Source organism: Siniperca chuatsi, linkage group LG12, assembly GCF_020085105.1.
Source record: "Siniperca chuatsi isolate FFG_IHB_CAS linkage group LG12, ASM2008510v1, whole genome shotgun sequence".
Lineage (NCBI taxonomy): Eukaryota > Metazoa > Chordata > Actinopteri > Centrarchiformes > Sinipercidae > Siniperca > Siniperca chuatsi.
The window spans coordinates 27,531,544-27,603,632 of NC_058053.1; the positions used below are offsets into that span (position 1 = coordinate 27,531,544).

Consider the following 72,089-nt stretch of genomic DNA (forward strand, 5'->3'; position numbering starts at 1 on the left):
TATTACCTGCCAAAGTCCCAGCAGGACAGAAGTCGACCGGGAATCACAGCCTCAGAGCCGCTGTGGCAGCAGTCACAGAAATACCTGCCAAATGAATTAGAATGAACTAATAAGTACAATAATTGGATTCATATGTATGTTCATATATATTCAATATGTAGCCCAGTGTTTTTGTTAAAGACCATAAGCACAGCACGCTATAAGAGAATGTTTTTGATTCATGCTAGCAGTGTGGCTGTGGGGAAACTGAATGGATTACAGTGAAACTCTGTACAGATATTCACGGCCCCAGAGGATGAATCCTACTGACTTTGGTGATCCTCTGACTTTTCCTCTAGCGCCACCATGAGGATGACATTTGTGACTTTAAGTGAAATATCTCAACAACTATTGGATGGATTGCCATGAAATTTTGTAGACATTCATGTTCCCCTTAGGATGAATTTCAATAACTTGATGATCGCGTCACTTTTCCTGCAGCGTCATCATCAGGTCAAATATACATTTTTGTCCAGTACTTTGGCTTATGACATTCCCATCAGCCTCAGCTGTACTTTGTGTTTAGAGCTAAATAACAAATGTTATTACAGAAAATGCAAAACTAAGATGGTGAACATGGTAAACATTTTACCTGCTAGCATAGCACTGTAAGCAGCCTCAAAGAGCTGCTAGCGTGGCAGTAAATTAATTAGTTAATATATTTATAACATTAACTACTATATTGATTACATTATTATAAATTATTCTACGTACCTGCCAAGGTATTCACAATACCGCAGTTTCTTGATGTACTCTGGTGGCAGAGAGAGAGGCAGAACTTAGACATGCTTGTTATTAGTCAATGTAAATGTCTGTTCATATGAAGCACTCTAACTATACGCAGTGCTGCCCTACAAATCACAAATCCCCTATAATTCAAGAACATTTGACGCTCAGTGTCATCTTTACAATCCAATACTCACTGGGCTCCACCTCTGTCCCACAGCCTGCACACAGGAAGTGTTGCAGTGCCACTACTTCACTGCGTCTGGAGGAGGAAATATAAACAGGCAACTGTGAATGTACACAACATCTATCTACCTATCCATCTGCATGTTGTTATTGTGCTGGTTTGCATTTGTATTCAGTGTTATTGAGTCTGGTCAGATGTAACTAAGACCTGTGGGTTGGCTGAACAGTGAAGATGATCTGGAAGCGGGGTGGTGCCCAGCTCAGGGATCCTCTCATCCTGGTCCTCAGTCTGATCTCCTCTGCCAGGCTGCCGCTGCTCACCGCCACACCTCCAGTACCTGGCAACTGGCAAAAACAGAGAGGAGAGGGGAAAGTTCATGGCAGTTTCCAGTTCAAGATTGTTTCTCATGGTTGGGTGGTGGAAACAAAAGGGTAGCCAGAATGCAAAGGTCTGAGTAGCGGAAAGTTTTGCTTGTTGAAATTTTTTGTTTATTTTTTCTATGTTTTGGCATATGAAGCTAAGTTGAAATGCAATACCTTGAAAACGAGAGAGGAATCAATGTTTTTCATTTTCCACACCCATATTTATCCCCCACAGTATTGTTAGCATGCATTATGAGCATATGCAGTTGGCCGCACAACACGAAAGCAAACCATGAAGCAGGATTTTCCTAAAAAAACAATGTATAGACTAGTACAAAAATAATCCCTCTCAGTCATCACTTATGACCCACTAGAAGTGTGTGGCGATGTCTGTATCTGCAGAGGCCCTCTGCCTGTATTTTCTTAGTTTCTTATTAGTTTGCTGTGTTCGGGACGTTTCTGGGCGTCAACCATAGACTGAATATAAAGCTGGACAATGCGTCTCCACTTCCTCCCACCGTACAAAACTGAAGCCAAAATATCCCAGATACGGGAGCTGCCATCTTGCGCTGGTGATGTCATTTGGAGTCTGCACAGTAGTGATCGAGGTTGGAGCCGCGGTATCGAGGTCCCGCCCACACACATGGCCGACTCAATCGCGAGCCGGCCTCAGCTGTTAATCATGACGTGAAACCCCCTTTTTATAGCATCAAATAACTAATTAAAACCAAACTTATCAGAAAAACTAACACTTGAACAAACATCAGCATGATAAGAACTACCTAAAATGACAGAAACCATCTTTGGGAGACATTTATTTGGTGTGTACTTTTTAGTTTTTAGTTTGGCTCATGTCCCATCCACGAACATGGAGGGGGCGGGGTTTATGAACTATACTGCAGCCAGCCACCAGGGGGTGATTGAGATGTTTTGGCTTCACTTTTGGGGAGCTGTCATGTCGTCCATCTTTATATACAGTCTATGGCGTCAACCTTTGGGCAGTGGTGTGTAGCACCCAGCCAATAACAGCGCGCAGGCTGTGAGGTCAGGACTCTATAAAAATGTAGCGACCAGGTTACATCGCTGTCTCTGTCTCTCTCTGCTCTCTGTCTGTCATGGATGTATCTCCAGCGCTGTCGCAGCGCTAAAGCGAAGTGTGGTCTGTTTGGCCGAGGGCGGGGCTGAGCTACACACACACAGGCAGAGCAGAGAGCGGCGGAAAGGATGAAGCGTTGCTTCAGCTGCATGTTCACACAAAATCCGGCAACGTGGCTCCTTCCTGCAGGATTGTGTGGAGATGTGGCCGTGTTAATTTGTGCTTTAGAACGTAACCGTTGTGAAACAATCTCTCTAATTCACTGCTTTGTTCTCCCTAACGCCGCTCCCTCTCTTCATCCACTTTCTAGCTCGGTCGACCACTGCTCGCTCTCTCTCTCTGTTGCTTGCTGAGCCAGGGAGGAGGGGCCAACTTTGAATCATGTACTTAGGAAAAGCATCCAGTTCTTATAATACATCCATGTTTGGAAACATTAACGTTATACCCAAAACCCATATAAAAACAAACAGCGAATGACAACCATGCACATTTACTTTTTTGCATCCTGGAAAAGCATGTTGCACCCTTCAAGTAACATCGCTAGTTTGTGCTTCTCATGTAATCATGACATTACATGAGAAGCACAAACTGTGGGATATAAACCACTGATACAAGGATAAATATTCTTCTTTTCCTTTTGGCTGCTCCCTTTCAGGGGTCACCACAGCGAATCATGTGCCTCCATCTAACCCTGTCCTCTGCATCCTCTTCACTCACACCAATTAACTTCATGTCCTCTCTCACTACATCCATAAATCTCCTCTAGACCTCCTGCCTGGCAGCTCCAACCTCAGCATCCTTCTACCAATATATTCACAGTCTCTCCTCTGAAGATGTCCAAACCACCTCAATCTGGCCTCTCTGACTTTATCTCCAAAATGTCTAACATGAGCTTTCCCTCTGATGTACTCATTCCTGATCCTGTCCATCCTCGTCACTCCCAAAGAGAACCTCAACATCTTAAGCTCTGCTACCTCCAGCACTGCCGCTTGTCTGTTCTTCAGTGCCACTGTCTCTAAGCTGTACAACATTGCTGGTCTCACCACCGTCTTGAACACCTTTCCTTTCATTCTTGCTGATACTCTTTTATCACACAACACACCTGACACTTTTCTCCACCCGTTCCAACCTGCTTGCACTCGCCTCTTCACCTCTTTTCCACAGTCTCCATTGCTCTGAACCGTTGACCCTAAGTACTTAAAGTCCTGCACCTTCTTCACCTCTGCTCCCTGTAACCTCACCGTTCCACCTGGATCCCTCTCATTGGCACACATGTATTCTATGTCTTACTGCGGCTAAGCTACATTCCTCTGTTTTCCAGAGCAGACCTCCATCTCTCTAGATTTTCCTCCACCTGCTCCCTGCTCTCACTACAAATCACAATGTCATCCGCAAACATCATAATCCATGGAGATTCCTGTCTAACCTCATCTGTCAGCCTGTCCATCACCAGAGCAAACAAGAAGGGGCTCAGAGCCGATCCTTGATGCAGACCCACCTCCACCTTGAACTCCTCTGTCACACCTACAGCACACCTCACCACGGTCTTACAGCTCTCATACATGTCCTGCACCACTCTAACATACTTCTCTGCCACTCCAGACTTACTCATACAATACCACAGCTCCTCTCTCGGCACCCTGTCATACGCTTTCTCTAAACCTACGAAGACACAATGTAACTCCCTATGACCTTCTCTGTACTTCTCCATCAGCATCCTCAAAGCAAATACTGCATCTGTTGTACTTTTCTAGGCATGAAACCATATTGCTACTCACAAATGCTCACCTCTGCCCTTAGCCTAGCTTCCACTACTCTTTCCCACAACTTCATTGTATGGCTCATCAGCTTTATTCCTCAGTAGTTGCCACAACTCTGCACATCTCCCCTGTTCTTAAAAATTGGCATCAGTACACTTCTCCTCCATTTCTCGGGCCTGAAAACCCCATCCGTGGAAACCAGGGACATGTTTGCATCTGATCACCTATGCATTGTTTGTAACTGTGAATTACAGGCTGCTAGTACTGTCTTATCCCGCTCTAAGTACACACGCGTCCTTAATGAGCATAGTGCCTCAAAATTCTGTACACTGTTCAATTCTCCTGGCAGTGTGTTTCCCGATTCCTCCAACACCAACGATTTGGTTGATTGTTTTAACTACATGTGTTCTTCAACCTTAGATCTCATAGCTCTTCTGAAAAATAGACCAAACTCAAAGACTAGAAAACAGCCATGGTTAAATGAAAGTATTCAAAGCTGTAAAAAGAAATGCAGAAGAGCAGAACGCAGGTTCCACTTTGTGGCCATGAAAGAGTTATTACGCCTTTATAATAAGATGGTGAAGGATGCAAGAACATGTCATTTCTCTGCACCTATTTCTGCCCATCAGCACAACCCCAGATTCCTGTTTAAGACTGTGGATCAATTAGTTAACCCAGCCTCTCCTTGTGCCCCTGCTGAGTGTGATGCTGATTGTGAAAAGTTTCTTTTGCACTTTGCTGGAAAGGTGGAGTTAATAAGATCTGATATCACCCCCAATCCTGCCTTTTTAGATGTGGATCACCCGCTCAGGGATTCTTTGAGCAATTTTTCTGCTGTTACTCTGCCTGAACTCGCAGACATCATGTCTCTTATGAGAGTATCATCCAGCCCTCTGGACAAAATCCCAACTAGGTTTCTATTGGAAGTTATGGACTGTATTGCACCCCTTTTACAAATTATTTTTAACAGCTCGCTGTCTACTGGCTGTGTCCCTGATTTCTTTAAAACAGCTTGTGTCCAGCCAGTCCTAAAAAAACCTGGGCTTGATCCCACCCTCCTGGATAACTACCGCCCAATATCCGAAGATTCTCGAAAAACTTGTATCTAAGCAGCTTCTTGCTGCTGTGGAAATAATAAATAATACCTTTGAAAAGTTCCATTCTGGCTTTCGTCAACACCACAGCACTGAGAAAGCCCTTCTCAAAGTCACTAATGACCTTTTAATGAATGCAGACGCAGGCATGTGTTCAATTCTTGTGCTGTTGGACATAAGTGCTGCCTTTGATAGAATTGATCATGGCATTCTTTTAGATAGACTGAGGCACTGGGTGGGCATATCTGGCACTGCACTAGACTGGTTCGCATCTTATCTGTCCAATAGGAAATTCTGTGTTAGCATTAATAACTTCATGTCATCCTTTTCCCATATCAAGTGTGGTGTGCCTCAAGGTTCAATTCTGGGACCAATATTGTTCTCCTTATACATGCTTCCCTTGGGTGATGTAATCCGCAGACATGGTATTTCTTTTCATTGTTATGCGGATGACACACAGTTGTACCTCCCTGTCAAGCCCACTGACCTTAGTTCTCTGCAGGACTGCCTGTCTGACATAAAACACTGGATGTCGATACATTTTCTTCAGCTCAACTCAAATAAAACTGAAATCCTTGTTAACCAGAACCAAGAAGTATGACCACATAACACCTGTTTTAGCCTCTTTACAGTGGCTCCCTGTTTGTTTTAGGATCGATTTTAAGATCTTGTTGATTACTTTTAAGGCTCTTCATGGCCTGGCCCCAGATTATATTTTAGACCTTGTAATCCCTTATGAGCCTTCACGTAGTTTGAGATCTTCGGGCAGGGGTCTCCTGTCTGTTCCTGAGTCCAGGATGAAAACTAAGGGGGACAGAGCTTTTGCTATCAGGGCCCCGAGGCTCTGGAACAACCTGCCCGAAGAAATTAGGTTGTCTGTCTCCCTGATCACATTAGCTGTAGTGGTCCAGTCATCTGGGAGCACTTCCTGACCACCCACCCTGTCTCAGCTCCTCCCTGAAAACTACATGACATTCTTCCTTTTTCAACTTCTACCACTTCGTCCTCTGCTCTGTCTTTGTCCTCTTCATCTTCCTCACCACCAGAGTCATTTTACACACTACCATCCTGTGTTGTCTGGCTACACTCTCCCCTACCACTACTTTACAGTCACTGGTCTCTTTCAGATTACAACGTCTACACAAGATGTAGTCCACCTGAGTGCTTCTACCTCCGCTCTTATATGTCACACTATGTTCCTGCCTCTTCTGGAAGAAAGTGTTCACTACAGCCATTTCCATCCTCTTTGCAAAGTCTACCACCATCTGTCCTTCTGCGTTCATGTCCTGAAGACCAAACCTGCCCATCACATTCTCATCAACTCTGTTCCCTTCACCTACATGCCCATTGAAATCTGCACCAATCACCACTCTCTCACCTCTGGGGATGCTCTGCATCACTTCATCTAACTCACTCCAGAATTTCTCCTTCTCTTCTAACTCACATCCTACCTGTGGGGCATAACCACTCACAACATTGAACATCACCCATTCAATTTCCAGCTTCAGACTCATCAACCTGTCTGATACTCTTTTCACCTCTAGAACATTCCTCACAAACTCCTCTTTCAGGATAACTCCTACTTCGCTTCTCTTCCAATCTGACCCACGGTAGAACAACTTGAACCCTGCTCCTAAGCTTCTAGCCTTGCTACCTTTCCACCTGGTCTCCTGGACACACAGTATGTCCACCTTCCTTCTCTGCATCATGTCAATCAACTCTCTAGCCTTCCCTGTCATAGTCCCAACATTCAAAGTCCCTACTGTCAGTCCTACATTCTTAGCTTTCCTCTTCTCTCTCTGCCTACAAATACACCTTCTTCCTCTTCTTCTTCGTCTTTGACCAACAGTACTCCAATTTCCACCAGTACCCTGCAGGTCAACAGCACCGGTGGCGGTCGTTGTTAACCCGGGCCCTGACCGATCCGGTATGGAAGACATTGTAACGATTCGCATTTTTAATTTGGCTTGTGATTTACGTCGGATGCCCTTCCTGACACAACCCTCTGCATTTATCCAGACTTGGGACTGGTACAAGAAGACACTGGCTTGTGCCCCCTTGCGGTTGCATTATAGTCTGAAGAGATTGTATTCCATATATTGTTCTGCTTAACAATAAAGTCTTGAGTTGGACTCAAGCGGGTTCAGTGTTCTTTGTCTTTATAATCATCACAACTGAAAAAATGCCATTCATGTGTGTAAAGTATCTAATATATTCTATATTCAGGATATTATATATGTTTTTTTAATTTAATGAATAACATCAAAATAAATTTACATTGCAACCCACCATACTCTGTGATTGTATCATGTGTCTTGTTATTTTTCAAAAACATAAAACTTTCTATGTTCTACATTGTGTTTATTTTTATGGGAATTTTAATACAATCCATTTCCCTTTGTTTTGTTTCATAATGCTTATTGAATTCAATTAATTTCAGTTTAATAACCACACAGTCAACCTTGTGGATTTTGATACCTATAAAGCATGTGAGAATCTGGATACAACAGCCACAATATAAATAACAGTAGAAGTGCTGTTGTGTTGCACTTCTTACTATTACAAAGTAAACGGTTTCCTGAGACAAAAGACTTAATTATGAATTAATATGTGCATCATGTTTGTTAATTCACAACTTAATGGATGAAACTGGATGATGCCAGTGCATGGTGCTTATGATAAAATGACAACAGCAACAGAATAAAGAATACACACAGCAGTAGAAAACTACACCCTTGTGTCTAATCACAAGCTGAATGTCTGAGACAGGACTTCCCATGAGAGCTACAGACAGTCCAGGAACTGAAAAGACACAGGTTTGATATCTGCGTCAGCCAGCAAGTGTCATAATACAGCCACGTTTTACTAGCAACACTAATAATTATGATCACCATTACTTAAAAAATGAAAACATTCTTCACAGGTTATGTGAAGCTGACATTCAGCAGAATTACACATAAAATGCATTTCATCCATCTCTTTATGTGCATCTTTTCATTATTTGGATTTATGAATTCACTCACTGAACCACATGTTTAAATTTAGCAAGCAGATCGTATTTCAGTCACTCCACAGCCTCCCTACAGTATGTTGGCCTCACTGGAACCAGACTGCAGAATCTTAAACGTAACAATTTGAGTAATAGCTTTTTTAAACCAGGGGTAGAACAAGACATAGATCACAGGGTTTAGACAGGAGTTAAAATAGGGCAAATAGATCACATAAGATATAAATGAAGCATTGATCGCACTGTCACCTGCAAAAGAGACACAGTAATATGGGCAGAAACATATTAGAAACACAAATACAAGAACACCAAGAGTCCTGGCTGCTTTCAGCTCAGATTTCTTTGCCTTCGGAGTCACTGAAAGCTGGAGTGTGACAGCTGTAATGTGAGAGCGCATGGCACGAGCCTGAGACACAGCCACAGCAAATACTCTCATATACAGAACTATGATGACAGTAATGGGAACAATAAAGTTTAAAACAAGGTCAACAGCTCCTGCAACATAGTCAATGTTAATCACACACTCTCCGTAGCAGGTATTATACCTGTCTGGTTGAGTCAAGTTGTCTTTTAAACAGAGACTGCTGTAGAAAACAGAACAGAGCCAACACAGAAAAACACAGAGTTTGACTCTTGTCACAGTGATTCTTGTGGGGTAATGCAGAGGGTCACAAATAGCCACATATCGGTCTGCTGATATGAGCACCATGTCTCCTATTGAGGCAGAGGTCATGATGAATGCTAAATACTTATACAGGGAACACACGAGGTCACCAAGAAACCAGCAGGATGTTTTTCGGAAGATTTCTCCCGGCATCAGCAGGAGGCCCACGAGAAAGTCTGAGACAGCCAGAGAGAGGAGGAGGATGTTGGTGGGTGTGTGGAGCTGCCTGTAGGGAAAGACAAAAATATCATTACGTATAGAATCATACAATTGTGGAAAATGGAAAAAGTAGCTAGCTTTTTGACATTTATAAAACTTAATAAGTGAAGGCTCTGCTGAGAAATTGATGTCTGCCTGAAGTGGGAGACTGAGATGATGACAAGCAGGTTGAGAGCCACAGTGAGCAGAGAGATGGAGGACAGAAGACTGTGCAGAAAGACAACTTCGGACCAAGGAAGTGTCGGCTTCCTGCAGGAGATGTTGAGGAGTTGTGGAAAGCAGAGCTCCGCTCCGTCACCAACCTCCATCAGACAGTGAGAGGAGGAAAGGTGAAGCTGCAGCTCTGGCAGATTCAGACCAAAACTCTTTATCAAATGATTTATCTCTTTCTGACATTCAGTTTGTCCCTCCTCTCCTCTCGCTCTCAGTCTCTGTTGGATACTGACGTTCCTCCTCTCTTGTTCTTCGTATCACACCATCATCATCTTCATCACTTTCTCTCCAATCCTCCCTCTGTATCACTCCTCCTCTGCTATTCTCCACTCTTGCTTCTTTTCCTTTGTTAGACAACCTGCAGAGGAAAGTCATTCTGGTATCCATATTCTCATTATTTCTGTCACAACCCAAAAGCCAACATGACCATATTAACTGTTAAATCGAGAGCTTTCATATTCATACCATCTTCATACTCCCTCTTCGTCATGACAGTCCAGTACAATGCCCATAACACAGCTGATGTTGCGCCAAACCACCTATTGATCTCACAATCCATCACTTGAGGCAAAAACTCATTCCCAACCCAAAGGTGGCAATCCACCATTTTCCGATAGAGTACCATGGCCTCAGACTTGGAGGTGCTGACTCTTATCTCAGATGCAAACCACCCCAGTGTTTGCAGAAGGTCAAAGGCCAATAAAGTCAGCAGAACCATCAGAATCAGAATCAAAAATACTTTATTGATCTCCGAGGGGAAACTCTTTCGTTACAGCTGCTCACTATCACATCAATGAACACAGGAATAGAAGTACACAGATGATGTTGCGCCAAACCACCTGTTGATCTCACAATCCATCTTACCCTCACTAGTGAACAAGACCGTGAGATACTTGAACTCCTTCACTTGAGGCAAAAACTCATTCCCAACCCAAAGGTGGCAATCCACCATTTTCCGATAGAGTACCATGGCCTCAGACTTGGAGGTGTTGACTCTTATCTCAAATGCAAACCACCCCAGTGTTTGCAGAAGGTCATGGGCCAATGAAGTAAGCAGAACCATCAGAATCAGAATCAGTATCAGAAATACTTTATTGATCCCCGAGGGGAAACTCTTTCGTTATAGCTGCTCACTATCACGTCAATGCACACAGGAATAGAAGTACTAAGCAAATCAAAATATAATACACTATAATACAGGTAAGATAAATTAAGTACATAGTGGATATAAGTATAAAAGCTAAAACAAGTGTAAATACCAAAGTGGATTTAGAGGTTGATAAGTATATACGGTATAATACAATGTAATGATATAAGTAGTAAGTAATAGTGCAATAATGAGTACGATGAGTAGTCAAGTTAAGTGTTGCAGATTAACCAGATTATTAGACGGTAGATATTGCACAGCAGTAATAGAAGTATGAATAAATATCAATAAATAGGGAATTTTAAACTGAAAATAGATTATAGAGGATATTGCACAATAATTTCTATTAAGTATTGCAGTGATGTTAATGATTCAATGTCCAGTTTAGTGATCGGCAGAGGAACAATCCTCACCAAACTAGACTCTCTCCACTCCTCTGATACAGCTTGAGATTCTTTCCAGGAAAATCACAAACAGAATTGGCAACAAGGGGGAGCCTTGGTGGAATCCAACACCCAATGTGAATGCAGCAAATTTTCAATCTCTTTGAGGCCCCTTTCTTGAGCTTGATGGCTTCCTTCACCATTAGTGTCCACCTGGCTTGCTACAACTCCAAGCAGCCGCCTTCAAAATGACACAATAGATTCCATGTCCCAAGCCTCCCACAGGACATGGGAAATGCTCCTGCAGATTTCCGAGTTGAAGACCTCACAAACAGTCCACCCTCACCATTCCACCATCTCATCAAACTCACTACCAGGTGGTGATCAGTTGCCAGCTCTGTTCCTTTCTAAACTCAAGAGTCTCATGCTGCCTTCTAATGATCACTTCTAATGATAAGAAATTTGTTCTTCGGTCACCGCGAGGTAGGGTACAGCAGCAGGCACAGAGCACTTGCTGAGGCAAAGTACATTGCAGGAAGCTATTCACCATGTTTCTAGAGACCATTTTGTGTACGATGCATTTGAGTTTATCTCAGAAGAAGGCCCTTTATTTGTGGAACTGAGTATCTACCTGTTCATGATGATGAATGAATGAATTCGGCCTAACTGATTTCTTTGACAGTTAAAATACATAACATTAGCTTACAACCACACAGAAGTCATTGTTTAGTTACAGAGTTATGGTTGAAATTCATTGTATAGATTATAGTATCATATTGATGCAAGTAATGGTAATTTGTAATTATTGGTGTCACTGTGATTATTGACTAAGGAGTTAATAGTTGGCCCAATATTTCTTTTACCACTGCATCAATGACAATATAGGCCTAATGTCAATATTTTGCATATCCACTAGGTATATATTCAAGAGCCCTTTTGTTGTATTCTTTTAGGTGAAGCCTAGCTCATTGCCTGAAAATAGGCAATTCTTGTTCAAAATAAAATGAGGTCCACTCCAGACTAAACATCTAAAATGAAGCGGATGATCCCAAGCTGTGGAATGTAATGATACAAAATATGAATTAATCAGACTTATTTATTGTCTTTAAAAAGCAGACCAGAGCATATCTTAATATTCTTTGCTTTTAATTAACTTGTAGGCTATGTTGACACATTTCACATATCTAGCTCCTTGCATAGCTTTTTCGTTCTATTCTAATGAACATTGTTTTATTGTTACATTTGTTTGAAATACCCTGCCCCCAGTCTAAACTCCTCTGACAGTGTGAAATCAGACTGACAGCAACCCTCCCCCATTCCCACACACACACCCCACCCCCCTACATGCACACACTCACTTTATACTTTTTATTATGTGCATCTTTTATTATTTGTTAATTGTGTGTATCTTTTTATTTGTTATTATGCATATCTTTAATTGTATTATTACTATTATTATTACTTGACTGAGAGATCCGCTCAAGAATTCCAATGCCCTTGTACACCTGTGCCTGACCAAAGGCAAATAAAGTCTTGAACTTGAGCTTGAACATTGTCCACAATGTCTTGTTTAGCCCTGTTAACGCAGGCTATGATCTGTCTTTGTGCTCCAAACAGGTACCTTGCCACTGGGGACTCCTACTCCACAGCAATTTGGGAGAGCTTGGTTGGGGAACACATGTCTATTCCCAAAAAAGAAGATTGGAGGGAGATTGACCTCCAGCAGAGATGGATCTTCCCCAACTGTGTTGGTGCAATAGATGGCAAACATGTTGTCATCCAGGCCCCTTAGGTCATCTGGGTCACAGTTCTACAGCTATAAAGGAACTTTCTCCTCACCCTGAGTAGTATATAAAATACACCCTTTTCCCCAGGTGCATGTGTGTGTGTGTGTGTGTGTGTGTGGGTATCACACCGAAACTGACCATGCGCGGTGGTAGAGTCTTGTTAATGTACGATACAAAGTACAATTCTTTCGGTTCTCCCAATGCATTTGTCAAAAGGCTCCTGCAGCGTTAGATTTTTTAGATTTTGAAGATGCCAAAAAGGTTCTTTTCCACACCTATTCAACATTCGGTTCTACTGGCTCCTCTGCCAGTCTCTGCGTCACCGGCCACCAGTCCTGCTGCCTGCTGCCGTGATGTCCAGCCACATCGCCGGCCTCCAGAAGGGTTCCACCTTCGCCGCCGGCCTCCAGAAGGGTTCGCCTCTTGACTTGATCTTCAGCCACACCACCGGCCCCTCGTGGCCTTCTGTCTTTTCTACTGGCACCCCATCTGACCCCCAGTGGCCTTCTGTGGCCCCTCCACCCACCCAGCTCGATGTGAACTTTTTTTTGGAATTGTTGAAGGGACACCTGGGAGGGGTAGGGGGTACTGCTGGATTACTGTAATTCTTTGTCCCTCTGGGGATCGGACAGGATGCCGACGGCGAAGACGGAACCTCTGGATGGAGGCCGAAGACAAAGGTAGAACCCCTCTGGAGGTCAAACAGGATACCGGTGACACAGACGGAAACTCTCTGGAGGCTGGCGGCGTTGCTGGAGATCAAGACCAGGGTCTAACGACTGGAGAGCTGAGCAGGAGGCCGGCGACAAGACAGCAGAACTGGAGACCAGCGACAGAACATCAGGACTGGGGGCCAGCAACAGGGTTGCAGAACTGAGAGGTGGTGGTGCCAGGGAAACAGGAGAGTCCTATTGAACTGTTCAATAACAATTCAATTCAATATTATTTATATAGCGCCAATTTATAACAGAAGTTATCTCATTGCACTTTTTCTTTATAATATTATTTACAGAGACCCAACAAATCCGGAGAGGGAGGCACAATGCAAATACCACCTAGAATTTTTTAAATAGTTGAAATGTAATTGCAGTGTTAATAATAATAAATTAATAATAACAGGAATGACAGCTATAGGAAGAATAATGTCAGCATCAGTAACAGAGCCAATAACAACAACTGTAGTAGCAGTTGTCGAGCAGGAACACGGGGGCAGCAAGTGGCCCACAACCACAGATCCAGTCTCTGCAGCTCCAGAGGCAGAAATACCTGCTGAAAGCGACAGAAGGAGAGAGGAGAGAAACGAGAAAGCACAGAACTATGGGAGAGAGAAGATATCGAGTTAGTAACATGCAGTAATGGGATAAAAATGCATACAGATGGAGAGGGAGAGAAGAAGAGAGGAAAGAGGTGCATCATGGGAAGTCTACCGGCAATCTAGGCCTATAGCAGCATAACTACAGGATGGTTCAGGACTCACCCAAGCCAGTGCTAACTTTAAGCTTTATCAAAGAGGAAAGTCTTAAGGCTACTCTTAAATATGGAGATGGTGTCTGCCTCCCGAACCCAAACTGGGATCTGATTCCACAGGAGAGGAGCTTGATAACTGAAGGCTCTGGCTCCCATTCTATTTTTGGAGACTCTAGGAACCACAAGTAACCCTGCATCCTGGGAGCGCAGTGTTCTAGTGGGGTAATAAGGTATTATGAGATCTTTAAGATATGATGGTGCCAGACCATTAAGAGCTTTGTAGGTGAGGAGAAGGATTTTAAATTCTATTCTGGATTTTACAGGGAGCCAGTGCAGAGAAGCTTATATTGGCGAAATATGATCTCTTTTCCTAGTTCTTGTCAGTACAAGTGCTGCAGCATTCTGGATCAACTGGAGAGTCTTAAGGGACTTATTCGGGCAGCCTGATAATAAGGAATTGCAATAGTCCAACCTAGAAGTAACAAATGCATGCACTAATTTTTTGGCATCATTTTGAGACAGGATGTGCCTGATTTTTGCAATGTTATGTAGGTGAAAGAAGGCAGTCCTTGAAGTTTGTTTCATGTGGGAGTTAAAGGATAAATCCTGATCAAAGATTACTCCGAGGTTCCTTACGGTGCTGCTGGAGGCCAGGGCAATGCCATCTAGAGTAACTATATCTTTAGATAATGTGTCTCGGAGGTGTTTGGGGCCAAGTACAATAACTTCAATTTTGTCTGAGTTTAACATCAGAAAATTGCAGGTCATCCAGGTCTTTATGTCCTTAAGGCATGCTTGAAGTTTAGTTAACTGGTTAGTTTCATCTGGCTTGATTGATAGATATAATTGGGTATCATCTGCATAACAATGAAAGTTTATGGAGTGTTTCCTAATAATACCGCCTAGAGGAAGCATATATAAGGTGAATAGAATTGGTCCAAGCACAGAACCTTGTGGAACTCTGTGATTAACTTTGGCGTGCACGGAGGACTCACCGTTAACATGTACAAACTGAGATCGATCTGATAGAGAGGATTTAAACCAGCTTAGTGCTGCTCCTTTAATGCCAATTACATGTTCCAGTCTCTGTGATAGGATGTGATGGTCAATGGTGTCGAACGCAGCACTAAGATCTAACAAGACAAGTACAGAGACAAGTCCATTGTCTGATGCAATTAAAAGGTCATTTGTAATTTTCACCAGTGCCGTCTCTGTGCCATGATGCACTCTAAATCCTGACTGAAACTCCTCAATAAACTATTGTTATTTAGAAAGTCACACAACTGATTGGCGACTGCTTTCTCAAGGATCTTCGAGAGAAAGGGCAGGTTAGATATAGGTCTATAGTTGGCTAAAACCCCTGGATCAAGAGTGGGAAGAAGAATTACAGCTACTTTAGAGGATTGTGGTACATAGCCTGTTAATAAAGACAGATTGATCATATCCAGTAAAGAGGTGCTAACTAAAGGTAAAACGTCTTTAAGCAGCCTAGTTGGAATAGGGTCTAAGAGACAGATTGATGGCTTAGATTAATTAATTGTTGAAGTTGGTTGAAGAAGGTCGATAGGAGCAAAGCAGTCAAAATATATATCAGGTTTTACAGTTGTTTCTAAGGTTCCTGTGTTGAAGGTAAGTCGGTACCAGTTTTACAGTTGTTTCTAAGGACTTGAGGAATTTTTTTCTCTAACAGTTAAAATTTTATTATTGAAGAAACTCATGAAGTCGTTACTACTGAGGGTTATAGGAATACATGGTTCAATAGAGCTATGACTCTCTGTCAGCCTGGCTACAGTGCTGAAAAGAAACCTGGGGTTGTTTTTATTTTCCTCTATTAATGATGAGTAGTAAGCTGCTCTGGCATTACGGAGGGCCTTCCTGTATGTTTCAAGACTATCTTGCCAGACTAAACGAGATTCTTCCAGGTTGTTGGAACGCCATTTCCTTTCATGTTTTCGTGATGTTTGCTTTAATTTGTGGGTTTGGGGGTTATACCATGGAGCTAACCTTCTTTGTTTTATTATCTTATTCTTTAGAGGAGCGATAGAATCGAGTGTCGTTCGCAGTGAGCCTGCAGCACTATCAACTAGATGGTTAATTTGGGAGGTGCTGCAATTTGCATAGGAGTCCTCTGTTGTATAGAGACGTAGCATTGAATTAAATGCAGATGGATCGCTTCCTTGAACCTAGCCACAGCAATATCAGATAGACATCTAGAGTAAGACTTTTTGCCTAATGGTGTGTAGTCCAGTAATAGCAGTTCAAAAGTTACTAAGTAATGGTCCGATAAAGAAGGATTCTGTGGAAAGAATATAAAATGTTCAATTTTAATGCCATATACCAGAATAAGGTTGAGGGTGTGGTTAAAATAGTGAGTGGCTTCATGTACACTCTGACAAAAGCCAATCGAATCTAATAATGAGATAAACGCAGTACTAAGGCTATCATTATCAATGTCCACATGAATATTGAAATCACATACAATAATTACGTTATCTGTTTTAAAGACTAAACTTGATAAAAACTCTGAGAATTCAGATAAAAATTCAGAATTAGGACCAGGAGCACGGTACACTATAACAAATAGAATTGGCTGTCGTGTTTTCCAGGTTGGGTGTGAAAGACTAAGAACAAGGCTTTCGAATGAGTTATAATTTAGTTTATGTTTAGGGTTGATTAATAGGCTTGTGTCGAAGATGTCTGCAACTCCGCCTCCTCGGCCTGTGCCTCGAGGAATATTATATTAATATAATATTATAATATTAATATGACTGGGCGGAGTGGATTCATTTAGGCTAACATTCTTCATGACCCAGCGAGGGTCAGCCTTTTTGTTTAGCTTTTTATTTATAACTCCTCTTCTGATAACTTTTGGGTTTATTAATTTAAGTGGTCGGGGGGCAGACACCGTCACTAAGGAGTTTTGGGTGGGTAACAGCTCTGGAAGCGCAAAGAAGCGTGCAAGACTGCAACTCTGCCTCCTGGTCTCAACTCTGAGTTGTCATGGTTTAGGTCCACTAATACAATCAGTCAGATTTCTGGCTATGAGAGCTGCTCCATCCAAAGTGGGATGAATGCCGTCTCTCCTAATCAGACCAGGTCTTCCCCAGAAAGTCCGCCAATTATCTACAAAGCCCACATCGTTTGCTGGACACCACCTCGACAGCCAGCGGCGGAATGAAGACGTGGCTAAACATGTCATCACTGGTCAGGTTTGGCAGGGGCCCAGAGAAAACTACGGAGTCCGACACTGTCTTTGCATATGTACACACCAACTCAACATTAACTTTAGTGACCTCCGATTGGCGTAATCGTCATTACCACCGAAGTGAATAACAGTCTTACTGTATTTACATTTATCCTTACGTTTAAGAATTCCCATCCTTTGTCTGTTTGTAATTTTTGGGGTATTCTACCTTCATCTAAAACATCTTTAAAGACCGCTAAGACACATCTACCCCTTTTATTTTTCAAACACCAAGCCCCACTAGATCTAGCTGGAACTGCCAATCTATTGGGCAAAGGGGGGCATAAAAACGTTTCTTTTGAGACCTTAATTTGTCTTATACCATCTGAATAATGTATTGATACGCGAGAAAACATCAAGGGTTCTCCCCCAACCACTCCACTGGACTACAAAACCAGTGGTAAACCATGTCTCTCATACTTTAGATGTTGAATAACAGAGTTTATCCATGCATAGTCTGAAAAAGATGTAGGATTCAAGGTCGTAGACCTCAAGGTCTGTTTCTACACAATGGGTCTCTCCAGACACAGATCCATCCCATTATGCTGTGCACACAACTTTCGAGATTCTTAGCTCTTCACAAATTTTGTTTCTGAAATGATCCCAGTCTCTGGGAAAAATACAAAAAACAAATGTGTGGTGTAGTTCCATGAAGAAACATTTCATCACAGAGATGTTACAGAGGCATGTGGGGAGCAGAGGCTGTGAGATATGTTTTCCGATAACATTCTGGGACCAAGCATGTTGGGATGAACACCATCTCTCTTTAAAAAAGTTTCTCTGCTCCCAGAAGAGGTTAAAATTGTCACTAAAAACTAAGTTGTGAATTTTACTCACAGAGGACAACAACAATAACAAATGTCAGTGCTCAAAGGGGCAATATAGAGCTATTCAGAGCATTTCCATGACTACAGTAGTAAATAAACATGGCGTCTGTGGAGGGATGTGTACTTCTGTACTTACTCAGTGTACAGTGCTGGGTGAAGAAATCCACCTCCCCTTTTCTGCTATTTGGATGGTAATCAGTTAAGGTGTCTGGTCTAGGTCCAGCACCTAATTGAAAATGGGGGGGTACCCCTTGTTTCGATCTACAGAACATGACTAAATAAGGATATGAGGAGGGGGTATATTTAGACCTGTAATGACTGTATGAGGATAAAAGGAGAGGGTCTTAAGATCCGGATAAATAGACTAAGTGTGCATTGTACACTAGTATAGTCTGAAGAGACTGTATTCCATATATTGTTCTGCTTAACAATAAAGTCTTGAGTTGGACTCAAGCGGGTTCAGTGTTCTTCGTCTTTATAATCATCACAACTGAAAAAACACCATTCATGTGTGTAAAGTCTTATTTGACTTTCTATATTCTATACAGGATATTATATATCAATTTTTTATAATTTAATGCATAACTTTAAAATAGTTTAAAATTGCAACCCACCATACTCTGTGGTTGTATCATGTGTCTTGTTATTTTTCAAAAACATAAAACTTTCTATGTTCTATATTGTGTTTATTCTTATGAGAATTTTAATACAATCCATTTCCTTTTGTTTTGTTTCATAATGCTTATTGAATTCAATTAATTTCAGTTTAATAACCACACAGTCAACCTTGTGGAATTTGATACCTATAAAGCATGTGAGAGTCTGGATACAACAGCCACAATATAAATAACAGTAGAAGTGCTGTTGTGTTGCACTTCTTACCATTACAAAGTAAAAGGTTTCCTGAGAGAAAAGACTTAATTCTGAATTAATATGTGCATCATGTTTGTTAATTCATAACTTAATGGATGAAACTGGATGATGCCAAGAAACAGTACATGGTGCTTATGATAAAATGACAACAGCAACAGAATAAAGAATACACACAACAGTAGAAAACTACACCCTTGTGTCTAATCACAAGCTGAATGTCTGAGACAGGACTTCCCATGAGAGCTACAGACAGTCCAGGAACTGAAAAGACACAGATATCTGCGACAGCCAGCAAGTGTCATAATACAGCCACATTTTACTAGCAACACTATCTAGCTCTTATTTCAGTCACTCCACAGCCTCTCTACAGTATGTTGGCCTCATTGGAACCAGGCTGCAGAATCTTAAACGTAACAATTTGAGTAATAGCTTTTTTAAACCAGGGGTAGAACAAGGCATAGATCACAGGGTTTATACAGGAGTTAAAATTGCACAGATAGATCACATAAGATATAGATGAAGCACTGAGTGCATTGTCACCTGCAAAAGAGACACAGTAATATGGGCAGAAACATATTAGAAACACAAATACAAGAACACCAAGAGTCCTGGCTGCTTTCAGCTCAGATTTCTTTGCCTTCGGAGTCACTGAACGCTGGAGTGTGACAGCTGTAATGTGAGAGCGCATGGCACGAGCCTGAGACACAGCCACAGCAAATACTCTCATATACAGAACTATGATGACAGTAATGGGAACAATAAAGGTTACAACAAGGTCAACAGCTCCTGCAACATAGTCAATAACAATCACACACTCTCCGTAGCAGGAATTATACCTGTCTGGTTGAGTCAGGTTGTCTTTTAAAAACAGACTGCTGTAGAAAACAGAAAAGAGCCAACACAGACAAACACAGAGTTTGACTCTTTTCACAGTGATTCTTGTGGGGTAATGCAGAGGGTCACAAATAGCCACATATCGGTCTGCTGATATGAGCACCATGTCTCCTACTGAGGCAAAGGTAATGATGAACACTAAATACATATACAGAGAACACACAAGGTCACCAAGAAACCAGCAGGATGTTTTTCGGAGGATTTGTCCCGGCATCAGCAGGAGGCCCACGAGAAAGTCTGAGACAGCCAGAGAGAGGAGGAGGATGTTGGTGGGTGTGTGGAGCTGCCTGGAAGGAAAGAGAAAAATATCATTACACATAGAATCATACAATTGTGGAAAATGGAAAAAGTAGCTTGCTAAAAGTACATTTTTCATATTTATAAAACTTAAGTGAAGGCTCTGCTGAGAAATTGATGTCTGCCTGAAGTGGGAGACTGAGATGATGACAAGCAGGTTGAGAGCCACAGTGAGTGGAGAGATGGAGGACAGAAGAGTGTGCAGAAAGACAACTTCGGACCAAGGAAGTGTCGGCTTCCTGCAGGAGGTGTTGAGGAGTTGTGGAAAGCAGAGCTCCGCTCCGTCACCAACCTCCATCAGACAGTGAGAGGAGGAAAGGAGAAGCTGCAGCTCTGGCAGATTCTGACCAAAACTCTTTATCATACAAGTGATTTATCTCTTTCTGACATTCAGTTTGTCCCTCCTCTCCTCTCTCTCTCAGTCTCTGTTGGATACTGACGTTCCTCCTCTCTTGTTCTTCATATCACACCATCATCATCTTCACCACTTTCTCTCCAATCCTCCCTATCACTCTCCCTCTGCTATTCTCCACTCTTGTTTCTTTTCCTTTGTTAGACAACCTGCAGAGGAAAGTAATTCTGGTATCCATAATGTCATTATTTCTGTCACAACCCAAAAGCCAATATAACCATATTAACTGTTAAATCGAGAACTTTCATATTCATACTGTCTTCACACTCCCTCTTCGTCATGACAGTCCAGTACAATGCCCATAACACAGCTGATGTTTCACCAAACCACCTATTGATCTCACAATCTTGAGGCAAAAACTCATTCCCAAACCAAAGGTGGCAATCCACCATTTTCCGATAGAGTACCATGGCCTCAGACTTGGAGGTGCTGACTCTCATCTCAGATGCAAATCACCCCAGTGTTTGCAGAAGGTCACGGGCCAATGAAGTCAGCAGAACCACATCAGAATCAGAATCAGAATACTTTATTGATCTCCGAGGGGAAACTCTTTCGTTACAGCTGCTCACTATCACGTCAGTGCACACAGGAATAGAAGTACTAAGCACATCAAAATATAATACATTATAATACAGGTAAGATAGATTAAGTACAAAGTGGATATAAAGTATAAAAGCTAAAATAAGTGTAAGTACCAAAGTGGATTCAGAGGATGATAAGTATGTATGGTATAATACAATGTAATAATATAAGTGGTAAGTAATAGTGCAATAATGAGTACTGTCAAGTTAAATGTAGCAGATTAACCAGATTATTAAGTCAATTAAATTTTATTTATATAGCACCAATTCATAACAGAAGTTATCTCATGCAACCGCAAGGGGGCACAAGGCAGTGTCTTCTTGTGCCACCTGTGGGACTAAAAGAGGAGATATAGAAATATTTGTACACAAGACTAAAAGTCCACAGCTACAGAAGAACCCGTGTGAGAATCAGAATCAGAAATACTTTATTGATCCCTGAGGGGAAACTCTTTTGCTACAGCAGCTCACTGTCACGTCAGTGCACACAGGAATAGAAGTACTAATCCAAAAATATAATACACTATAATACAGGTCAGAAAATAAGTTAAGTACCAAGTGGGTATAAGTATAAAATAAAACAAGTGTGAAGTACAAAGTGGGTTTACTGGTTGAAGATAATAATATGGTATAAAGTACTAGTGCATGCTACTGCCAAGTTAAGTGTAGCTTATTTATAATGAGACAGAGGATATTGCACAGCAGTAATAGAGGTATGAATATCAATATCAATAAATAGTTGGAATAAAAAGATAGATCACAGGGTTTAGACAGGAGTTAAAATATTATATATTATACAGGAGTATTAACACAGAATATTGCACAATTATGTCAAGTATTGCAGAGATGTTAATGATCAATGTCCAGTTTAATGACTTAGGGTCATTCAGACTGACACTTAGAGGGAGGAGTTGAAGAGTTCGATGGCCACAGGCAGGAATGACTTCCTGTGGCGCTCTGTGTTGCTTTTTGGGGGATAATTCTTCTGCTGAAGGTGCTCCTTTGTTTGACCAGCACATCATGGAGTGGGTGGGAGACACTGTCCAAGATGGCATGTAGTTTGGCCAGCATCCTCCTCTCCGACACCACCGCCAGAGAGTCCAGCTCCACCCCCACAATGTCACCGGCCTTACGGATCAGTTTGTTGAGCCTGTTAGCGTCCGCTACCCTCAGCCTGCTGCCCCAGCATGCAACAGCACACAGGATAGCACTGGCCACCACAGACTTAACTAAAATAAAACAACTTTAGCATTGTCCGGCAGATGTTGAAGGACCTCAGCCTCCTCAGAAAATAGAGGCGGCTCTGGCCCTTCCTGTAAACAGCTTGAGTGTTCTTAGCCCAGTCCAGTTTATTGTCCATGTGTACTCCCAGGTACTTGTAATCCTCTACAATGTCCACACTGACCCCCTGGATGGAAACCAGGGTCACTGGTGCCTTGGCCCTTCGTAGGTCTATAACCAGCTCCTTAGACTTTGTCATATTGTGCTGCAGATGGTTCTGCTCACACCATGAGACAAAGTTCCCCACCACAGCCCTGTACTCAGACTTATCACCACCGCTGATACATCCCACCACAGCAGAGTCATCAAAAAACTTCTGAAGGTGGCAGGACTCTGTGTGGCAGCTGAAGTCCGTGGTATAGATGGTGAAGAGGAAGGAGAGAGGACAGTCCCCTGAGGGGCCCCAGTGTTGCTGACCACGCTGTCTTACACACAGTGCTGCAGGCAGTGGTCTGCCAGTCAGGTAGTCCACAATCCAGGACACGAGGGGGGCATCCTCCTGCATCACTGCCAGCTTCTCACCCAGCAGGGCAGGCCGTTAGCCTGATGGGGAGGGGGGAGCAGAGTACTCAGAGGAGCAGCTGGGTTAGAGGGGGGATGAGCAGGAGCCGGTGAGTCGAATCTGTTAAAGAACAGATTAAGTTTGTTGGCCCTGTCCAAGCTGCCTTCAACTCCTCTGCTGCCAGTCGATCCGAAGCCAGTGATGCTCTTCATGCCGCTCCAGACCTCTCTCATGTTGTTCTGCTGGAGTTTCCACTCCAGCTTCCTCCTGTACTTCTCCTTGGCCTCCCTGATCTTCACCTTCAGATCGGCCTGGATTGCCCTCACCTCCTCCCCATTACCATGAGTAAAGGCCCTCCTCTTGGCATTCAGGATGTCCTTGATGTCCTTTGTTACCCAGGGTTTGTTATTTGGATAACAATGGACCATCTTAGTTGGGACATTGCAGTCCACACAGAAGTTAATGTAGTCAGTGATGCACTCAGTAAGCCCACCAATGTCCTCTCCATGAGGCTCACAGAGTGCATCCCAGTTTGTCACTTCAAAACATTCCTGCAGTGTCTCATAGGCCTCCTCCGACCATCTCCTCACTGTCCTTGTGGTCGCAGGCTGCCTTTTAACCAGAGGCACATAGCAGGGTTTGAGGTGAACCAGGTTGTGGTCTGACCTACCCAGGGGGGGGGGAAGAGCTGTATGCATCCTTAACGTTAGCATACAGCAGGTCCAGTGTCCTCTCCTCTCTAGTATGACCACTCACATACTGGGTGAAATTAGTCAGTGTTGTTGAAACACTGACATGGTTGAAGTCACCTGAGATTAATATGGGTGCACTCGGGTGTTGAGTCTGTAGTTGCGCTGTGGCGGTGTGAATGGCGTTGCACGCCGATGCCGGGTTAGCAGCCACAACAATGGCATGTGAGAATTCACGTGGCAGATAATATGGCCGGAGTCCCACAGCTAACAGTTCAATGTCCGGGCTACAGATACTCTGCTTGATAGTAGCGTTACCAGGAGCGTTACCATCTGTTGTTAACCAGAACAGCAAGCCCGCCGCCCTTCCGCTTACCACTCCCTGTGTGATCCCTGTTGGCCCGAACAGTCTGAAAGCCGTCGATGGAAACGTTATGATCCGGGATGTCCTGGTGTAGCCATGTCTGAGAAGCACATCAAACTACACTAACGGAACTCCGTCTTACTCCGGGCTAACGCCGTTAGCTCGTCCATTTTATTCGCCAGCGATCTCACGTTGCCCATTACGAGAGAAGGCAGACACAGCATAAATCTCATGTTCTTAAGTCTCTTTTGTCTGGACCCCTCTCTCTTCCCTCTCCGCTTTGTTCCACCTCTGCATCCTCGGTGTGTCCTCCTCCAGATCTCAGTGGGGACATTGGTTGTCCTGGGCGCCATGCCGCTGGCTTCAGCATGATCAGCTGTTCCCTGGTGTAAACAATGCGGCCAAACAGCTGATCTGCAGCAGTGCCCTGACCGAGTAACAGGAGAAGAAGAAGTTCCACAGCGAAAAAAAGTACTAAAACACTTTGTACTCTCATTTTTGTAAAGAGCGTATTTTAAATTATACTTACACACAAGTTACTCAAGTTTGGAAGAAAAAGGAAAGCTAAAAGTTGGAAAAAGCAAGACGACGACACGGAGCTACGGCAACAGGCAGCATGCACGTTGGCGCATGCGCACTGTTTTATGTCAGTGGTGTCATCCACTTCGACTGCTATGAAGGGCGCTGTGTTTATTTATTTGTCTATTTCTTCCTGAATAACATAAGCAGTGCTTTCTATTATGTCATTCTGAATTGTCTTTGACATACCTGTAAATGCAGTAGCTGATGCTAGGTGCTCTGCTAGCATTGTAACTCAGCAAAAGCTTGCACTATCACCACAAAGTTACCCTTATTGCCAGAGCTGCTAACCGACTCGTTGTGGCCCAGGAATGCCTGCTCAGAGATACAGAACAACAACAGTCAGTCTCTTCAGAATTGCACAATTCTTGCTGATCTGTTGGTTATCCTTTATCACACTTATTGCAGTGGCTTGATCCAGTGCCTTGTTTATCAACACTCGTCCAAAAAGTTTAGATGTAATATGACTTCGGGACTTTGAATGACTCTCTATGGCCCGTGAGAGGTTTGCCAGATTACAGGTTACAGCGAATCCTGTTGTGCTCCATGGGTTGTTCAAGGAGCTGCTTGACCAGTCAAACAGGAGGCAAGGCCAGAAGAAAAGCTTCCCAGTAGCCATTCCATTCTAGCATAGTTCCCATCACAAAAACATCTTACTTTTCCCTTTTTTTATGATGATGACAGTGATTTGATTGGTGTGAAGCCAGGTTCAACCTGGCCTCCCTTGTCTTTTTTTTTTAACGATGAATTGGCCATTCAATGTTGAACTCGGTCAAGCCTGGCCTTAATCTGATTGGCTAAACCTTTTACTTTTTTTCTCTAAGGGAAGCCAGGCAAAGCTGGCCTCCTTTGAGCGATGGTAGCATTTCACTGACCACTAGACAGAGCAGAGGACATCAACTACATATTGTTATGCACACAGAGGGGCACTGTTTTGCTCGCCACACCAGCTAAAGAAAGAAAAATATGATAATACATGGAATGTTTTGATAACAAGGGAAATGGCAAAATTCAGTAAAAGACACAGCCGTGGGAATAATACATTTTGTTTTCTTTATTAGAATATATTTATGGGGAAGCCAGGCTTCCTTTGGCCTCCGAGAGAAACCGCCACTGCTATGTTCACCAGCTAGTCTCTAAATGTGTCTGTCTGCTGTTTGGTGGTGAGCAGCAGGTTTTTAGAGCTCTTTCACTGAAAACAGCTGCATGCTGTGTCTGAAAACAATGCTCATGAGAGCAGTGAGAGTGAACCAAAACAGTAAAGTTGTGGGCCTTAAGTCGGGTGATAATGTGGATTTGTGACAATGAGCGACCGCTCTCACATTCCACATTATAATTTGATCCATTGTTATTATAAAAAGTATTGATTGATTAAATATTGGACAAACATTAAAGGTCATTACAGACACAATTTCAACTGAAAAACCCCCACCACTGTTCAACAATGATTGCATCACATGTTGATGTGTAGTGGCTGCATCATGTGTTTATGCTGAAGCTTGTTTTTCTTAACACCTCTGATTGCAGTGACACCTCAGAGGTTGAGATGGCATCATCTGAAACTAATCCATGCAGGTGTGAACAAACTATCTGTCTAGAGGGTTCAGCACACCACTATTAGAAGCAACTAATGGGCCGCATAACAATGTTCACAGAGAGGCAAATTAAATCTCATGGGAATCAACGTGTGTGTGTGTGTGTGTGTGTGTGTGTGTGTTATAGGTCTGCCAATGGCCACAATACATTGGGGACATTTCAGAGATAATGTAGAGTAAATGGTCATTTCTACCAACAAACACTCATCTATTGAGAGATGAGTTTTTGCACTTAATTTTAGCTCTGCTCATTAAGTCCACTGCCTTCACATTAACTTTGTTTCGTTTTGCTGAAAACTAGATTTTTATAATCACGTTTTTCTTTTTACTTCCTTAAGGTTGTATTCACTAGTAGCTTATGTCTGGTGTTTCTCAAGTTAGGATGCCTTGCCCCATTTGTGACCTCTGCACTCCCGATGTTACTTCGTGATTCTGTCACATATTCTTCCTAGATGAACATTAGGGGAAAAGTTAAAACGTAATTCTTTGACCTGGTATCCAGCAGCGGGTCTTATTCTTGTGATTCCACAGACGTCTTCTGTCACGAGGGTGCAAATGCGGCAAGTGAAGGACCAAATGCAGACCGTCCAAGCAAACAGGAAGAGTTCAGTGATTTATTGACAAAAACCTCACTAAATCACAAGGCAGGCAAAGGTCAAAACCAGGAAGGCAGTGAGAACAGGCAAATGTATCCAAACGAGGAGGTCAGCAACATTGGCGGAACCGCTCTGGAGGTCGACCATAGGGCAGGGCAGATGGGAGGAACTGCTCTGGAGGGCAGCCAGGAGGCTGGAGGTTGGGAAAGGGGCATAACGTCAGCGGACATGGCTCTGCCAACGGGGGTTCTGTGGTGCTGGGCAGCTGAGACTCTGTGGCTCTGGACAGCTGAGAGAGCCAATGGCATCGGGAGCCATGGGGACCATGCCTTCTTCTGGGGACTATCAGCGGGAAAACTTCCACCTAAAGAATGCCAATTCATGGGCAAACTTAGGGTCCCGCTTCCAAGTAGTGATGAGGAACATCAGGAAGTCTGGCTCTTCATTCTGGAAGACCTCCTGAGTCACTCCAAACTCACGACAAATGGCGGGTAGTGCAGGCAAATGTCCACTGGGTCCATGACTGGCCAGGTAGTTCTGTCATGAGGGTGCAAGGGAGGGACCCAAATGTAGACAGACCAAGCAAACAGGAAGAGATCAGTGATTTATTGTCAGAACAGGTTCTGGCTGAAAGCAATGCAACCATACAAAAACAAGGTTTGAGATTTGAAAAAACTGGTCTATTACACAACACGCAGTTCAACATGGGGTGATAAAGCAGATAAAGAGGAACAAGGAAGATGATTACATCAGGAAAATTCTTTGTAAAACAGGTACTATCAAAACAACTGCGAGATATTGTTAGATCTTGGTCTTTGACATTAAGACAAAGTAAGGTAGAACTATGCCTTTTCTGAAAAAAAAAAAACAATCTTTTAAAATAGGTTACAATTATTATTTACCTTAAATAAATTTAATTCAGTTTTCCAATGCACCTAATTTGTGAATGCTACAATAAGTATGTGTGTGAAAAGCACTAATTCAGCTTATTATCAGTAACATGTCTTTCAATACCAGTTTTTCTCATGGTCAAAACTCACTAATAGTCCTTTTCCACTACACAGCAGCCTGTTGCACCAGCTATGTGTAAATTATTACTAAGTTGTGATTTATGCATTATTACAATAAAAGCGGTTGCACCACAGAGATAAGTTACAACATAACTCCAAGGAACAACTAAATAGTTACACATGCCCCTGGGGTAGGTGTAAATCATAAAATGTCACAGAATTATAGTCACTAATGGTAAAACAGCAGTTTTTCTGCCACACAGCATATTTTTATCATTAATTAGCATTTTGCAACACAATAATCCAGTAGAGACCTAATTTATTGATATATTTCAATATCGATCTAGCTTACTATGATGTGCTACAATGCCAAGTGCCTCATGCCAGCCAGAAAGCTAATGTGACCGGTAACCATGACGACAATCTTTGATTGTTGATTGGCCACTTGCCTTAGTTATGACTTTACGTCCAAACTAGTTAGGTTATGCCCCAAGTAATCGTGGTGCAATCAATTTTAGTGGCTGATTTAGTTACAAACTAACTAGTAGTTGCTAAGCCTCTAGTGTCGACTTTCACCCAAACTTATTTATAGCTGGTGCAACGCAGTGCAGGAACTTTGGGAGAAAATTTCTGGAACTAAGTTTTGGCACTGCTAGAAGTAGGATAGTGAGTCCCAGGTACTCTTGGGGGCTACAATAACATGGCCAGTGTTGCCAGATTGGGCTACTTTTTATTTAATTGGGCGGGTAAAATTTGTTTTGGTCAGGTTGTGATAATATGGGCTACTTTTTGTGCCATTTGGGGAATTTCCACCAACAAAAATTTGGCTATATTCCAATGAATCTGCCCTCCTCTCCTCGGGTAGTATGATTGAGACTGACGGGACACTGAGTTCACTAGGCTCAGCTCGACACGCAATGACTGATAACTGATGACCATCAAAACCAAATGTTTCTTCAGCTTATTACGACTGAGTTGAAAGTTTTTTCCTATTCCAGTCATTATGCTATCATAGCTTTGTGATAAAGACTTGTAAAAAACTGCTAATAATTGTTTTAAATACTTGAACAGTATTCTACTTTTTCCACCACTGCCAGTTTGACTGATAATGCTGATGATGAGTGTTAGTCACACTGAGAAACACCATACAGACAGCCCGCATTCATACATCAATGCAAAAAAACAAAAACAAGAAAAAGACAGCAGACAATTTGAAATGGTTTTGCACAGAAGTATATTGTGGCTTGAGGTAAGCACTAAGGAGTATATGAGTATATGTCTAGAAATGAATTTACATTTCATGTAATGTGTTTTATGTACTGTTTTGTGTGAAACTGTGGTAAAGGTAGCTGAAACATAAAGGGTGATAAACGAACCACCATGGTGCTGAGCTGCAGCTGTTCAGATGTCACTTCATGGATCTATCTGGATGTTTTTTCCGTGATTGGATCCGTGCACATTTCGGACACTTCTTTTCCACAAAACAGTGTTTGTGAAAGCAGGCCCTGCACACTGTAAAAAGAGAAGTGATATCAATACATTTGATAATTTCTGCACTATTTTTGTAACTACTACAATGATTTTGTCCCTGTTTTCCTCTTTTGTTCCCAACACTTTGAATATAACAAAAAAGCAAGCATTGTCACCCTTTAAGTTGATGCTGTTAGCATTAACAGTTGCCTATTTACACAGCCAGCAGACACAAAGCACCATTAGCATTTAGAGTAGAGCCCGACCGATATGGGATTTTTGAGAGACCGATTTTAGAGGGGAAACATTCCCCGATTACCAATATGGCAGCCGATATAGTGGATTGCGCACCGATTTTGCACCGATATGCCTATTTAAGTTAAATATTCTTTAACATGTTAAATAATCTAACATATACATTGTCAACCAATTCTAGAAATGAACACTGAGAAAATAAAGAATAAATACAAATAAAATAAATAGCTAAATAAACATCAGTACTGTTCAGTATCAGTCACTTGCTGAAGAAGCAGAAGATGCCATGGAAATACTCGAGTAAAGTACTCAATAAATTGTACTAAAGTACAGTACTAAATGTACTTAGTTACATTCCACCACTGCTCTCTACTAAACCACATATTCTCTAACTTACTTACAATCTCTGACATTCATGCTGCAGCTTTGTTCTGATTCTGAACCATTATTTCAGTGGATTGAACTCCAATCAAACGCTTTTTTCTTGCTTATCAAAACATGTCATCTGTAGCAATATTTCACTGTTAATGTAACGGTCACTGACATTAACTCAGGGTTCGCAGCTGCCGAGTCAAGCGATGAACGTTCAGAGAAAACGTTCAACGTATCTGGTGAAAAAACAGGTTCCTGACGTTATTTATTTACTTTCCAGCATCTCACCAACTAGGTAACAACGGAGCGTGAAGTCAACACTCAACAGACTCAAACCACCATCGTCTGCTGAGCTGCAGAATGATGAAGAGATGACGCTAACCTTTCAGTGCTACTATAGCTGGCTAGCTACCCCGCTAACACAGCAAACAGTTGTGATAAGCCTGAGTGACGTGACGGTTGTCAGGGACGGGGTTATATTAGAGTTGTATTGAAAGGGTTCATTGTTTATCTATTATTTATTTGTTATTTTATTTGTTAGTGTTTGTAATGTGTCTGTTCAGAACGTGGTGGTTTATGTTGGTAGTTGTCATTTTTGTGCTGGTTTAAAGTTTTAACCATTAGTGAGGTGGCTGTTACATTTCATGACACCAGCTGTATTTTACTAGGCTGACTGTGTGCTTGAGAGCTCCTTCTTCTCAGGCATGTTACACTGCTTGTCACTGTAGTGACAGCACACCCTGCTGGATGAACATTGTAGTGACACTACATGTTGGTCTCCACAAACTCCTGAGAAAATGATGTGGCTCTTTAGCCAGATACTTTTATTATCCACCTCCCACTGTAATATTAGTCCAGACTGAATGAGGCTTATGTCTGGAATAAGTTATCATTTGATGTCATTGCTGCATATTTGCCTCAATTTTACAGTATCAGTCTTATATCCTGCATATCTCATTTGTTTTAAAAAGTAATGAGAATTTGTCAGTGCTTACCTGGACAGCGCCTACATACGTCACTCTGAAAAGGAAAGATGATGTCTTTTTCTCGGCAGAACTCACAGATGAAACCTCGGGCCAGACACAACTGTGTGAGAAATTTAGAAAAATTGTCAAAATTAGAGAGGTTTGATTCCACAATATGCAGAATGTTCCTCCTCTAACACAAAAGATATGTGCCGGAGTGCTGTTGCTGATCTTTCAGCGTCTCATTCGTGATTTGTTTTAAGTCTAGTGCTCATAAAGTCTGTTGTTTTCATCCAAAAATGTCAGGCTTTAAAAAATAAATACAACCTCATTGGTATCACATGACAAAGTTCTGCACTCGGGTCACATGAGGACCCCTGAGCAAGCTTTGTGCACAACTGTATTCAGAAGTTCACCTAAGGCTTATATCTTTAATGTTATGTACAAAATTCTTTCTGTTTCCCCGAACAATGCTTCCTTGTTGAGTAGCAGTGGAAGGATAATGACAAAAAGAGGGAATTTCGTCCTACAAAGGCTGTAACTTTGGGAGATATCCACTTGATTTGACTAACTTGGAAGGCTGAAGCCTCATGTAAGGTTTTGTCCTGCTGATGTCCACGTCTATTACAGACGTTATCCTGTAATTTACTGTAAGATTGAGGAACAATAATAATATGCTTCATTAGAAATATACTGTATGTATTTTCCATCCTCACACAGTGCTTCAGACTGACCTCGCAGTTTTCCACATGATCGATAGCGGAGTGCAGCACCGCTTTGGCCTGCGCCACGAGCTGACCCTTCTTCACCCTCAAGAGGTCGTCCATGGAGAAGAGGTGTTGTTGCTCCGTCAGGTGAGCAGGAAGCTGTTCAAACTCCGTCATCACCCTGGGACAGAAACGCATACAAACACAGGGCACAATCACATTAAAACTGCTTCCTCTTGATGACAAATATCCTGTTTATGGGCTTTTGCTTGCATTTTTTGCAGTGGTAGAATGTAACAAAGTACATTTACTCAAGTACACATTCAAAGTATTTGTACTTTAGTTCCACATCTCAGAGGCAAATATTACTACTAGTATTTTTTACTCCACTACGTTTGTCTGACGGCTTCAGTTACTTTACAGATCACAGTTTTCATCCCCTTCCTGTCCAGTGAAAACCTCATATCTCCAGATGTTTGTGATGAGCTGAAGGATGAAGAGTTTCCTTCATGTGCTGAGGAAACTCTCCTCCTCCTGAAGCTGAATAAACTCTTTAACCCCCCCTCGGATCAGCTGGAAAACGCATCGTCACAGAGCTGAAAACAGGCTGTTTCTCTGATACGTGGTTCTCACAGGACAGCAACGCTGCAAACACGCGATGATCTTATAGACCATGATGCATTGCTGCAGATTAAACTACCCAACAGGATATAAAGCAGTTAAAATGAGCTCAACCTGAAACATCTGCAGCAGTAAAATACAACACACACATGAATGCAGCAGGAATATGAATCCAGAAACATCAGATATAACAGGAAAACACTAATATATCATAGGAAACCATTAGAAAAGCTAATGAAAGATATTGCTGGTGACAAGGACAGAGAGAGATAGGGTGTAACGTGACAGAAAAAATAAAAATATAGCCTAGCCTACCTCTACTCTAGCCTAACTCGAAAAGTTAAAATTTTGAAAGGTCTGGTTGTTAATGGGTGGGATGTACTAGTTGCAATGGCTTCAATTTGACAGTTATTTTCCTGTGGGTGCTTCCTTTTGGTGCCTTTCAACTCTAACTCTATTTTTCTACTTTTTATTTATTTTATTAATGTTTACTCAGTGTGTGACCCAGATACGTCCTTTGTGCCCCCCCTGCCCCTTTTCCCTTCTTTGTTTCTTGTTTTGTCTGAGAGACCCAGGTAAGAATTCCTCTGTGCTTGTACTCTGTACCTCTGCAAAAGGTAAATAAAGTTACTTGAACTATGACTCAAATTCTCATATGGCTGCTGAGATTTCTGGGCCCTTTGAAAGTTTTTGGTCTGTAAAAACTGTTATGCATATCCTACCAGCAGATAAATCTCAATGAACTTCATAAATAGATGATTTAATCTTCATGGGGCTCTTTGGCAAAATGTAGATCTAAATGGTATATTTACAAACTTTTACATTTAAACCAACAGTTGGTATACATAATAAATGTTGCATATCCTTTAAAGTTACTGTATGCAGATTTTTAATGTGATTAGAGCATCTTTCAAACTATATTAGTCTGATGGCATATGTTTTGGTTTGTAAAACAGTGGCATGCATTGCTGTCTGCCTTTTTTAATGCTGCCACTGGATGGAGCCAAAGTACCACGTTTTCAAATCCTACACACAGTGGCTCCATTAAATTATGAATGTGATATATTTAAGTAAACTGACTTAATTCTTGAAGTTTGCAACTATACAGTAGTGCACACATTTTGTATCAAACATTCAATACAGTTTTACAACATTATCTGCAGTAAACAGTGATATTTAATCCGAAGCTTGTACTACTCTGTGTGTAATAATACCTTCCAGATAATCTGCAGGCTGTCAGCAGCTTCTTGATGCCCAGCAGCTGCTCCTGGAGCTCCTGAAGGAGAGAGGAAGAAGGGAGGAAGCAAATAAAGAAGGACAGAAGGAACAAAGGAAAGTTAATAGAAATAGCAAAATAAAGTTGAAATTAATCTCAACTGCTGTGTTGTCTGTGTTGGACCCGCTTAAAAGTGAAATCAACAATATTTTGCTGGCTTTTTGCCAGCAATGGAGGAAGTATTCAGCTCTTGTACTTAGGTAAAAGTACTAATACAACAATCTAAAAATACTAAGTAAAAGCTCTGCATTCAAATTCCTACTTAAATAAAAATACAGAAGTATTATCAGCTAAATATACTTAAAGTATCAGCAGAAGTTCTTGTTCTGCAGTAAAATGTCTCCTGTGACTGATTCTGATTCTGTCTGACATTATTAGCTTATTAATACTGAAGCATCAACGTTAGAGCAGCGTTTTACTGCTGTAGCTGCTCGAGGTGGAGCTAGGTTTAACTGCTTTATACACAGTCAGCTAGTTTGAAAAAACATTTCATGCAGGCCTGTGCAGAGTTTTGCCTCACTTAGATTAATTAGGCTCACCAATAATGTGATGCTAGAACCACCACTATAAATTTGAAAATCAAATCATCATGCATTGGTATTCATCCCAGCTCTTATTTATCAGAAACTACCATAATAGCTTAATTTAGCTACCAAAGTGTCAGAAGATGAATTTCCTTTGCAGTCTTATCAGTAAGTATAGATAGATAGATAGTTTATTAGCCACACAATTGGAATATGTTTTCAGTACAGTATGTTGTACTCTGCAGCACAACATAAATGGACAGCAGACAATCCACATATTATCACGATACGAAACGTACAGTATGCATGGTAATGCATGTCAGTAGCATGTGAGGAGGGGGCTGGAGGGAGGAGATCAGAGTCCTGATAGTTTAGGGGAAACAGCTGTTTGTGAAGCTGTTATGTGTGAAAGCACCTCTGACAAAAAAATATGACAAATCCAAACAAATAGTTCAGCTAAGAACTCTTTCCTTCCCTTTCTAGTTCAATAAAACATCGTTTGTTTGTCTTCTGGACAGAATTATCCTGCGGGATCCACTGTCTTTAAACAATGTGTTTTTCTCTTTCATTTACTTTTCATACAATGTTTGTAGATGTAGCTACTTGCCAACCCTCCAGATTCTGCTAAGAGTCCCAACGCCCCCTTCCCCCCTGTCCTCCAGACATTTTCCGTTTTGGGACTTTTCTCTAATCTTTGATTTTTAGTGAAATATTGGATAATTGTTCCTCTTTGAGCCTGAAACAATTATTTAAATGAAACCATGTGAGAAGTTTAGAGGGGAAATGTCTTTAGAGACATCTGAAACGTGAAAGAGACACAACTACACAGTGATTTTTTTTTTTGTAAGCGGTCACAAGCCTGGCATTTAATGTAAAATCTTAATCTGAAAAGGAACCAGTAACCATAACTGTCAAATAAATGTAGTGGAGTAAAACGTACAATCATTTAATTTGAAATGTTGAGGAGTAGAAGTATAAAGTAGTATAAAATGGAAATACTCTAGTAAGGTACCTCGAAATTGTACTTAAGTACCGTACTTGAGTAAATGTACTTAGTTCTTTCCTCCACCACTGCTTTTTGCACAACTTAATCATAACATGTCAGTGCGGGTTTGCAACTTTTAGCAATAATCAGTGACTTCACTGCACTCAGCAGCTGCTGAGATTTCAGGCTTTCTGAAACCGGCAGTCCAGCTCTGTGTGTCGCCTTTGTTTTTCTGAGCTTTCAAGTATATATTTATTCACTTCCTTTTCACTCACGGCGTACCGCGTATCATTACAGAGGCAGCGCGAGCTGCGTGTCATCCCCTCGCTCTCCCCCGTCCTTCCTGTCTATCAGAAAAAATCTAAATCATTTCTTTTTGGTAGTAACTGAACTTATTTATCTAAACCAGGATATGGGCTCCTCCAGGTTTTTGGACTATCTCATTCTTATGTTTGCACATGTAAACATCGCATCCTGAGCATAGAAACCTGAACATGACCAGGATAATAATAATAATAATAATGATAATAATAATAATAATGATGATCCAGTCTTTAACTCACCCTGAACTTGTCCAGCTCTTTTACTTTGCTGTAGAGTGTCTTACCAACGCAGGTCAGGTCAAACAGAGGCTGATGACAAACTGAATCCAGCAACCGTTTGGAGAAATCACTCACAGGGTACCTGCAATATTAATATAACATTTTTATTAATATAAATTAAGTGTGCATCTGTCTATGTTCCTTTCCTGGAACTGAAGCTGAGCTGCTGTTTGTTCTGAGTTTATATTAATAATCATAATTTAATTGATAGCTGCATTAGTATCAATATTTGTTCTGGAATTTAATGTTAATGGTATCATTACTTTTATTAGCCTTGCTATTAGGTCATCTGTAATTAATACTTAATTGTTATTTTAACTTCATTTTTTAATATTTTAATTTTTAATGTAATGCTATCACTCTTGACTTGTAATTGCTTTATGATGGCTTTGAAATTGTAATGTATTATTATTATTATTATTATTATTATTATTATTATTAATAAAAAGGCCAACATTGGTAAAACTTCTTACTATAAAGTTATTTATGATTTGATTTTATTCATAGTTAAAGTAAGTAGGCCCATTGGTTTCAGTAGTAGCAGCAGCAGCTGTATTAACATTTACCATGTTGATTAGAGTATTAATATCAATAATGATATCAGCATTTATAAATGACAGATATTGTGGATAATAGTATTAGTCATAGACCTATTAGCAGTTGCATTAATACTAGCAGTAGCAGGACTTTTATTAGTGTTTTTATTACCTGCCAAAGTCCCAGCAGGACAGAAGTCGACCGGGAATCACAGCCTCAGAGCCGCTGTGGCAGCAGTCACAGAAATACCTGCCAAATGAATTAGAATGAACTAATAAGTACAATCGTAGAAAAGGTTTCAGTCATAGTCATCTGGACACTGTTTTCAGAATCAAGACGTTTCGGCTCCCATCCGGAAGTCATTCTCAATTGTGAAGAAATGGGACGGGAACTCAGAAATTTAAGCTACTCTGTGTTACATAAGCCCCGCCCTCAGGAAGGAGTCTACCTGAGTTAATAGCTAGTTTCACCTGAAACTGACCTAATTGTTTCCAAGATGGCCCAGTAATCAGTAATCAGGCCTATTGTTTTCTGGCTGCATCTACCTCATCACTGTTAAGTACCTGACCTAATAAGTACAATAATTGGATTCATATGTATGTTCATATATATTCAATATGTAGCCCAATGTTTTTGTTAAAGACCATAAGCACAGCACGCTATAAGAGAATGTTTTTGATTCATGCTAGCAGTGTGGCTGTGGGGATAACAACGTCGGTTTGTCCACCTTTTTGGTTCAGACGGTAACATCTCAGCAACTACTGAATGGATTACAGTGAAACTCTGTACAGATATTCACGGCCCCAGAGGATGAATCCTACTGACTTTGGTGATCCTCTGACTTTTCCTCTAGCGCCACCATGAGGATGACATTTGTGACTTTAAGTGAAATATCTCAACAACTATTGGATGGATTGCCATGAAATTTTGTAGACATTCATGTTCCCCTTAGGATGAATTTCAATAACTTGATGATCGCGTCACTTTTCCTGCAGCGTCATCATCAGGTCAAATATACATTTTTGTCCAGTACTTTGGCTTATGACATTCCCATCAGCCTCAGCTGTACTTTGTGTTTAGAGCTAAATAACAAATGTTATTACAGAAAATGCAAAACTAAGATGGTGAACATGGTAAACATTTTACCTGCTAGCATTGTCATTGTGAGCATGTAAGCATGCTGATGTTAGCATTTAGCTCAGCCTCAAAGAGCTGCTAGCATGGCAGTAAATTAATTAGTTAATATATTGATAACAACAAATTATTCTACGTACCTGCCAAGGTATTCACAATACCGCAGTTTCTTGATGTACTCTGGTGGCAGAGAGAGAGGCAGAACTCAGACATGCTTGTTATTAGTCAATGTAAATGTCTGTTCATATGAAGCACTCTAACTATACGCAGTGCTGCCCTACAAATCACAAATCCCCTATAATTCAAGAACGTTTGACGCTCAGTGTCATCTTTACAATCCAATACTCACTGGGCTCCACCTCTGTCCCACAGCCTGCACACAGGAAGTGTTGCAGTGCCACTACTTCACTGCGTCTGGAGGAGGAAATATAAACAGGCAACTGTGAATGTACACAACATCTATCTACCTATCCATCTGCATGTTGTTATTGTGCTGGTTTGCGTTTGTATTCAGTGTTATTGAGTCTGGTCAGATGTAATGAAGACCTGTGGGTTGGCTGAACAGTGAAGATGATCTGGAAGCGGGGTGGTGCCCAGCTCAGGGATCCTCTCATCCTGGTCCTCAGTCTGATCTCCTCTGCCAGGCTGCCGCTGCTCACCGCCACACCTCCAGTACCTGGCAACTGGCAAAAACAGAGAGGAGAGGGGAAAGTTCAGTTTCCAGTTCAAGATTGTTTCTCATGGTTGGGTGGTGGAAACAAAAGGGTAGCCAGAAAGCAAAGGTCTGAGTAGCAGTGAAAGTTTTGCTTGTTGAAATGCATGTTTTTGTTAATTTTTTCTATGTTTTGGCATATGAAGCAAAGTTTAAATGCAATACCTTGAAAATTAGAGAGGAATCAGGGAGGGGGAAACTATTTTTCATTTTCCACACCAATATTTATCCCCCACAGTATTGTTAGCATGCCTATACACAACCAAGCTGATTGGTTAATCCAACTGCATGTCAGAAGCTGAATACGGCTCAGCCAGTCAGCCTTGCCCCAGTGGTCAACTGCAGTACTGAAACAAAACATTTCCCTGAGCCCTGTGACGTCATCACAAGTCTATGGCAGAGGGGGAGGGTTCAAGGGGACAAAACACTAATGAGCATGTGCAGTTGGCCTGCTTCATGGTTTGCTTTCGTGTTGAAAGCAAACCAAATCTAAGTCAACCTTAGACTGTATATATAGATGGACGATGCGTCTCCACTTCCTCCCACCGTACAAAACTGAAGCAAAAATATCCCAGATATGGGAGCTGCCATCTTGCGCTGGTGATGTCATTTGGAGTCTGCACAGTAGTGATCGGGGTTGGAGCCGCGGTATCGAGGTCCCACCCATGCACCCGGCCGAGGGCGGGGCTGAGTTACACACACACAGGCAGAGCAGAGAGCGGCGGAAAGGATGAAGCGTTGCTTCGGCTGCAGGTTCACACAAAATCCGGCAACGTGGCTCCTTCCTGCAGGATTGTGTGGAGGTGTGGCCGTGTTAATTTGCTTTAGAACGTAACCGCTGTGAAACAATCTCTCTAATTCACTGCTTTGTTCTCCCTAACGCCGCTCCCTCTCTTCATTCACTCTCCAGCTCGGTCGACCACCACTGCTCGCTCTCTCTCTCTGTTGCTTGCTGAGGAGGAGGGGCCGGGGAGGAGGGGCCAACTTTGAATCGTGTACTTAGAAAAAGCAACCTAGAAATCCTACTCGTTCTGCCTTTGGAGTCCAGTATCCAGTTCTTATAATACATCCATATTTGGAAACATTAATGTTATACCCAAAATCCATATAAAAAAGTATAAAACAAACAGCGAATGACAACCACGCACGTTTACTTATTTGCATCCTGGAAAAGCATGTTGCACCCTTCAAGTAACATCGCTAGTTTGTGCTTCTCATGTAATCATGACATTACATGAGAAGCACAAACTGTGGGATATAAACCACTGATAAAAGGATAAATATTACATAATCCAACGAAAGAACCTCCTTGTTACACTAACATCTTTGAAGGATCTTCAACTTCACATAACCAAGAAAATAAGTGTCGCCCACAGACTAGATTAAACCAATTATAAAGCAAGAGTTTTCATAGGTGATATCTGATTGCTGTGTGTGTTCTCACCTCCTGTAGTGAGCTACGGAGGCTTTGCTCACGCCGAGGCCCGTTGGAAGGAAGCCAGCTCCTTCTGAACTCCAGCACCAGCTGCTGGGCCAGCCACTCTGCACTGCATTATGGGACACCACAGATTCACTCAGGAATCACAAAATCAGAACAAAGGTACAGATTTGATGAGACATTTACTTAAAGTCATTTGTGTGCTGGGTTTGTCTTACTCTCTGAGAGAATCTCTCGGTGTCAGCTTAGTGTCAACTCCACAGTCTGGAATTAAAACACATGATATTCACGAATGTTGAATTCATATTCAATGCAGTGTCAACCTAGAAGAAAAGAATTCCTACGGTGAGTTATAATACATCCCCTTACTCATCTGTAAGTGTTAAAATCCCAGATGTTTCACCTGTAGAAAGGTGCTGGTAATACATAAGAAGACTTTCACCGCTGTTCGTGTCCTGTGTGAAACCAAAACTCAACGTTGACTTATTTTAAGTTACGTACGTACGACATGTGACTTACTGTGAATTACTAACGTAACGTACTTATTTCAACGATGATCTTTTCCTAAACCTAACCAAACTACGACCATTTCACAACGTTAACCACGTGTTTGTTGTTACCATGAAGAAGGCCCGGTGCGCCTGTTGATGGTACTCTCCAACGGTCATATAAATCGTTTCGTGGAATGGTCGTATATTTCGTTTTGGGAGTCATTGGCAAACGACCTATTCTGTCATGTAGGTATGAGGACAACTGAAGATAACTCAGAAGAGTATATCAATATTTTTAGGGATGGCAATGTTGCTCGGTATTTCAGTCCACCACTTTGGTCCAGACTGAAATATCTCAACAACTATTGGATGGACTGTGTTGAAATTTGGTTCAGACATTCATGTTTCCCTCAGGATGAATTGTAATAACTTTGGTGAGCCCTAACTTTTCGTCTAGGGCCGTGATCGGATCAACATTTTAATTTGTCGAATACTTTGGACAAATATATTCCTAGGAATATAGGACAAATACAGGACTTTAAAAAGTGAAAGAGACATGTTTCCCCCCATCCCCAGTGGAAATTTTGACCTTGATAAGCAGTTATTTTGGAAATTTGGGGATTTATAAATGTATTAGATTTTACTCCTGTCACTCTTCTATATTCTATTATGTCTAAATGTACAGTGAAAATAATTTTACCTTCAAATCCACTGTCAGTGGAGAGGACAGAGAAAGTCTTTGGTTGATGTTCAGCCTCGTCATTCCCTGCTTCCTCCTCTTCTTCATCCTGTGTGTGTTGGTGTGTGTGTACATAAGAAGAGTGTGTGTTTCTATGTGATGTCTTCACGTCTTTATCTGAACGTCTGTGTTTGTTCACACCTGCACTGCAGCAGTGTGTGTGTCTGCATGCTTTATATCTCTGATTGTGTTCGTGTGGCGGTGAGTCCTCTGCCGAGCTCGTGTGTCTGCGCGTGCACATGTTGCAGTGTGTGCGTTGGTGTGTGTCCGTCGTGGAAGTCCATCGATTAGAGCTCAGAGTCCACTTTACACCTTCCAGCACCTCCAGCACCATGTCCACCACAATGAAATGAGCATTTTCCTGCACACACAGTCATTCGTTCATACAGACACTGATGAAACAGCTTGTCATCATTATTAGCATTTTTTATTTAAGGAACATACTGGCAGAGTATTATCCAGGGTCAGATGAGCAGATGGATATCATTTTCATGTCTTCTAATCTGAGTCTGACCGTGACAGCAAACATGGATCTTTCAGATGCCAAGAAGTGACTATAACTTGAAATTGTGAAATATTTGCCAGGTGCATCATATTGCTAAGAATTAAAATGTACTAAAAAACTGTAACTGCACTGTACAGGGAACTCTCTACTCAAAGTTGGTAACGTACCTTTTCCAGCTCACAACTGGTCTTGAAGATGTCTGCAGATAATTCTGGGATACCGCTGCGCCTTTTCTCTTTGCTGTGTTGTGGTGAGGTAGAGAGGCCTGACAACACACACACACACACACACGGAAACAGAGATATTATCACTGAATCAAATTAATTTCTGCACTGTGACAATGTTTATTGTGCAGCGTAAATACATGCATTTATACAGTTTGCATGAAAGAGGAATCCAGTGGGATGATTATGTTCCTCATTAGCCATAAAAAGAGAAGAAATACACAGACAAAATGGCATCGATCCATGTGACCGACCACACCACAAACATTTATGCAAACATGCAGCATGGCTCTGGAGATGGCAGTGCCGGTCTGTCAGTCCACCTTGGTCCAGACTGAAATATTACACTACTATACTATACTACTGAGACACAGACCAGGTCCCCTCAGCATGAATCTACTGACTTTGATGATCCCCTGACTTTTTTTCTAGCGACTGTGGGGTTGATGTTTTTTGTTTTTTACTGAAATATCTCAACCAGTATAAGGTTGATTCAAGTAAAATTTGGTTCAGACATTCATGTTCCCCTCAGGATGAATTAATCACTTTGATCCTCTGTCCTTTCATCTAGCGCCATCATCAGGTCAGCATTTTAATTTGTCCAACACTTTGGTTTATGATTAAAAACTAAAACTGCAAAACTAATGACATTCCCATCAACCTCAGCTGTACTTGGTGTTTAGTGCTAATTAGCAAATGTTAGCAAGCTTACATGCTAAACTAAGGTGGTGAGCATCATGCTAACACAGATGCTAACTTGCTCACAATGACGCCTTGTCAACCACATGTATAAACAGTATTTTCCACAGGAACGTGGACAGGACAGTAATGACGGTCCTCTCCCAGCAGCAGAGGTTTTACATGACCTTGTTCACAAAGAGCATGAGCACATGATCACAGGAGACCACAACGCTCCTTTTCTGTCAACATCAATACGCCATAATGTCAATTTTTCCTAATCTTAAACATGATCACTGTCTTTCTTTAACCTAAACCACGTAGTTTAATTTTTATAAACCTAACCAGACCTGAGCCACAAAGGTGGTAAATCAGGATATTGGTTATTTGGGAAGGCACTGACAAACGACCTATTTGGTCTTTGAGGTCTTGTTGTTGTCAGCAGTTTTGCATTGCATGACATTTGTTGTCCTCATAAAACCCATAGTTAAAGACTCAGATGGTAACCGGCTCTGTGAGGCTGCTCATCCAGAATCATAAATGTTTGTATAGTGAAGCCAGACAAGTTAAAATGAGCCGCACTCGGTTGAACGCCCTCCGAGAGGCAGGGCCTCGGTTCGGCCTCTGGCAGGGCCTCGGTTCGGCCTCTGGCAGGGCCTCGGTTCGGCCTCTGGTAGGGCCAACTCTTTGACTGGAGAAATAACGTGAGGAACTGTGGGATACCTGGGTTACTGTGGCAGCCACCTTACTGCTCCCAGTTTGTCTTATCTTCAGTTTCGTCAAACTCAGAAGTATTTTTGGCACATTTTGATGTTGACAAACACATGACTCCATACAGTACTTAGTATTACTGCGGCAGTCGTCAGTCGTTTCCCCTGTATTAGAAATACTGTGCTGCTCAAACATTGTAGGTTAGCTAGTTTATTGGTTTCTGGCTATAAGACTGATCCAAATCAGATCATAACTAGATTTGGGAGGTTTGAGAAATCACAGGTGTGCTCTGTGCATGTAAACACAGCCACTATAGGCAGAGTAGATACACCTGTAATAATTAAACCTATTCTACCTGATGAGTGAGGGGCATCGCAGCTGGTTAGGCCCCGCCCTCTGTGTGCCTCAGCCAATCCCTGCTGTTCACTGAAGGGAAGGTGGAGGCCAGCGCTCAGGACGCGGTTCAGATTTGATGAGACAGAGATACAGCGCGGCTTCTTGTCCTCCTGGAGCGGAGATGGGCGGTGACAGGAGCTCGGTTTGGACCCCAGATCGTCCAAACTGGTGACTGTCAGGCTCCCACACTGATCCAGAGACAGCAAACCAGAAGCAGCAGATGGGGACTCCAAGCTAGGAGAAGATATGTTTCACAAAAAACAACAACCAGGATGGTCACATGACAAATCATAATATACAATTCCACAAATTCAAAACGTTCAGTCTCCATGACAGAAGTGTCCCGTTATGATGGAGACAGTGTTCTCTGTCCTAGGTGCCGCATTTTCTGTAAATCTTGCCAGGACAAAAATCTCCTCGCGAAAGAGCCGACTCAGCAGATCACCTCCAGACAGCCAAAACTAATCAGGGTTCTTTTTTTACAGTAAATCTCAAAAAAAGGAAGAAAATAAATATAAATCTAGGGGTTGGAAAAATGAATGACCTTCGCTTCAGCAAAAGGAAAACCCTCTCACCTCCTCCCCTCATAATTTCCTTTCAGTCCCTTAAAAGATCAACACATGAGGTGTTGTTACTTGAATGATAACCCCGCCCCCCCTTTAACCTCTCCTGTGCGTTGTTACCTTGGTGGAGCAGACGTGTCGCTGCCCCCTCCATGCCAGGAGACCGGCCTGTGGTGTCTGGAGATGACCGGGCTGCTCCTGGGAAGGAGGAAGCTTTCGTCCTCTGGATGCAGAACAGTGTTCCCCTTTCTTCCTTCCTCACTGTCATCATCTTCACCCTCATCAGCGTGACTGTTAGGGGCTTTGTCACTGTTGTGCAGAGCAGAGCTTGAGTGTGGGTTCAACTGGGAGTGAGGGGAAGGTGCGAAGGCCTCGTGATGCGTCCACTTTGTGAAAGTTGGCTGTAGGTGTTGATGGGAAAATGTTGTGTTTGTTTCCCCTTCACTGGCTTCTGGTGGTGACAGAAGGAGAAGTGGGATTGATCCTGAACCAGCTGGCCGATGGTTTTGGTGAGAAACCTCTTCTGGAGTGGCTTATAGAAAGAAAGAGGAGAGAGACGTGTGTATTTTATCAATAAATATTTCAAATGCAACTGTCTTTGCTGAGGGATGAGACGGAGTTTCTTGGGCTCTTTCCGCTGAGCTTTTACAAGCTGGTCTCGTGTTTAAACCAGAAACAGTCAGAAGCAAAACTGAGAGGAAACAACAAGAAAGATGAAAGGTGTGCATGCAGACAAATGATTAATACCACTTCCAGATATTTGACATTAAAAGCCTACCAGGAACAGGAAGGATGTTGCCATTTGAGCTGGTGGAAGGCTGTTGATGTGAATCATGTTTGATCAGTGTTTCCCCATACACAGCAGGTCTGTACAACTTGATGTTTCCTGTGTAACCGAAGTCTTCAAAGCTCTTAAACCTATTTTGAGGGTGCGGATCTTACCTGTTGCTGTCAGAGCTGGAGTTACAGGTGTTGGAGACTCTGCAGAGACACACCAGTCGACGTATCTGGTTGTCTGGGGAGAGGAGGCCATGCCCCTGCAGCTTCCCATCTGCACAGAAGAGGAGAGACAGTTTCCCAATGACAGCAGCTTTGTGCAAACCTCCTGGTGCAACAGTGCTTCCTGAGTGATGAGAAAACAGCAACCCACCGTGGCAGTGAGTAAGGATTTTACTGACTCAAAGAATACACAAATTCCCAAATACAGATATCTTCAGGCGGTTGATCAATACCAGTGATTGTAAGTTGCCAACCTGTTGAGATTTGTGACTTTCAAAATTCACTCGTCCTTGTTTTTTTCTGCTTGGAGACGTGTGCAGGACGTTTTCTCAGTGCTGCTGCAGTTCCTGCTGGCTGTTCATGGAGGCTGATCAGGATCATAAAACAACCACAGGGCCATTAAAAGTCAAAGTCTGAAGCTTACTGCCCTCGTTTACACTGAGGGCCATACACGAGATCACACAGCCAGTGTGTCAAGACGTAGTTTTAGGATTATGACATAGCTTTACTTTCGGGAATTGAACGCTTGTAGAAATTTTGGCAAGTACACCTTTTCAAATCCATCACAGCCCTCCCAGTGTGGAACAACACATCGTCACAGACATTTGTCAAGACAAGAGACGTCTCACAATACGTCTGCACTTGTGCAACTTTTATGTGTATTTTTTAGCTCAAACCAAAGTCCACAATTTCCAATATTTGCATCTTCCATTAATAGTATTTTCCACTCACAAATTTACAAAATGTGAGTGCCCTTCCTGCTTCTAATATTCAGGAAATTGAATGAAAAGCTGAATTGAGCGTCTGTGTAAATGCACGTGTGTGATATCCTGACCTCCTCTGGAGTCGAGGGGCCCTGATTGTAAACTTCTGCTTTTGGTTTTTAACCTCAACCTGGGAACAACTAACGACTCAGGCTGCACTCTTTACAACCTTACACACAACATACAGTTGATATCTAACAGGACTAACTGTCCTGTTAGATATTGGGAGAAGTCTGACTGCAGCAGTCTGAACTGAATTTAGTATTGGTTATATCAACTTAAAGAAGCGTGAATGTGTTCCTTAGTTCTTTGCAGAACATGAAAGTTGTCATATTTGATCTAACCCTTCATGTAATGTCCAGGTCTCGGGTCCTGAACGTTTCTACCTTCAGTGTAAACTCCAGCTTGCACCAGTTCTGCCTGTGGTATTTCCATGACATTATAATGTGACAGTTTCACAGCTTCATAAACATCAGCTGGTTTCACATCACACAGTCACAATGAGAAGCACACTGCTGTAATTCATCAGCTCCGTTCTCATTCAGTCTCTGCAGTCGCTGACGCTCTCACTCTTACAGTAAACAGTAAAGATGCAACTCAGGGAACATCAGTCAACAGATAACTGTTGGACGTAGTGCCGTGTAATTTGGTCCACACGTTCGTGTTCCCCTCAGGATGAACTGTAATAACTTTGTTGATCCTCTAGCGCCATCACCAGGGTAAAATTTTAATTACCTGCAAAACTGACATTCCCATCAGCCTCAGCTGCACTCTGTGTTTACTGCTAATTAGCAAATGTTAGCATGCTAACACATTAAACCAAGATGGTGAACATGGTAAACATTATAGCTGCTAAACATCAATGCTAGCATTGTCATTGTGGGCATGTTAGCATGTTTACGTTAGCATTTAGCTCAAAGCTTTGGGCCTCACAGACATGATGGTCATGGGAGCAACGAGAGTGTGCTTTATGTGTAGATGAATAACGTGAAAATGATTTCTTGTTGGGATTTGCTACCCTCCACACACTGCATACATTTAGATGGATTGCATAGCGTAAAGTTTCCTTTCATGCTCGTCTATGTGTGTTATAATTACGTTTACAATCAAGCGCTGGATCAAGGGTGCGCCTCCTAATATAGCAGAGAGAGGCAAGAACACCGTGCATCGTGCCTGTTTGGATAGGAATAACAAACCTGCCTCTGGGATCAATAGTGGCAGTTTTCACTTGATAAAGTGCAAGTTTATGAATTAGAATGACCACTCCTGAGGCCTGGGAACTATAACCTGTCCCTGCCATCTGCTTCTCAACCTGATGACGGTGTTAGATTCCTGTATAAACACTGTTCCTGATTGTAAATATTTAAGTCGTGTCATTACTTGTTTTCACTTTGTTAGTTTTCCAAGGCCTCTGACACTCCATGCTGTCATCTTATGTAAGATATTAAGTATCATGAAACAATCTGGTTCATATTTTTGAGATATGGATTCTGAAACATCAAAAATTAACCAAAAAATCCAATAAAACCAAAATACACAACACTCATCGACCTCTGACTGCCTTTTCCTTTCTCATCCAACTGGTCCTTAACCAATTTCTATTTAATCCTTTTGTTATTCATTAGAGATTCAGCCCTCCAAGTCCTCTTAATGATGAGAAATAACAAAAAAACATGTAATGTGAAAATGTAATACCTGAATTTTAAAAAGGTCTCAAGTTGTGAGAAGAAAAGAAAAAGCAGTAATTCATATTTTAATGCTAATACAGAAATCTGTAAAACGCAGACCATGACACCAAACAAAACGCTGTAATTTTCACTTTTAAAGACTGAGAACAGTGTTGGGTTTTAGTCTGGTTGGTGGTATTAAACAAAATTTCACTCTACTTTTAGAAACGGAATAAAACTGGCGGTCTTGGGTTAAAGGCAGAGCTTCCTGTGTGAGTGCAGAAGTAAACTCTGATTGTGAATGATAATGCCTTGAAGTACCAAGATGTTTCCTATTTCAGTAAAAGCAAAGTGCATTGGACTGGAGAACAGAGTGACACTGACCAAAACACAAACAAGTAAAAACATCTTAAACGCCGCACGACAAATCAAGCTACTCACCATTTTCTAAACTCCTCAACTGAAGCAGCGAGGAAACCTGTCAGAGGCCGAAGGGACTGAAACGAGACTTCATCCACCAAAATCTGTCGCAGAGAAAGGAAGAGAGGCGGTTGGTTATCAGCACTTCCTGTATTTAACAGTGGTTTGTGCTTTCTGTAGCTGAGCAGTCAGCAGTGTTTCTCCAGAGAACAGAGAAGCTCTCGTTGTACTACACGGCAGAGATCCCTGAACTCTCTAACAAAAAAAATTAAACGTGAAAATTTAGTTAGAAATACAACGTCACTTGCAATGTTTGTGCCTTATTTCCTCTTTAATCTGAAACTATTTTAATGACAGGCAGTTTATTCATTCTGCATCAAAACGGGATTTTATTTTTGGTCATTTTTGAAATCGGCTGCGTACCTCTTAAATAATTTCTTCCTGTGGAGAAAAGTGGGATTTGGCTGAAGAACATAAGAGCACAGAGTAAAGGAAAATTGAAATCGAATAAAAATGGAGAAGATTGGCAGAAATTGTGTAAAGAGAAAATGAAAAAGAAAAAAACTCTTTATGAAAAAAGGTTCAAAGGCTGTGATGATGCATCATCTTCAGTCTAACAGTAGCCACAGATATGATGACATAAGGCTGCGTTCAGCAGAAATGTGCGTCAGAAAGCGTCTCAGCTCAGCGGACCGGTGGCTGTCACGTCAGCTGGCAGCTGGTAGAGAGGAAAGAGGAAGTTTTACTCAGTCGAAGTATCAGTGGGTTTGATTTTTCTTCATGTTTGCAGGAGAAAAAAGTAGAAGCAGCTCAAATTCAACCCTATAAAAGCCTTTGAATGTTTGTTTCTACACACCGAGAGGCGTCCGGAGAGCCAAAGAAACCCTGGACTGTCCCTGTGTGTAACGTCGGGGTAAACCTACTGTACAAACTTTAAAGTTTTAACCCTTCAGTCAAGTATTCTTCTGTAACATTAAACATTCCTGACTAAACAAACACATATTTAGGTTTTATTTATTAAGAAATGAATGCTCAAAAACTCAGCTCCATCAGGACTGTGTGGGTGCGGTTTGATCAGATGTGATAGAGAGATGTCATCAGATTTTGATTCAAATGTTACTCATTCCTGGTGTGACATCACCTTTTACTAAGTGATGTCACTCATGTGAAAAAAAACCCCAAAACTGTTCAAACAGAAAAACTTGTGTTTATGTGAGATTCAAAGACAGTCTGCACACTGCCGCTGTGTGTGCAGCGTGAAATCAGATGGAGGTTGTAATTATTACGGTCAGTATTGCTGCACCACCTGTGTGTGTGTGTGTGTTTGTTCTTAAATGTCTTTATTTGGGAGGTCCAATTTGAGTTTTAGACCTTGAGAATGAGGTGACATTTTTAGAAAATGAGGACATTTTTGAAAAATTACATTTTTCGGAAAGTTTTCAAAGGGCTGTTTGAGGGTTAAGACATGGTTTGGGGTTATATTTAAAATATAGGGTTACATTAGGGTTAGTCTATGGGATGCATTGTACATTATGTCAATAAAGGTCCTCACAAGTATACAAGTACAAACATGTGTTGACACACATAATGTAATCGGTGATCAGCACTGTATATCTGCTGACACAAGCTTGTTGTGCAGTCGGTTGACTCAGCACTCCTGCTGCCCAATGGAGCTCTCCCACTGTCACACACACACACGCACACACACACACACACACACACACACACACACACACACACACACACACACACACACACAGGCTGCATGGACATCAGATGGTAGTAAATACGGACTGTTACCTGCAACACAAAGGCGCTTCTCTCTCTGCTTACAGAGCTGAATCCAGGCCTGCTTCTACGTCAAAGTATCAACTTTTATTAAACAAATAGTTTGTCTGGAATTATTCCTTTTCAAATCAATGACTAATTTAGCAACATAAGTTATACTGGCAAAGTCCACAAAGTTATAAAACTGAAAAAGAAAAATATAATTTAAACAGCCAAAACGTTTGGATCTTTATGGGTATCGAACCTTTTTTCAGCACTGAGCAAAATGTTTATGTGGCACCTAGTATCAAAAACTGTGTAGTACCAACAGTTGCCATCAAATGTCTGGTAATCTTTATTATCTTCCTTATTGTTTGATCCGATAGTTCCTAATTTAAATCATGATGGTGTCACATCTAGACTATTTAAAGTTCTTGTGCGGCTGTTTGAGAGTCGAGAAGTTTGGCTTCTGTTGGTGAATGAAAGAAACAGATTTTGTAGAAGAAACATGGTTATATTTCTCAATGATCATCATCATTTATGTGTCGGAACAGAAACTCATCAGCGCTAATACTGAACAATTACACATCACGTATCAGAATCAGAATCAGAAATACTTTATTGATCCCAGAAGGGAAACTCTTTGTTACAGCAGCTCGCCTTTACGTCAGTGCACACAGGAGAAAGTATTAGTAAAAAATATAATACAATACACTATAAAAAATATAAAAACAGGTCAGAAAATAAATTAAGTACCAGGTCGGTATAAGTATAAGATAAACTAAGTGTCGAGTACCAAGTGGGTTTACCGGTTGATGATGAAAGTACAGTATAATAATACAATGTAACCTAATAAGTAATAGTAATAAGCAGAGGTGCGTGTACTGTCGAGAGTAATAGAGGTATATGATATTAATACAATAAATAAGTAAAAGAAAAACTAACATGGTAAAACTAAATATTGCACGGGAGTATTAAACACAGAATATTGCACAGTTATTCAAGTATTGCAGAGATGTTAATGATCAATGTCCAGTTTAGTGACTTCGGGTCATACAGACTGACCCTTAGAGGGAGGAGTTAAAAAGTTTGATGGCCACAGGCAGGAATGACTTCCTGTGGCGCTCTGTGGTGCATTGTGGGGGGATGAGTCTTCCGCTGAAGGTGCTCCTTTGCTTGACCAGCACGTCATGGAGCGGGTGGGAGACGCTGTCCAAGATGGCGTGTAGTTTGGCCAGCGTCCTCCTCTCTGACACCACCGCCAGAGAGTCCAGCTCCACCCCCACAATGTCACCGGCCTTACGGATCAGTTTGTTGAGCCTGTTGGCGTCCGCTACCCTCAACCTGCTGCCCTCAGCCTGCTGCCCTCAGCCTGCTGCCCTCAACCTGCTGCCCTCAGCCTGCTGCCCTCAACCTGCTGCCCTCAACCTGCTGCCCTCAGCCTGCTGCCTCAGCCTGCTGCCCTCAGCCTGCTGCCCCAGCATGCAACAGCATACAGGATAGCACTGGCCACTACAGACCCATAAAACATCCTCAGCATTGTCCGGCAGATGTTGAAGGACCTCAGCCTCCTCAGGAAACAGAGGCGGCTCTGGCCCTTCCTGTATCCAAACAAGTATCAGTAGCTGTGTTTATGTGGAGTGCTTCGCCTGCAGCTGTTCAACCCAGGTGACGTATCTTGGCTTGGGTCTGGAGTTGGAAAGGAAGATGCGGGCAATTCGAGGCAGGGGAGGTCTAACGAAAGACGAGCGGCGTTGTGGGAAATGTAGGATCCAGCGTTTTTAGAGCTTGGCGTAGTCTAGTGACTAAAAATCAGGACATCTCGGCTTCTGCTGCATCGATGTCGACCGCTTCTTCGTAGCCACAGAAGCGGCGAAGATAGTGGCGATGTCAGTCTGTCGCTCGGTCCATTTTAGTCCAGACTGAAATATCTCAACAACTATTGGATGGATCGCCATGAAACAGACATTCACGGTCTCCAGAGGACGAACCTTACTGACTTTGTTGATCCTCTGACTTTTCATCATGGGTCAAAGTCTTCACTCACCCACTGAAATATCTCACCATCTACTTTATGGATTGGCACATCATTTTCTACAGACATTCGTGGTTTTCAGAGGACGAACTCTCCTCACTTTGGCGATCCCCTGAGTTTTCCTCTGGCGCCACCATGAGGTTGACATTTGTTGTGATCTCTAATAACTTTGGTGACAGCCATGATGATGAAACAGCATACAGGGTGGAGATGGAACAGTTAGCGGGCCGACACAAGGACAACTACCTGTTTCTATAATCAGTATTTTTACATTAACAATGGATCGCATGACTACTTGATTATAGCAGCTTTACGCAGGATTACAACTGACAAAAAGTATTTTAAAGGCCCTGCACGCCCACACAGTCATCTGGTTGGTTAGGCCCATGCTAAGAAGAAGAAGAAGAGCTCTAATCAGCCATAATAAGGGAAATGACCTGTGTGGGTGGAACATGCTGTAGGTGAGCAGGTCCTTTAATGACAACATTTTGCTGCTGCAGCATGTAGACTCAGGAAAATGTTAACTTTTTATGATATTTACTTGAAAAACAAACACTTTTTTTCATCATGTAGCAGTGGTTTCCCACTGGGAACTGCAGCCCTGGGGTTAAAAAGGTTCCCAAACACAATGCAGATCAGTTTCACTATAATCCAACTCTGCTCTTCCAAAACAAACGCGTAAAGCCGCCAGCGTTTCCCCTGATGGCCGTTAATGCAAGGAGTGAAAAACTGACGGATGGACCGCCTCCAACATCTTCTGTGATGAACAAACTCCTGCTGTGTCACTTTAACTGAAAATAACTCAGAAGATCCCCAAACGCTGGGAAAGAAAGTGAATAAGTGTATTTCCCCAACAAGAGAAAGCACTACACGACCGATGGTTCAGGAGGTTTGAACCAGTGTCGTCTCATTGAAAGAGTAAAATCTGTAGTAATCCTATGATACAAAGATGGTGTGAACATATAATCACTGAACAAAATGTTTTAACAGCCAAAATGGCTAAAAATTAGGCCATGGGCCTCCACTTAACAAGATTTTGTTCGTTTCTGTTATGAGTCTACAAATAGACTAAACGTTGTCCTCAATGTTGAGCATTTTTTGTGGGTTCATGGGCCCCTAAAAGGACCAGGATGTGGGGTCAACGTGTTTGAAACTAATTATAAGCTACTACAGTTTCCTGTAACACTGTGGTAAAAGCTTCTGGGGCGCAGCAGGCACTGATTCTGTCCAGCAGGTGTCTCTGTTTACCGAGTTTCCCCTGCTGTTTTAATTTCCTTGCAGATTCACAGCTGCGCGGTCCAGTGCGCAGCCGCAGTGAGTGAGCTCCGTCAAGTCAAAGAAGAGCAGAGTGAAACCGGAAACGCAGAGGGACTGTCTTCTTATTATAGAAGTTGTTGAACTTCTGTTTAATTTTGAGTGTGTATTTCTGAGACTTGACTGTAATCATCAGTGAAAAAGACCCAAACGGCACAAACTGGGCTGTATATCCACCCACACAACTACACAATGCTTCTGATAATTTTCATTTTATTCAAGCTGATTCATAGCCAATATTATAGTTCACAGACAGTTTTCTAGTTTCAACGAGGGTTGCTAGGGTATTATTTACATATTTGTAATATATATTTGTTTTTTGAACAGTAAATCCATAAAGAAACACACAAAAAAAGAAGATGGGGGGATGATACACACATTGTTTACAAAATTAATTTGTAAAGATGGCCGGTCTTTCTAGCTATGTCGGAAACATTGTAAAGTGACTGAGATTTGGAAGTTAGTGTTAGTAGGCGTAAAGGGAAACATACAGGTCTATACAAGTCTTTATGGAAACTTCTAAATATGTGAAAACAAATGAGTCAAAGTTTCCAAATGTTTCTAAATGTTTCTAAATGTTTTATAAATGTTTCTAAATGTTTCTTTATGTTCTAAAGGTTTCTAAAAGTTCTAAATGTTTCTAAATGTTCTAAATGTTTCTAAAAGTTCTAAAAGTTCTAAATGTTTCTAAATGTTTCTAAAAGTTCTAAATGTTCTAAATGTTTCTAAATGTTTCTAAATGTTCTAAATGTTCCTAAATGTTTTATAAATGTTTCTAAATGTTTCTTTATGTTCTAAATGTTTCTAAAAGTTCTAAATGTTTCTAAATGTTCTAAATGTTTCTAAAAGTTCTAAATGTTTCTAAATGTTCCTAAATGTTCTAAAAGTTCTAAAAGTTCTAAATGTTTCTAAATGTTTCTAAATGTTCTAAAAGTTCTAAATGTTTCTAAATGTTCTAAATGTTCCTAAATGTTTCTAAATGTTCCTAAATGTTCTAAATGTTTCTAAAAGTTCTAAATGTTTCTAAATGTTCCTAAATGTTCTAAAAGTTCTAAATGTTTCTAAATGTTCTAAAAGTTCTAAATGTTTCTAAATGTTTCTAAATGTTTCTAAAAGTTCTAAATGTTTCTAAAAGTTCTAAATGTTTCTAAATGTTCTAAAAGTTCTAAATGTTTCTAAAAGTTCTAAAAGTTCTAAATGTTTCTAAAAGTTCTAAATGTTTCTAAAAGTTCTAAATGTTTCTAAATGTTCTAAAAGTTCTAAATGTTTCTAAAAGTTCTAAATGTTCATTACATTACTGTTTGTGTTGGTAAAGAATCAACAACGTGGTGTGCTGGCCGGTATTTTATTTTGAAAGTCACGACCGGATGATCTTTGACGCTTCACGCGCAGACAGGGAGGCGGACGCGGCGGCGACAATCGAGGAGGAAACTGCGCGGCTCGGCTCGGCTCGGCACGGCACGGCACGCCTGTATGTCCCGCTGTCTGCCTGAACGTAAGCTAACCCCGCGCGCTCTCTTTCTCGGATACAACCGACACGCACACGCGGAAAACAGCGGAGAGGGGGAATACTATGGCGACGTTGGGGCCGGAGTCGGCTCGTCCTCCCCTTTCCCAGCTCGGTTCTTCTCCGTCGATCCAGTCTCACATCGGCGGCGCCAGCCTGCCTCCCAACCGGGGCTTGGAGCGGGCGCTGGAGGAGGCGGCGGCCAGCGGCGTCCTCAACCTCAGCTCCCGAAAACTGAAGGAGTTTCCCCGGACAGCCGCCAACCACGACCTGTCGGACACGGTGGAAGCAGGTAAGGACCTCTCTGGCATCTCTCCCCGACCCGGGGTGGGGGCACCGGGGGCACCGGGGGCACCGGTTCTGTGCGGTAACGACTGCAGCGTGGATACTTTCCTCACTGACCGCTGTACTTTTATTTATAGTGCTGGCGTTTCCGTTACTCGCTTGAGCCGCGCGGGGAGTCGAACCCTCAACCCTGGGGGTGTTAGTAGGCTCGCTGCCTAGTTGCGTTGAATTTAAATGCAAACTTCTGCTTCACCTGGACCGGATGCACGGTTGGATGCAACTCGTCCGTTAAGTGGTATTAGTGGTCACGCTGACGCTGCGCGGCCGGCCCTGGCTGTCGCTGTGGACAAGGATTTGGGTGATTTTTTATATACACACATGATGGCACTCATGGAAAAAGGTCCTCGAGTTTCCAGTGTGATGTCTGCAGGATCAGTGGGCCTGCAGCGGAATTCCCCGCCACTTCCTTTTTAATCCATTTAGAGTTGTAAACAGGCATGGAGAGCAGGCTGAACCCAGACTGACTCAAGTCTGCGCTGTGCGGGTTTTTCTTTTTTTAAATACGGCAAGCCAGAGGGGCTAAACACGCAGAGAGCAGGTTATCATCTCTGCAACGGTGACCTACAGCCTCCTCATGCACGCACTAGTTTTATTTTTGTTTTGTTTTTTAGATTAGATTCGACTTTATTGTCATTACACATGTAAGCAAGTGCAGCATATAATGAACATATTTTACAAGTGGTGCTATGGACATTACACACAGATGGCGTTACTATAAACAGAAGTATGCTGATGGATATGCACAGTAATGAACAGCAGTGCAGTTTATGGAAATAGTTAACAGTGCATTTAGTTGAGTTACTGCAGTGTTCAGTAGGTAGTACTGGAGTGCAGATGATGCAGGATGTGTGTAAATAAATAAATAGTCCGGTAGTGCAAATGAACATTTAATGACGGCATTTAAAGTTAAGGAGTATGGGGGGGGGGGCAGTGGAGTCAGTATGTGGGGGTCTGTATGCACAGATTTGGAGAGGAGCTGCTTTAATGTGCGGTAATGACTTTTTAAAGGGTCAGTTCACTTCAAATAAATAAAAAACAACAACAACAAACAACCTATTTTCTCACTTCACCTCTATAGTGGCGTTTATCCATGTCAGCAGTGCTGGTTTAACTGTTTTATGCTGTCTTTATGAAGATAAATGAATGGTGTGGGTTGTCCAGTAAGTAACTGTTACTGGGAAAAGATGCAGCCGGCTCTCTTTCAATGCTGTGACCAATGCTTGCAAACAAGGTTCCATTCACCTCCACTGTTTCGGCGACAGACGTCTCCGAACCTGGCCGGGCAAAACTGAAACCATCGACTTATCTGGCTGAAGTCTGTTAGCAAAGAAATCAGGGTCAGCTGCGTTCTCAGCGACGTCATGTCGCTGCGCTTTACTCTGTAACGTTTTGCTTTTATGCGCTTAAAAAGATAATAAAAGAAATGTGGCTTACATAACCACAGAAACACACACACACACACACACACACACAAATAGCATGACGTACAACAGTGGAAACTGTAGGACGGTCGGTGAGAGCACGGAGGCCGCGTGGCTCAGTCTAACACCTTTTTTCCAGCACGCTGGATCGGATTCAACCTGCTGGTAGCTGAAGTTTTGTCCAGAAAACTTACTTTCCACGAACTCGAGCTGCTCGCAGCACTCACCTGTAATGTGACAGTATGTCGTCAGTCGTGGTATGTAGCTGAGCAGTTTGCGAGATTATTGTACTTTTGTCTCACGTCTGAGAGAAGATTTCTTTCTATTAGCAGTTGTGGTGCTAAATGTGTTGTTTTTTTTTTAAAATAAGAAGCTCACTTAAGGCCTTTTGGGGCCGATCCTAACTACTGATTAAGGGCCTCTGATCCAGTCCAGTACATTTATCTTCTTACACGTTTTTACAGAAAGCTCCCCCATAAGAGAGCCTATAAAGACCCCAAATGAGGTTTTAACTGTGTCTAATTAAGTGAGGTTTATGATAAAGCTGTATGCGTTTTGGCTGCAACTAATTATTGCTTTCATTATCATTTAATCTGTTGATTTAATAAAATAAAATAAAATAATAATCCGTTAATACTTCAGTCTTTTTAAATTGTCCGTTATTTCTTCACACGGCTCCCGACCAAATATCCCAAACGTATTCACGTTACTGTCTTTATAAAACAGAAACGCAGCAAATCCACACATTAGAGAACCAAGAGTGCTTCGTGTTTTTGTTCGGCTAATTTGTCGTCAAAGTTGTGGATTGTCAACTAATTGATTAATCGACTAATTGTCTCAGCACTGTTTTGTCTTTGCATCCAAACTTTCCAGACTTGTTTTGAGCCCTTTGTTGATATGAGGCTTTTGTAAAACTCTGTAGCCTTCTGCTTTCAGAAAATGAGGAAGTGCATCTCCTGTCGGTCTCCTACTACCCATAATGCCTTGTGTTATGGGGGTTGTTTTCTGTAGTTGGTTTAGATTTTCATTTTCACTCCTTCACTAACCAACAGCATCACATTTGTCTTGTTCGGGGACCCGGAGCTTGATTTCCTGAGGGTTTGTGGCACCTGGAGTCAGATAGCATTTGTCCAGATTTACTGCGAGGCTGAATGAGAGTCTCTCGCCAGCAGAAGACAGGAAGTGGAAGGTTTTAATAATTCTGTGTTTAGATGAATGCGACATGTAATTAAAGCCGTTCTGCGTGAGACCACAGATTATGGAAGGAGGAAATGTAAATATATCCAAATGATTTCCCGTTAGCGAACGTTGGAAGCATCGTCAGGAAGGAAGAGGACAACGTGGCTCTAAATTGTCACTTTTTGGTTTGTCTGTAAAATGTAAGACATTAAACAGCCCTCTAACTCCAATTATTAGACCTTTTCCATTCAATCACTTAGCTTGTTGTGGAGCTGACAGCAAATATCTAACTCCTAAAGCTCCTTTCACATGAACTCAGCTGCAGCTGTGCACACCGTGTGCACATCATCAGTCCTGTTGTAGCAGTGACTTACGGTCCATCACTGAGCTGCCTTTGTTCAAAGCCAAACTTAAAACCCACTTATTTAGAATAGCTTTTAACACTTAGTGGCCCTGTGACACTTCTCTTTATCTCAACGTTGTAATGTGCTCTGCTGACCTATTTGTACTTTTATTATTATTTGTTATTATCATTATTATTATTTTTTTATCTCGTTTTTAACGTCGTACAGCACTTTGGTTCAGTTTCGGTTGTTGGAAGCTGCTATAGAAATAAAGTTTGATTGATTGACAGTAGCTCGCTGAATTAAAAACATGCAGCGATGCAAAGTTGTGCAGCCCTGAGGGTGATGAGGCTTCGTTAATCCGGCCTACAGACTTCAGTGCCAGACGGACTCATCCGGACGAAACAACTGAACATATATCAGAAAGCTGTGAAGAGGGAACACACATTAATGAAAGGGCGTCGTCTTTATTTATCAGATCATTCTGGTCTGATGGCGGTAAACCGTTGTGTCCTGTGTGTCGGTTCGACAGTGTCTCTGATCACACGAGAACTGTGATCGACCCCCATGAAATGAAATTAGACGAGTAATAACAGAGTGAGTCGCTGTGACGGATGAACAGAAATCTGCTGAACTGCACAGTTTGTCAGGCGCACCGCATGCATGCACACGTACTTATACGCATTTGAAAATGCAAGCACACACGCTGTGGTTCAGCCTAGTTTCATGTCAGCAGCCACACAAGCCTCAACTTGTAATGAAACACAAACTGGAGCTGTTTTCCTTAAACCTTCTTGTAACTGAGGGTCGGGCTGTGCTGGAGAAGAACTCGTTTGTGCCGCCCACATGTGAAGGCACAAGTGTTTATAGCTGTTCTGAGCCGCCATGGTCAAAGATGGAGAGGAAAGCCGGCCTCGGGGGTTGTGATATAGTTTTCAGACAGTCTCTCCAGGAACGCATTCGTGTTGTTGCACTCGGTTGTTCCCGTGAAAAGTAAGGACTGGGGGGGAAAATGAGAAGTTCAAACCCCCTGGCAACTTTCTCACCTCTGCACAGCTGGCCAGTCATGGCGTGTAGTGACACAAATTGTCAGACGAAGCCCCCCCCCCCCCCAATTCAAACATCAGAAAGGTGTTGGGGGTGGGGGCTTCAGGTAACACAGCTAGCAGTTAACACGGCTCTCGCGCCGAAACAACCTCGTTCTCTCACTGAGCAGCATCACCATGTCAGCTGGAAATCAAGTAGCTCAGTTTACATTTCCAGAAAACTGGCAAAAGAAAATGCTAATTAATGTGTGTTTCCATCCACTGCTGTTATGTGAATGTTAGGATGGAGGTGAACAGCTGGTGGAGCTGATCCTGCAGCCGCTGCCGTTAAAGCGCAGCAGAAGAAGAGGACGCGGCGAGATGCAGCGACATTAAAAGCTCAGACGATGGAAACATGACGCTTCTGTCGGTTTAACGTGTTCATGTGAGGAAGGCTCCAGCCTCCTCATCGCTCCACACGCAGCTGATGCTCTCAGCTCTTCGCTTTAAGTCGCGTGCTTCATGTACGTCATGTGTTAATAGCATTTTGTTTTTATCGCTACCCTTCCACTTTTTCCCCTGATTTCCTGGCATTTCCACTCAGGTTTTTTTATGCGCAAATTGAAAATGCTCCTAAAAACAGGTGGATGGAAACGCACTTGATGTCTGTGACTTTACAATGATTCTTCGGACATGTATCGCTGCGCTCTTCGACCACCGCTGCTCGTTACTTGGTGGAGCATCGTGCTGCTACCAGCGTTAGTGTTCTCTCTGTGTTTGCGACGACCACATTTTGGATTGGGTCTAATTATCTTTGGGTCTATCTTGAAGGCGAATCTTGAAGATTCATTTATCTGGGAAAAACGTTGATTAACACAGAATGAATCGACCAGTTTGATTAATTATTTTAAGTCATTTATCAAGCAAAAACACCAACCGTTCTCTGACCCCAGCTTTGCAAATGTGAGGATGTGCTGCTTTTCTGTTTCATATCATTGTAAACTGAATATCTTTTATTTTTTGAACTGTTGGTTGGACAGAACCAGACATCTAAAGACAATTTACAAACTAATCAGTTGATCAGAAAAAGTAAATCACTACAGTGACCGCTAATTAAAATGACTATTAGTCCTTACTGCCTATATCATTTCATATTGAAATAGAGAAGAGGAGTGATGTGGGGGAGGCACCGAGCACTTGGAGTCGTGGGGGATTTTTTTAAGATGGAGGTTATCACCTGAGTCCAGGAACAGAAAGATGAAGGAAGGTGATTTCCAAACCAAACCAACCTGTCAGTCTGCTCTCACTCGGCTTGTATGGTGGTATCAACTGCAAATCAAACCATGACTGTGTGTGTGTGTGTGTGTGTGTGTGTGCGTGTGTGCGTGTGTGTGCGTGTGTGAAGGTGGTGTTGTCCTGTAACTGCCAACCGGCTGAGGTTTTAATGGTTAAACATGTGCCTTAGTACTGAGGAATAGCTTTGCTGTAAGGTGGACAGTGAGAGTTTTTATTTCCTCATGTGTATGTGAGAGTCTACATGAATGATTATGATGTTTTTCATTTTATTTTTGAATATTCATAACAATCTATCGTGTCCTGAATAGCAGAATCGATCTAAACGTGGTAATAGGTCTGTAATGATTACGTTCTCGGAGGAAACGCTGAGTACTTCGGAGTTCTGGAGGATTTCAGGTGGATGTCACCTGAGTCCAGGAACAGGAAGGTGATTTCCAAACCAGCCGGTCAGTCTGCTCTGACTTCAGAGCCCAAACTGAAGACTGCCTTTTTTAGTCTGATCAACAACCTGTAGGTTGTAGGCTGCAATATATATTTGACGATTATTTGGCTTGGTCCATAAAATGTCACAAAATATTGAAAATTCACATCACAGCTGGTGGACATATTCAAATGTCTTGTTTTGTCTTTTGAACCCAAAGACAAAAGTCTAAAGAAACCAGCAAATACTCACATTTGGGAAGCTGGAACCAGAGGGAGCTGGTGCTTAAGAAAACGATTAATCAGTTATAGGGCTGCAACTGACTATTCTCATCAGCGATTAATCAGCTGATTGTTTTCCCAATTAATCGGTTTATAGTTTGATGTATAAAATATCAGAAAATAGTTTTATAAAAAATACCATGAAAGATTCCTAAAGCCCAAGGTGATGTCTTCAGATGTCTCGTTTTGTCCGATCAGCTGTCCAAAATCCAAATATATTCAACAGACAAGAGCATCAAATCCTCACAAACGAGAAGCTGGAATTAGAGAACGTTTGGCATTTTAATAAAGAAAAAAAAAAAAGACGATTAGCAAAATTGTTGCTGGTCAATTTTCTGCCGATTTGATTGATTGACTGATCGTTTCAGCGCTGTATGGATGTAAGTGTGGGTTTGTACGTTTCATCAGTTTTGTTCTTAGCTGCAGGACGCTCAGCTGTTTTACTTTCTGTTCTTCTACTGTTACTGCTGCTTGGAGACGATACAGAAACACCCCGACTGCCTTTACTGTATTCTACAATGCAGAAAATGACTGGTGGGTATTAACACTGTGTATCTGCTGTGTGTTTTTATATATATATTTATATATATATACACACACATATATACATACCAGGGGTGGAAATTAGCACACTTCATTTCAAGTTGTGTATATTCCATAAAGGTATAACTCTCGCAGCATTATGACGTCTCTATTTATGTTTGATTGATTTGATTACAAACGGGGGTATGTGTACTGTATGTTGATATTATAATATCTTTTATTGAAGATTTCAGGGGTAGCGTGTTTCAATAGACCAATATCCCCTAATCGTTTTATATTACACCACTACTGACTCCATGTATACTGTAAGAACATGGGGAGCATGTTGAAATACTAAATTATAATATCTCTATTTAAGATTTCAGGGAGATTGTGGGTCATGCCCATGCGCAGAACCGCAAAGCAGCACATCTCGACAGAACAGCGGTTGAGAAAGCGGCTGGTAGGTTTTGGAAAGTGGCGGCCGCAGTGGAAGGTGGACAAAAAAGTGAATTTCCAACACAGAATATACTGTACGTTTGTATGAGTCATACTGACAGAAACAACATCCCCTGTGTGTGTGTGTGTGTGTGTGTGTGTGTGTGTTTGAACCACGCAGAGAGAGATTACGTAAGATTACGAGTTTGTGATTCACATTATAACCATCTGCAGGGTTTTTTCGAATCTGACTGACCTCCTCTGCTCACACCAGTCACACAAATCCAGATAAAAATAGATCTGCAGTAAATGTCAGACGAGAATCTGCTTCTAAATGTGTTTGTTCATCCTCCCACTCGTTCAGATTCTGTCTCTTTCTGCCCTTCACTACTATTTCTTATTTTTGTCCTGTATTTTATGCGTGAAATGTACGATAAATCCACACAATGAGGCCGTTCCTTTCCTTCGGTTAGCTTGTCATGCAGTTTCAGTCTATGCAGGTGGCTTTCTTCACGGTGTTAAAACAAATGATCAATTTGTCGATCGACAGAAAATTAATCGAACAATGTGAATACGTCTGAGGATATGTAAAGATTTGCTGCTTTTCTCTGTTTTATGTCATTGCCAACTAAATATTTTTGGACAAAACAAGACATTTGAAGACCTTTTCTGACATGTTTTAGACTAAATGATAAATCAACTGAAAAAGTAATCAACAGATTCAATTGATAGTTAAAATAATCGTTAGTTGCAGCCCTACTGATAACATCAGCTCGCTCTGCTGCTTCTTTCTGCCTTCTTCGTTCGTTATGAGTAAGGTGACAGACGGACAGATTTGGTCTCGTGGTCCGATGTGAAGGTGTTTCCCTTCCAAAGACGGGAAGAGAAAAATCGATGGATTATATTGACCTGCAGACGTGGAGCAGCAGTCTGGTTCATGTCAAAGGAAGGTTAACCCAGAAACACTGGCCTCCCTACACTGCTCTTGAATATGTGACGCATATGTGGAAATCGAATACAGATATCACTGCGGGAGTTCAGTACAGAGGGTAGACTAATTAACAGTAACACCTTACAGTATAATGCAATCTAGTACAACAGCAACCCAAACTACAAATTTACCATAAGCTCTTAGGGCCCTATTTTCGTGGCGTCGCAAACAACCAACACGAGCAGCGCTTCGACCATTCCTGTTTTTGAAATTGGCTTTGCCCGTCTGTGTGGTGTTTTGGTGCCCAGCGCAGAGGGGGGTTCATTCAGAGACCATTTACGATGTGAAATAAAGAAGAATTCTGACTGAAATGGCGTCGGATCGCTGCGATTTTAAAAACGGCTTCACCAAACCATCCATCCATTTTCTACCGCTTGGTCCCGTTAGGGGTCGCGGGTGACTGGAGCCTATCCCAGTGACTTTGGGCCTTAGGCAGGGTACACCCTGGACAGTGGCCAACTCGTCGCAGGGCGAACACAGACACAGACAAGGACAGACAACCATTCACTCTCACATTCATTCAATACGGGCAATTTAGAGTTATCAATTAACCTACACATGCATGTCTTTGGACGGTGGGAGGAAGCCGGAGAACCCGGAGAGAACCCACGGTAACACGGGGAGGACATGCAGACTCCACCCAGAGAGATTGCGTGATGTTGGTCCGGTCCGGGAATCGATCCCACGAACCCACGATCTCCTTATTGGGAGGCAGGAGCTTTAACCGCTCTGCCACCAAACCATTTTTTCATTATTTATTTTTGTCGTCATTGTACTAATTAACTGTTAAACAACACGTCTGCCCGTGGCTGCAGATTTGTGGTGCATCGCGTCGTGCCGCTCTGCATCATCGAGACGACGACAACATGATTTCCTGGAGAAGCCGATTCTTCATTTGTTGAGCGGTCGTCGTCACGCGTCTCTGTGATTGGCTCAGCTGTATTTATTAATCAACACGCTCTGATCTATAGTCACCTGCACGGAGCCCTTTTGCACTTGGTGCTGCTGCACATACATGCACCAAAATAGCAGGCGCGCTTGGAGACGCCCACACAGTCCATGCGCCCGACACGTTTTTGGACAACAATGGAGCAAATTAAATGTAAATCTGGCCTTTAGTTTTTTGATATACCTTGTAATGGATCAAGTCGAGCGGTAATTTTGGCCTGATAGTGATGCCAGAGGAGGTCAGAGGTTGAGGCGTCAGGATTCATCCTCTGGGGACCGTGATTGCCCAAGACTAAAGAGTAGGCATGACCAACAGGCTGCTCCTCCACATCTGTACCGCACCTTCCCTTCTCCAGCGTCTTCTATTATTCAAAACTTAATTTCTGATGTAGCGGTTTCTTGAGGACGTCCGTCACAGCGCAGCGGCGGTACGAGAGGGATGCAGGAAGTGTTGGGACTTGCAGCAAGATGCGAATAGAGTTTGTTGTTTTTAATGTGGATTAGAGTGGATGGTTACATGATGTGTGCCTAAGCCATGAGACACCGCCCAGAGTTTATCACCCTCACTTCCTCACTGCTCTTCCTTCCATTTAATTTACATTGTGTGTGCACACACACACACACACACACACACACACACACACACACACACACACACACACACACACACAGAGGAAGCTGTGGATTCCCAGGAATGTGGTGTGGTGTTGGGTTAGAGGAGGGTCCATCCGCTCAGTGTTCCCGCCACACCTGAACGTAACGACAGCTGGGACAGAAGCACACACACTCGGACACACACACACACACACACACACACACAGTATAAATAAGAGGTTATTTATACTTGTGAGGACACTGAGTATTTTCTGTAACAGCTTTTTTATTTATTTGGTAAATTTATCTGGTAAAATAATTTTTGGTTACAGACCAAAACAGTCTGTTATTTGCTTAAACTAACCCTGACCTTTAACCTCATAAATGCATTCTTTAACATTAACCCTTAAACCTCAATTAAACCTCTTGCCATTGATGGAAGTGGTATTCACAGAAGGCTGTAAGGGGGAGGGCCAGTGCCTCATGCATAGTGAATGAAGCAGTTAATGGAGCAGTTAATGGAGCAGTTAATGGTTTCTCTCAGAGGAGCGAACAGCTACAGAGACACCAGACAAAATGAACGAAGAACAGGAGATCAGAGTAGAGCACAGTGGACTGAGATAGAAAATAATAGAATACAATCAAACAGTACCGAATGAAGGCCGACTCCTGTGCAGAGACCTGCTTCAGTGTAATGTAAAATATAACAGGTTGGCTGTTGTTCTATATTTAACTCACCACCATTAACTTGCTGACAGTGGCATTAGTTTAGCAGGTATCCATCCAGCTATACCTGCTTATCCTTTGAAAGGTCACTGAGGGATAAACATATTTAAGGATTATGACAAAATCAGTCACAATCATCAATCACAGAAGTTAAAAATGGCCTCTGTTCCTGTAGCTTTGGCCCGACAGTGTATTTTCTTCCAGAGGGTTTGAGTTGCTTTCACTGTTCTATTAGAAACTACATTGAGCAGTGCAAGCTAACGGAGCAGAAGCTAACCTGAGGACGGGTGGGGTTGTGATTATCTTTAATGACACTGTGAGGTGGAGCAGTGACGACTGAGATGTTTGTCCTCCCACCAGCACACCGAGACAGGAAGTGACCGCTCCCCGCCTCATTGTTTTCAGGAGGCAACAGCTCGGATCTTTTCCTGTCAGGGAGACCAAGGATCCTCCCCGCCCCACAAAACTTTAAAGTGCAGCCACAGTTGACCAACAGTTGGCATCATTTCTGCTTCACGCCTGCCAAACATTAAACGTTTGTGCAGGTATTTGGTAAATGGCCTGTAATTGGCTGTATTTATGTAGCGCTTTTAGCCAAAGCGCTTTACAATTTGCCTCTCATTCACTCGCACTCTCACACACCCCAAGCTACCATGCAAGGCGCTGGCCTGACCATCAGGAGCAATTTGACGTAAGGATTGAAAAGTTGACCTGATGAGGCCGCGAGGATCAGAGGATCACCGAAGTTATTACAAATCATCCAGCGGAAATCATGAATGTCTGAACCAAATTTCATGGCAATCCATCGAATAGAAGACATTTCACTCAAAACCACAAAAGTGAACCTCATGGTGGCGCTAGAGGAAAAGTCAGGGGATCCCCAAAGTCAGTAGGATTCATTATCTGGGCACCATGGATATGTACTAAATTAAATGCCATTTTCATCGAATTGTCGTCAAGATATGTCAATACAAAACAAAAATATCTACCAGCCAGTGGAACAGGAAAGGTCAGGGGATCAGCAAAGCCAGCAGGCTTCATCCTCTGGGGACCATGAAAGTCTATATAAAATGTCATTGTCCATCTAATACTTGTTGAGATATTTCAGTCTGGACCAAAGTGGTGGATCAACTGCCAGACCGGCATCGCCATCCTTAGAGCCACACTGCTAGCATGGCTAAAAGGCGACTGCAATGTCTACTGACTCTGGTGTGTGGTCACAGCGTTGATGGTGTACCACGACAGCCCCCCTGTCACTGCCGGAGCACTGATGTCACTCCAAAAGAGCACACCTATTGGCTGTTGGCTGTTACAAGTCGTGTTATTGATCATCGTAAACATACACGTGAATTTGACAAAATATTCTTAACGCAAGGTCCACGTGCTAGCTTTTTCCCACCGCCTCCTTTAGCACCATTGCACTTTTCCTATACAGCAGGTCTAGACCGTACTCTTTCTAATATTATTTACACAGACCCAACAATTCCCACCATGAGGAAGGACTTGGCGACAGTGGCAAGGAAAAACTTCCTTTTAACAGGCAGAAACCTCAAGCAGAACCGGACTGCCTCGAACGGACCTTAAGTTACGGTTATTTTGTCAGTCTCCTGTTCCCAAAGTCAAGTATTGACATGTTTGTAGGCCATTTTTCTGTGATGAGACACTGCGTCTGTTCAGAAGAGGATCTTTGTACATCAGAAGAGGTCATGACTTTACTCTGGGACACCCGATCGCTCAGCAAGATCACTGAGCCCGGCAGGAAGTGATCTTTTCTTTTGATACCTGACACCGGAGAGTCAGACTGCGACCGCGGGCCGTGACATCGCTTTACACACTGAAATCATGAAGATGATGCCACATCATTACATCATATGCTTTTTTAACTTTTTTCTCTGCATATCTCCTCTTGCTGACAAAATAATTCACCCCAGGCTGAGTTCACTTACAGCGGTATTCTGCAGTTATGTTGGTGTGCGTCACTATGGCAGTGCAGTGATGTGTTGAGGTCATATCTTTGTGTTTGTGGGTGTTTGTGCCCAAATTAGGTCTTTTGAGGCTTTTTTTTTTTTTTCTATGAGTGTTTCTCATCGACTGCGGCACTCTGCACAGATCAGACCAAATCTCTGAAGCTGCTATTTGGAGCAGAAAATAGAAACACATTCACAGACTACAGACCAGACTTCTCTCTGGTAACGAAAACCTGCATCTGCAGCACATGGACTCCGTGGACACCCACCAGGGATGGGTGGGTTAGCAGGTGCCGTGAGATTTAGTACAGATACTCATGTTACCCACAAGATAAATCCTAAAGGTGATCCCCTGACTTTTATCTCTAGCTTCATCATCAATTTAAATTTGTCCAATGCTTTGGTTTATAACCAAATACAGCAAAACTAATGACATTCCCATCAGCCTCAGCTGTACAGTCAGCTGTGTTCAGTGCTAATTAACAAATGCGAGTATGCTATTGCACCAAGCTAAGATGGTGAACATGGTAAATGTTATTATCCCTGCTAAATGTTAAACCTGCTAAACATCAGCATGTTAAAATTGTCATTATGAGCATGATAGCATGCTAATGTTAGCATTCAGGTCAAAGCACCACTGTGCCTAAGTACAGCCTCACAGAGCTGCTAGCATGGCTGTAGGCTCTTAGCGAATATGTAATCTATATGGCAAATTCAGTTCTTTTGAATGTCAGTACCCTAATAGTAGCTCACCTGGTAGAGCATGCACCCCGTCTACAAGGCCGAGTCCTTACCGCAGAGGCTCGCGTTCGAATCCAGCCCGCGGCCTTTTGCTGCACATCATCCCCTCTCTCTCTCCCATAGATAATTTAGATTAAATCCAGCATCCAGATTTGATAAAATGCAGTTGAACCCCAACCCCATTAGACATTTTGGTTAAAATTATATTTTACCATACTGTGTGGCCATGAATAATCTTTTAATCATCGCTCCTCATCTGAGATCAGACGTGCTCTTGTAGTGTGAACAGTACTGCACTGGCTTTAACATGTAAATATTTTAACAATTTTTACTTTTGGAGTTGAGCGAAAACAAGAACAGTTTGCTGCCTCATGAGCTGTAATTCGGCAGTAGATATTCCACCAGATAGATATTCCAGTAGATATTCCACCAGTCTCTACGGGGGAACGCAATCTCAGGAAAAGCAGTAGAAGGCTGACTTTTGTTAAATATGAAACACATGAATATCCCGCACGGCCAAGTCCTGCTGGTCTTGAGCGATCGCTGTCTGGATCTCTATCCTGGAGGGTCGTATAATGTGTGAACAGGCTTGAGACCTGGATAATTGTACATGGAAATCTTTTTATGTTCAGTGTGTGAAAGCTAGGGTACGGTATCGGACCTCAATACGACTAGCTGGTCAAATTTGTAATGTTGTTTAATTATTCTTTAATCTTTATGAGACAGTTCCAGAGTTAAATCAGAATTTTGCTAATTTTAGACTATTTTATTTAAACTCTTGTATAACTGCTTGTGTTCGAACAACTTTTAACATTTAAGAACTTTTTTTACTTAAAAAAGTAGGGTTTTTTTAAATAAAAATAAGACGGTGTCGTCCCTCATTCGTCCAGGAGTGTTTCATCGTAGAAAAGGTTTCAGTCGTAGTCATCTGGACACTGTGAAAATGGTTCTCAGACCATTTTCACAATTGAGAATGGCTTCCGGATGGGAGCCGAAACGTCTTGATTCTGAAAACAGTGTCCAGATGACTACGACTGAAACCTTTTCTACGATGTTTATATAAAAATATGTTTATATTTTTCAAAGTAAGGTATTGGACATTTCAAACGACGCCGAGTGAAAGTGGCTAATTGGAGTGCATCCAGTTCTGTTGTGATATCGCACCAGCAGTCCGTTTTCTTTGGTCCGAACTGGAGATGAGAAGTAGATTATTTTTTTTTTTTGCTGTCTTTTTATATTTGGTTTGTTTGGGTTCACACTGACTAATGACACCCCAACCTCCTGACTCACATGGAGCTTGTTTATTGAACCGAGTTCTGGTAACCTGACAATGACTAGTCCACCCACGCGGCTATAGTTTACCACCTCTGACTGTACTGATGCTCTGAATATGAGCGGTACAGTCTGCATGCAGGATCTGCATCCATCTCGCTCTACCCATAATCCCTTTTGATTTGTGTTTGTTTGTAGTGGGTTTAGACCGTGTTAATGAATCTCAGTACTCAGACTGTTTTTAGGCATTTATGTGCAGTCATATACAGTTCAAATAACATCACAGTTAATATAAAAGATTAACAATAAATACAGTGCAATGACAGCAAAAGAGTTCAGCTAACAATTACTAATGGGTGTGCAATTCAAGAGAATATAAAATGATAATCTCAAAACAGTTAATACAAAGAAAGTATGAAACAAATAAAGCTACATACAAGCTTCAGAGTTTCTAAATCTGAGATGTACAGTGTGAGCGTGTCCTGACAGACGCCGAATCCCTTTGAATAAATAAACAGGAACAGTGTCTCATCCCTCCAAATGTAGGCCAAATTCTCCCCACACACACACACACACACACACACACACACACACACACACACACACACAACCATAACTGGTTCACCATGACAAGCACACACACTTTCCATACCCCTTTCCTTCAGGCTTATCCTAATATACCATGAAAAGCACATGCCGGCATACATAAATACATTTTCACATATGCTCATAAACACACACACACACACACACACACACACACACACACACACACACACACACACACAAAAGCAAAATAAATCCACATCCAGCCAAATGAAACCTGTGGTATTAAGTCTCATGAAGTGAAATCTGTTCAAATTTAATCTCAAGATTCAGTGTCTGGCAGCCTCACCTGCTCAGGTGTGACATTAAATCAGTGGTGTGTGTGTGTGTGTGTGTGTGGTGTTATCCTACATACATATTCATGAGAGTTTATTTCTGCGTAGATATTTTAGGTCTGGTGTTGCCGTCATGAAGAGTTTGTTGATTTCATCTTTTCTGTGGTCCGTGTCAGACTTTTCACACTCAAACCACGTCCTTCTTTTAGGAGCGAGCTCCTCGTTTCGTCCCGGCCGGTCGGAGTCCTTCTCCTGTTCGGAGTTACCCCGTTCTGCGTCACGTTCACCAGACTCCCCCCCCCCCCCCGGTGTTTGTTTGTGTTGCCTTCACGCAAATTTCCCGCCTGCATCCGCGCGGATGACGAAAATAATCGCCGTCTGCGAACGAAATAAACAATAGAGAATAATATAGAACGTTTTCTATCGTAGCACGATATGTATCGTCAGATCACACCGCCCTAACTTGACTTAAACAATCTGTGCTATTTTTCAAGGATGTAACTAGCTAGCTAAGAAGAAAGATGACACCCCCATTCTTAGTCCCACCTAATTGGTTGACTCTCTTCAACTGGGGAAATAGCCCGTAAAACAGCACCTCCGCTCTTGTTTAGCACGGGCGGTGTATGTTTCAGGTTAGGCGCTTGCTATAAAACACTGCAGGGAAAGCAGGAAGTTCTGGTTTCGCTTTTCAAAATTGCGTCTTCAAATTAATGATGTTTTTAGTAAAGTTGAGCTTCCTTCTCCGAACTTATTACCCTTCATATTTCCTGTGTTTATGTGCTAGCCAATCAGATTTCTCTGAGGGCCAGTGGCAGCCCTTGCCACGCCCCTCCCTGGACGCGCCCTGCAGAAGTATCATTTTGCATTTTAAAGACGTCATTAGCCAGAATTGCTGTAACATAGTGCCCGGACTCCTGTGTGTCTGCGTGTGTCAGGGTTGGTGTGTGTGTTTGATGAAGAGTGTGTGGTGTTTTTGCGAGCATGCCATCCCCTGCAGTCCTGCCAGTGGCACACACACACACACACACACACACACACACACACACACACACACACACACACACACACACACACACACACACACACACACAAGAGAGAGTTTAGTGATATGCTGACAGTAGAGAAAGATGTGGGTCAGTGGTGGGGGTCTTGTTGTTGTATTTGATGATGATGTGTGTGTGTGTGTGTGTGTGTGTGTGTGTGTTGACAGTGTGCCTGGTGGGTTGCCAGTTTGAGGAAACTCCCCCTCTCTAATCCTGTTAATGTTTCTGCCTGCCAGCTCTCTTCCTCTTTTTCCTCCGTGTTTCTTTTTCTATATTTCTATTTTTAAACTTGACATTTTTTCGCTCCGTCTCACGCTGTTTTTTTCTGTCTGTCCTCCATCAGAGATTTGTTCTCCCCCTTTTTTCAAAGCAAGGTTGGTACTTTTCTGTTTCTGCTGCTTTTTTAAATAAATGTGAACCTATTTAATGATCCGCTGTAACTTTGATTCCTCTGTCACCTTTATTTTCAGTTTTTCTAGCTGTACAAATAAACTCACCTTTCCTTTTCTGGTAAACGTAATCTGCACACCTCCACTTGGTTACATGTGGAATAAAAATGTCATAGATTCGACCATCTGAAATGCAAAGGCATTTTTTTGTGTAGAAATCAATATATTTCTGTGTAAAACCCCCTTCATAATCGCCCCGACCCTCTAAATCTACTGCACCACTAATCCACGACTGTCTGCTGGTCACTGGGTCAGACAGACCGAGATCCCCCAGCCTTTCTCACACACACACACACACACACACACACACACACACACACACACACACACACACACACTGTTTTTGCGTGTGTGCCAGATTGAATACAGCTGATAAACAGAGAGGCCTCTGCAGGTTTTAGACAAGTGTATGTATATATATATATATATATATATATATATATATATATATATATATATATATATATATATATATATATAGACAGTATATCTATGCATTAGAGGTCTTCACAAGTCCGCTCAGTTCTGGGGACCCGAGACCCCAGCTCAGCTGCTTATCTGAACTTTGTGCTGCTTGTTAGCTAGCCTGTACAGCTAACCTGTATCTGCTCGTTGGTGAGTCCGTTCACCATGTCCTTCCCGCATCCTCTCCTCGCCACCGCGGGTGTGGTCAAGCAAAGGAGCACCTTCAGCGGAAGACTCATCCCACCAAAAAGCACCACAGAGCGCCACAGGAAGTCATTCCTGCCTGTGGCCATCAGACTATTTAACTCCTCCCTCTAAGTGTCAGTCTGTTTGACCCGAAGTAACTAAACTGGACATTGATCATAACATCTCCGCCATAATTAATAATAATTGTGCAATATTCTATTTACTACTCCCGTGCAATATTAGTTTTCCCTTGTTAGTTTTTCTTATTTATTGTTACAGAT

The 72,089-nt window shown here is 42.2% G+C and overlaps 3 protein-coding genes across 13 annotated transcripts in view; 1 reads left to right on the forward strand and 2 right to left on the reverse strand.

The window, feature by feature from the left end:
• Window positions 1-7,608: 7,608 nt before the first annotated feature.
• Window positions 7,609-21,203, reverse strand: LOC122885906 (trace amine-associated receptor 13c-like). 3 transcript variants are annotated; one of them, XM_044217671.1, is made up of 2 exons: window positions 20,508-21,203; window positions 7,609-9,161 (listed from the first exon to the last, which is right to left on the reverse strand). In XM_044217671.1, the coding sequence occupies exons 1-2, from the start codon at window positions 20,648-20,650 to the stop codon at window positions 8,345-8,347; spliced, it is 960 nt and encodes a 319-aa protein (XP_044073606.1). In that variant the 5' UTR covers window positions 20,651-21,203; the 3' UTR covers window positions 7,609-8,344. The 3 variants fall into 3 exon arrangements, with proteins under 3 accessions (XP_044073606.1, XP_044073605.1, XP_044073607.1); XM_044217670.1 differs by lacking the exon at window positions 20,508-21,203 and adding an exon at window positions 9,290-9,514; XM_044217672.1 differs by lacking the exon at window positions 20,508-21,203 and adding an exon at window positions 9,386-9,513.
• On the reverse strand, window positions 20,140-47,964 carry rubcnl (rubicon like autophagy enhancer). 4 transcript variants are annotated; one of them, XM_044217665.1, is made up of 18 exons: window positions 47,672-47,964; window positions 44,743-44,923; window positions 43,921-44,332; window positions 43,197-43,471; window positions 41,396-41,493; window positions 40,685-41,084; window positions 39,712-39,757; window positions 39,500-39,602; window positions 37,890-38,026; window positions 37,693-37,757; window positions 37,484-37,523; window positions 36,381-36,458; window positions 35,634-35,754; window positions 33,500-33,561; window positions 31,692-31,845; window positions 30,988-31,078; window positions 29,272-29,407; window positions 20,140-20,276 (listed from the first exon to the last, which is right to left on the reverse strand). In XM_044217665.1, exons 1-17 carry the CDS (start codon window positions 47,672-47,674, stop codon window positions 29,304-29,306), a joined length of 2,370 nt encoding a protein of 789 aa, XP_044073600.1. In that variant the 5' UTR covers window positions 47,675-47,964; the 3' UTR covers window positions 20,140-20,276; window positions 29,272-29,303. The 4 variants fall into 4 exon arrangements, with proteins under 4 accessions (XP_044073600.1, XP_044073602.1, XP_044073604.1 ...); XM_044217667.1 differs by lacking the exon at window positions 20,140-20,276 and adding an exon at window positions 45,054-45,166 and having other exon boundaries at window positions 27,540-29,407; window positions 44,743-44,851; window positions 47,672-47,962; XM_044217669.1 differs by lacking the exon at window positions 20,140-20,276 and adding an exon at window positions 45,054-45,166 and having other exon boundaries at window positions 27,540-29,407; window positions 47,672-47,961.
• A 6,077-nt stretch (window positions 47,965-54,041) lies between these two features.
• Window positions 54,042-72,089, forward strand: part of lrch1 (leucine-rich repeats and calponin homology (CH) domain containing 1) — a 101,331-nt gene continuing 83,283 nt past the window's right edge. The window contains exon 1 of one of the 6 annotated variants that reach the window (XM_044215929.1): window positions 54,042-54,565. In XM_044215929.1, the coding sequence (XP_044071864.1) occupies window positions 54,340-54,565 (226 nt within the window). In that variant the 5' untranslated portion in view covers window positions 54,042-54,339. The remainder of the gene's footprint in view (window positions 54,566-72,089) is intronic. The other 5 variants (XM_044215928.1, XM_044215930.1, XM_044215932.1 and 2 more) reach the window with 5 other exon arrangements.

Excerpts from the sequence above, each read along its gene's own strand:
- LOC122885906 (XM_044217670.1), bottom strand. The coding sequence starts at position 9,462 with ATGGAGGTTGGTGACGGAGCGGAGCTCTGCTTTCCACAACTCCTCAAC. Across the intron at positions 9,162-9,289 it reads ATCTCAGTCTCCCACTTCAG|GCAGCTCCACACACCCACCA; the intron begins GCAGACATCAAT and ends CTTTCCCTACAG.
- rubcnl (XM_044217665.1), bottom strand. Across the intron at positions 41,494-43,196 it reads CGATGCCCCTCACTCATCAG|GCCTCTCTACCTCACCACAA; the intron begins GTAGAATAGGTT and ends GTGTGTTGTCAG. Across the intron at positions 41,085-41,395 it reads CCAGTTGTGAGCTGGAAAAG|GAAAATGCTCATTTCATTGT; the intron begins GTACGTTACCAA and ends CTGTGTGTGCAG.